Source organism: Panicum virgatum, chromosome 1N, assembly GCF_016808335.1.
Source record: "Panicum virgatum strain AP13 chromosome 1N, P.virgatum_v5, whole genome shotgun sequence".
Classification (NCBI taxonomy): domain Eukaryota; kingdom Viridiplantae; phylum Streptophyta; class Magnoliopsida; order Poales; family Poaceae; genus Panicum; species Panicum virgatum.
In genome coordinates this window covers 5,247,781-5,317,904 of record NC_053145.1, presented here as the reverse complement: position 1 = coordinate 5,317,904, position 70,124 = coordinate 5,247,781, and the positions used below count along the sequence as shown (strand labels likewise).

General features: G+C 47.5%; 5 protein-coding genes across 16 annotated transcripts; 4 read left to right on the top strand and 1 right to left on the bottom strand.

Annotated features, from left to right (window-relative positions):
* Positions 1 to 22,070: 22,070 nt before the first annotated feature.
* Positions 22,071 to 27,820, bottom strand: LOC120654778 (glyceraldehyde-3-phosphate dehydrogenase GAPCP1, chloroplastic-like). 2 transcript variants are annotated; one of them, XM_039932423.1, is made up of 14 exons: positions 27,662 to 27,820; positions 26,275 to 26,348; positions 26,123 to 26,181; positions 25,989 to 26,027; positions 25,527 to 25,627; positions 24,828 to 24,940; positions 24,163 to 24,262; positions 23,919 to 24,065; positions 23,730 to 23,790; positions 23,544 to 23,641; positions 23,320 to 23,462; positions 22,722 to 22,805; positions 22,546 to 22,635; positions 22,071 to 22,454 (listed from the first exon to the last, which is right to left on the bottom strand). In XM_039932423.1, the coding sequence occupies exons 1-14, from the start codon at positions 27,728 to 27,730 to the stop codon at positions 22,400 to 22,402; spliced, it is 1,233 nt and encodes a 410-aa protein (XP_039788357.1). In that variant the 5' UTR covers positions 27,731 to 27,820; the 3' UTR covers positions 22,071 to 22,399. The 2 variants fall into 2 exon arrangements, with proteins under 2 accessions (XP_039788357.1, XP_039788358.1); XM_039932424.1 differs by lacking the exon at positions 27,662 to 27,820 and adding an exon at positions 26,513 to 26,943.
* A 3,343-nt stretch (positions 27,821 to 31,163) lies between these two features.
* Positions 31,164 to 39,029, top strand: LOC120654773. Of its 5 annotated transcripts, none has more exons than XM_039932415.1 (14): positions 31,165 to 31,340; positions 32,724 to 32,933; positions 33,303 to 33,353; positions 33,577 to 33,707; positions 33,799 to 33,915; positions 34,010 to 34,132; positions 34,873 to 34,928; positions 35,070 to 35,248; positions 35,903 to 35,956; positions 36,706 to 36,815; positions 37,247 to 37,360; positions 37,450 to 37,575; positions 37,896 to 37,959; positions 38,622 to 39,029. In XM_039932415.1, the coding sequence occupies exons 2-13, from the start codon at positions 32,757 to 32,759 to the stop codon at positions 37,921 to 37,923; spliced, it is 1,266 nt and encodes a 421-aa protein (XP_039788349.1). In that variant the 5' UTR covers positions 31,165 to 31,340; positions 32,724 to 32,756; the 3' UTR covers positions 37,924 to 37,959; positions 38,622 to 39,029. The 5 variants fall into 5 exon arrangements, with proteins under 5 accessions (XP_039788351.1, XP_039788349.1, XP_039788350.1 ...); XM_039932416.1 differs by having other exon boundaries at positions 31,166 to 31,340; positions 35,070 to 35,239; positions 38,622 to 39,015; XM_039932417.1 differs by lacking the exon at positions 34,010 to 34,132 and having other exon boundaries at positions 31,164 to 31,340; positions 38,622 to 39,015.
* Positions 39,030 to 39,691: 662 nt separating this feature from the next.
* Positions 39,692 to 40,592, top strand: LOC120654777. Its single transcript, XM_039932422.1, has one exon. The coding sequence runs from the start codon at positions 40,068 to 40,070 to the stop codon at positions 40,461 to 40,463; it is 396 nt and encodes a 131-aa protein (XP_039788356.1). The 5' UTR covers positions 39,692 to 40,067; the 3' UTR covers positions 40,464 to 40,592.
* A 65-nt stretch (positions 40,593 to 40,657) lies between these two features.
* Positions 40,658 to 42,181, top strand: LOC120654775. The gene is made up of 2 exons (XM_039932420.1): positions 40,658 to 41,339; positions 41,872 to 42,181. Exons 1-2 carry the CDS (start codon positions 40,752 to 40,754, stop codon positions 41,983 to 41,985), a joined length of 702 nt encoding a protein of 233 aa, XP_039788354.1. The 5' UTR covers positions 40,658 to 40,751; the 3' UTR covers positions 41,986 to 42,181.
* A 2,132-nt stretch (positions 42,182 to 44,313) lies between these two features.
* LOC120654772 (nuclear transcription factor Y subunit C-4-like) lies at positions 44,314 to 47,953 on the top strand. 7 transcript variants are annotated; one of them, XM_039932413.1, is made up of 3 exons: positions 44,314 to 44,465; positions 46,253 to 46,310; positions 46,819 to 47,953. In XM_039932413.1, exon 3 carries the CDS (start codon positions 46,858 to 46,860, stop codon positions 47,638 to 47,640), a length of 783 nt encoding a protein of 260 aa, XP_039788347.1. In that variant the 5' UTR covers positions 44,314 to 44,465; positions 46,253 to 46,310; positions 46,819 to 46,857; the 3' UTR covers positions 47,641 to 47,953. The 7 variants fall into 7 exon arrangements, with proteins under 7 accessions (XP_039788347.1, XP_039788348.1, XP_039788346.1 ...); XM_039932410.1 differs by having other exon boundaries at positions 44,340 to 44,465; positions 46,824 to 47,953; XM_039932411.1 differs by lacking the exon at positions 44,314 to 44,465 and adding an exon at positions 44,488 to 45,013 and having other exon boundaries at positions 46,824 to 47,953.
* The last annotated feature ends 22,171 nt before the right edge of the window (positions 47,954 to 70,124 follow it).

The following is a 70,124-nucleotide window of genomic DNA, read 5'->3' as shown; positions in this document are numbered from 1 at the left end:
TCTCTAGGCCGGTCCTTTTGTTCGCCTTGCGAGGAACGAAGGTGCAGCAGCCGTTCTGAACCTCGCTAAGCTCGGCATCATCATCTACATATACCTTACGAGGCTGGCAGTGCAGCTGAAAAAGCCTACAAAAGGCATCCACGGACACTTCCCCTCCGAAGGTCCGCACCACCCACAGAAACTTGGCCAATGCAATAATCCCGTTTGGGGTAAAGTGGTGGAGCTTCACGTTAAATGGCTCCAAAAGCTTCGGCACAATTGGATCCATCGGAAGCCTAAGCCCCACTGTAAAAAATCCTTAAAGACCACAACCTCGCCGGTCTCCGGTACAGGAATCAATTCTGCCCCTGGAGGGCGACAAACCCCCTCGGCGAAATAGCCCTTCAAAACGTAGAAGTATATCATGCTCTGAGAAACGACAGATGTCACGAAAAGCAAAGTCTTACGTTTCTCCGGAGCCATTAGTTCCGACACGTCCGCGGACACCGCCGAAAGGCTCTCGCTGGACTGCTGCTGCTGAGAAGGCTGCGAACCACCCACCTCTCCTTCGGGAGCTGGACCAGAGTCTGCACAAAGAACCGCCCTCTTAATGAATGCCATATCTACACAAATACGAAGAAAGGCAAATTAGGAAAAAGGGTTCAAACGAACCTTCGATCAACCTCGCTGTTTGCTTAGTACGAGCCACGAACCACAAATCCACTTACACCGAGGAAAACGACCAGCTTGACCACGCACGAAAACGGAACCTTCGAAAGAAACACTTTATAGTGGAAAGCGCCGAAGGTAAGCAAAGCTCGAGAGGGTACAGAATTTACCCCCCCCCCCTCCGCTTATATAGGCGAGGGAAAGCAACAGTACCAACGGTAAAATCAAGGAGTCGGCCGCCCAAGCGGCGCAATAGGAGCCCGACACGTACACCACCAAAACTGACCGTTGCAGCCGGCGGTTCGGGAGACGTTTTTCCTCGGGAGCTTCCCGAAGGTTACTTGCAATCTTCTTCTTCAACGCGGGTTCGGACCGTCGGCTTCGGACCTCGCCCTCGAGGGGGTACTGTTGGGGATTGGACCTTTGGGTCAAACCCTCACCCTCGGAAATGCTCCCTAACTTGTTTGCAGGGCCCCAACGAGAGGAAGCCAAGCATACCCGAAGGTATCGGATGAACACTAAGAAGCGCAAGCATAAAGACCATGACCTTCGGGACGAAGGACATCACCTTCTGTAGGCCGAAGGTGACGGATGGCTGCCCAGAAGCGCAAGCGCAAAGACCAATACCTTCGGCGACGAAGGATATCACCTTCGTCCGGCCGAAGGTGACGAACGGTTGCTCAGAAGCACAAGTTCGAAGACCATGACCTTCGGGTAAAGGGGATCAACTTCGGGAACGAAAGTGACGGCTGTATGCTCGTTGATGGAACCATCATGGCTGTGACTCCCGGAGGTCCCCGAAGGAAGTGAAAACCTTCATCGGTTGTAGATATGTGTGTGAAACGTGAATATGTGAGAATGTCGGATTTGTACACCTCTCGAATATGTGAGAAGGTCGGATTTGTACACCTCTTACCTTATAATTTTACCCCGAAGCCGGCTAAAAGTGAGCTGTAACTGAGTTGGGAGGGGGCAATTTAGGAAAACCTGGCCGAGGGCTAGGGGTATAAATAGCCCCCTCTCTACACAGTGTAAAGGGTTGAATTTTCTGATTATTATTGGAGAATTCAGCACCTACTTTCATTGCCATCTTCATACTGTTCATGCTCCCTATCTGGGCGTCTAAGAAGCTAAGATCCCAACAAGCGCTCCTCCTTTTAAGTTCAAAACAAAGAGAAGAAAAATAAAAGATCAGATGCTACATGGCGGCTGGGAACAATACGTACGTCCACACTGAATCATCTTCATTTGTTTATCTTGTTTAAGACAGTACAAACTCTAAAACACGTAACCGATGCATGCATAATATCATCGCCATTGTTTCACCCCAAGATTGTATCAATATGGGATCATCGTCTTTCTCACCCCCCGCGATGTCGTCGCCGCCTCCGGCGGCGTGCATTGTCCGGTGCACAAGCAGACACGGTGATCCCCGTCGGCGACGTCGTCCAGGAAGCAGGAGCCGTCCGGGTACCCCTCGGCTCCGCAGGCGGCGACGCAGGGGGGCTTGCTCACGCAGACGCCCTTGAACGTCTTGCTGCGATCCACGAAGGAGCACACATCACCATTGTTGACGGCGCTTGCCTGCGGACCTGCGGCATGCATGCAGCTCAATGTTAAAGATGAATTGCTCCCAGCTTCTCAACTAATTAGCTAGTTCCAAGAAATAAAGCAATGGAAATGCAGTAGAGATTTGTTCTGAGCTCACGCGTACCGGTGGTCAGAAGTAGCATGAAGTCGATTAGGGCAGCTGCTGCTGCGACCTTGCAGGGATGCAACTCCATGGCTGCTAGATCGATTGAGCTCAGCTCAAAAGTTTAGTGGTGGGTGGGGATGGATCCAAGCAGGTGGTGGCTATTTGCACGGTTGAGGTTTTGGCGAGTTGTATGTGCATTATATAGAAGCTAGTGTGCTGCATGCATACTTGTGATATTCATGGAGTGTATTATTTGATTGGCAGACAAAATGGAAGGGCATATATCATGTTTTTGGATTGGCATCATCAGCAACAATTATATGCATGTAATCCGCATGGATATGTGCAATCAGAGAGAAACAATCAAACAGCTGTTCGGCTGCTGGTCGTTCCTGCAGCAGCCAGCAGTAGCTGCAGCTCAGCCATCGAAACAGCCGCCGATCGAACAGATTGGAGCACCGAATTCTCATGGAGTGAACAGGGAGATGAACAAATCGCGCTTGAAAATGGGATCTGTTGCCTGCTTCGGTGTGTCGACATGCATGCCAAGGAAAGATCGATACCTTTTTACTGCATGCGCATGGCCCAACAATTAACCGGAGAGATTTCAGCACGGGATCAATGGAGGGAGATAAGGATCATGCATGGTAATGCTGTTCCCCACTGCACGGCTGCTAGCCTGGGAGAAGAAGAGCTAAAAGTTTAAGCAACAGCGACCTTGCCGCCATGGCCGCCGCCCCGCCTCCTCGATCCTCGATCCGGTGGGGAGATCAGATGGAGGCGCCGCGCCGCGGGGAAGAGGAAGGGATCGAGGAACGGAGACCGCAGAGGGGTCTTTATGCAAGGAAAAATCGCTCAGCAGGGGGTTTTCTAAGAAATTTGTTTCCACTATGCATCTTCCTCCAACGAATCCGGACCGCCTAACCCCTATCGGACAATCAGAAATAAACCGACCCTGGACGGTATCTCAAATACCGTCCACCCCTGAACGGTATTTGGTTTGCCGTCCATCCCGTGTGGCCGCTCTTCACGTTCACGCCCGCGGCCGCGGCAGTCACCGTCGCCAGCGGCGGCCTCCGACTCCGAGGGCCGTTCACGGCGGCCTGCACCAAATATCTTACGCCAGAGACTGCGCCGCCGGTCCGCCGAACATGAGCTTTCGATGGACTGAAGCCGCGCGCGGGCGCCGTCCTTCTCATTGGCATGGAAAGTGCCGAACGCGCTCGACGCTCTGCGCGAGCTCCGGCCGGCGGCAATGTCGGTTCAGACAACGTGAGGGTTAGGTCAGGATGGCCGCAAACTCTCGTCTCCTCCGACCTGGACATGTCACAGGAGAGAAACGGCCTGATTATTATTCCTGATGCGGTGATGCCGGATGGAGAGGAACCATCCGGTTCTATCCTTCATCATCATCTTCCGTTCATCAGCTCGTGGTTCCAACGGAGGAAATTGCCAGTAAAAAAGTGACAAGTGTCTATCAGAAGTTCAGAAACCTTGCTTCTCTTGCACACCGGGAGATTCATGTCAACGCAGCGTAGTTTTGTTTCTCCAGCCCCACAGATGTTCCATCCATATACAGACATGCATAATTCGCTCGTGCGCAAGATCTTCAGAGCAATAGCATCTACCTGTGCACAAGATCTTCAGAGCAATAGCATCTAGTCGCTACAGGGTAGAAGATGAGATGAAAAAAAAAGAGTGTCTTCATGTGGCAGCGCATGCACCGTCGAGTCAACTCTGGACTCAACATTTTCAGCAGTGACCTTGAAGGGCCTGTTTCAGCTGGAGTTCAGTTCGATACATTTACAAGCTCAAGCTTCGTTGGGAACCAAAACTAAATTATGATTTGGGCATATGCATATTCATAGCTGTGGTTCAACGGAAGCATGCGCATTGAGTGTGTGTTCTTCGTAATAGGGAGTCCTCGACTGTTGAGACACAATCTATAGGAAGCTGATCTTTTTGTGTCAACAATGGTCGCAGTTGCTTCTTCTAGCACTCAATAGTTTCTAGGTGCTTGTTGCAATATGATGAAGAACCAAGATGCTGAATGAACAAGCGAGGTCGAGTGCAGGAAGAAAGCACGTAGGATAAGCAATACCGTCAGTTGGAACATGGAGGACTGGGGAGAGAACAGAGAAGGGTCATGGCGGTGCTCCGAACTTCTCGTTTGCTAGCCTGGGAGAAGCACCGGTAGTTTAATCAGCAGAGACCTCACCCATCGACCCTCCGTGACTCTCCGATGCCGCCATTGCCGCCGCCGCGCCTCCTCGATCTGCAGGGGAGACACTGGGGTCCCGCGGGGAAGAGGAGGGGTCAGGGAGAGGACAGGGTCTTCATGCAACGAAAAATAGCTCGGCAGGGGGTTTTCTGATAAATTCTTTCCCACTATACTTCTCCTCCAACGTATCTTGGCCGCCTAATCTCAATCGGACGGTCAGAAACCAACCCACCCTGGACGGTAATTCATTTACCGTCCCCCCTGGACGGCATTCGGGTTGCCGTCCACCCCGTGCGGCCGCGGCAGTCCACCGTCGCCGGCGCCGGCGGCCTCCGCGGGGCTGTACACGGCGGCCTGCATCCAGGATCTCGAGTTGAAAGCTCACGCGCGAGCCTCTCGATGCACTGAAGCCGCGCGCCAGTGCCACGCCTTTGCCTTGGCATGCATGGAACTCCGGCGAGCTCCAGCCGTCGCCGCCGCCGGCGTCAGCTCAGTCAAAATTAATCTTTAAGAAAAAAACGGAACGGCACAGAATACGGGCACTCTGGAATAGTTTTCACCACGATGCAATTCATCGATCCCCCTCTCCCATCCGTTGTGCAGACCAAGTTATCTGTTCCAATTGCATGGTACAGCTGGTACATGTAATGTAACTAGAACAGCAATGCTCCACTCTAGTACTGAACATTCGCCGCCGGCGGCTGTTCAGCGCACTTGAGACAGAGGCAGTCGCCGAAGCTGCCGTCGGGGTTCTTCAGGCACTCCCCGCCTCTGAAGCCATGGCCGACGGCCACGCACTCGTCGCGGCAGTAGTCGAGGCCGCGATGCCCGTGGCAGGCGTTGGGGTCCGGCGCCGGGTACTCGAGGCACCAAGCTTCCACACCAGCATCTGCTTGATCAAACATATTCTTCTTTAAAAAAACAAACAAACAAACAAAGAGGATTCCTATGAAACTGGAATAGCGCCAGTGTTCAGTATCGCGTGCTTACCGTAAGATACGAAGACTAGTGCCAGCAGCAAGACTCCTGCAACAAAGGCTGTGACCTTGGGAGCCATGGCTAAAGCTAGTTTGGATCTCGAGTGTGACTAGCAACCGAAGAGATGGTGTGGATGAGTGTGGACTTGGGGACTCTGGATAGGCAACAGCGGCTTATATGCAAATTGGTGGAAGCCTACCATTAAATAGATGCTGCAAAATTTGAACAGTATTGATTGAAATTAAAGTCTGCTTATTTTTTTAGTAACCAAATATTAGCATTACGAGTGCTATACGTTAAGGAATGACTAAATAAAATATTACTAATAGCCTGATTTACTTCCTTATTCTCAAAGCAAGTGAAATTCCGGCTCCTCACCTGGACAAGGTACTTAGACATGCACTTGTCCAGGTGCATAGCCAGAATTACGTTGTTTTGGGGTTGATCGAGATGGTAATTCTTGTTTTAAAACGTGTAACAAGGGAAGGTACATGCAAATTTTATTTTCATGCGAGCTACTCCAATTTCTAAATGAAGGTTTGACGGATCCAGGTGTGAGGAGCCTGGTGCACAGGCGCCAGGGTAAAGCCAACTTGTAAAATTGATTAAAATTTACCATATATGACAAGAAAAAAATATTTATTACTTGAGTGGTGCACCACCTTGATTTTCATGTTGGCTTCGCCACTGGACGAACCAGCTAGTTTTAAAGTGATCTTATTAGTTTCTTTCAAAAGAATCAAGCCTCCAGGTAGAGTATCAAACTTTTCATTTTTATTTAAAAGGATGAAATGTACAGATGCACTCGAGACTGCCAAAAAAAATTATTCAAAGTATTATTAGCACAGTAAGCAACAAACCAAATCAAAGGTTTTCATACAATAATTCGGGTGAAATCTATGCATCTAACTGAGATTTCTCCGGACTGAAGGAGACTTTGCTGACAGTTCCAACCGGTGAGAAAGAATGCAATTATACTTACAAATCTACAAGTCTGATTCTGACTCGATGTTCACAGCTTTGGTACCGAGTCTGCAAAACAGCCTGAACGGCTGAACCAACTGCTTAGGCACTAGTTTTTCTCCAAACTTTCTACAAAACCACCTTGGAACCATCCCAAGGTCCAAATTTGCTCGGTTTCGATAGTTGAATGGTCTATGTTATCTGGTTTTATAGTTGAAGGTTGAAACTCGAACTTCTGTGATAGTTCGAGGGTGTAATCAGACTTTTTCCTTTATTTTTCGTGTGAGCTAATTTCTAAATGAAGGTTTGACGGACTCAGGTGTGAGGCCATGTTAGCCTGGTGCACCAAGCTTAAAAGGTTGGTTCACCTTGTACCAAGCACAAAACAGCAACACCTTGTTTACTCTCTTTCTCTAGATCTTAACCTAGCACTGAACATTCTCTAAGCATGTGCTAATGTATTGGATATGATTACTTAGCATTATGTTAGCTTGGATGTCTTGTTCAATGTGTGTGTTTCCTCTAGACTCCAGCAACTCAAAATGGGCGATATAAGTAGCCTAACAGCTCAAAAGAGTTGTTCTCCAATGACTAGCAAAAGTGTAGTATTATCGGATGATCCGGTGCACCGTTAGGATAAGTATCGGATCATTGGTACCCCTTTCAGCCACGTAGCCATAGAAAGTATCAACTGCAACGCCAAACCTTTTGGATTGAGGGTCAGGAGAAAGCAAATCCCTCAAAGAGTTGAAGTTGACACCAAACCTTTTCGACAGGTTATGGATTTCTTTTTCTACAATAGAAACGGGTAATCGCTACTGTCGGGTACCATGATTAGGGGCACCCTAATTAGGGGACTAAAATCACTCTAAAAACGCAAACACATGCTGGGCAACCGGGCCCACGAAGCCCTACAGCTTCGTTCCAACCTGGAAGAAAGAAAAGGACTCAAAGAAGCCCAACACGCGGCCCACGTACGCAGTGCGGCCCGTCCGCACCCCCCTCGGACCCGTGGGGTGATCTCCGCCTCGCTCGAGGGCTCCCCGCCGAAGCCCTCGACCACGCCCCGCGCCTCTGCCTCTCTCGAGGGTAGCGAGCCTGCCCTTGAGAAAGCGGACCGTCTACGCCCTAAGGAGCTGAGCAGCCGGACCCCTAGGGCCCGACTCCATCTCACCGGACCAACGGTCCCGGACCCGCTTCCCGCTCGAGGACGGGTCCGGTGTCACCACGAGTCCCAGAGGTGGAAATACTCAGCACCTATGGCCACGGACCCGGACCCCCGTAGATGGGTCCGAGACCTCCACGTGCCCATTCGGACCCCCATGAGCTCTCGGCTAAGCTAGCTGCTCGGGAGGGGTCCGGAACCGCCACGTGTCGCGCGGACGCGGGCGCGGGCGCGGGCACAAGCCTTCCGCTGGAAGCTCCATCACCCACCCATATTAAGTGCGAGTGGTTGAGGCGTACTCTTCTGCTGGGCAAGGCCACCCCTCGGCAGAAAGGACAAACGGCCCTTCCGCTCACCCGCTTGCCATACGAAGGCATTAAATGCTAACCACTCCTCCGCAGCACTCGGGTCAGACGACGTCAGGCCGCCATTCCCCACAGTGGCTGTGACCGGAGTCCCATCCGCCAACTCCGGTCACTGCTCCCCGGCGCTGTGGCGGCACTGTGGGAACCTGCGACGCAGTGCAAGACGTGCTCGGCACTGCTCCAGCTACTATGCTGCCAACTCCCCGTGCCTCTTTCGTACTTTCCCTTCCGTGGAACCCCTGAACGGCATGGGCACGACTCTCGGAAGCAACTCCGGCCTTGACCAGGACAAGACTCTGGCCTACAGGACCCTCGGAACACCGCCACGCCGCCCGTTGGAGCTGCCAGGACGCCGGCATGATCTCTGCAAGACCAAGGACGATGCCCAGGATGATAGCCATGCCCGGCGCCATACCCCACAGTGTACTTCCCACAGTGCTCGATCACTGCACCCTCGCGATTCGGGGAAAAGACGACGACTTTCATGACCCCCTGTGCATGTACACCGTCCCTCCTTATGTCTATAAAAGGAGGAGGCGGGCGTTCCCTTAGGGGGGTCGGCCCATTCGGTAGGACACAACGCTTCGCACTACTAGCAGAGCACACACGCTCCTCTGAACCCCGATATTGGCACTCACCTCAGTCAACTCCTCCTCTAGCAGAGACTTGGGAGCTTCCCTCCCTCTCTCGCCTCGCCTGTACCCCCTACTACAGGCACCCCCGGTGCAAGATAGTACAGTTGAAAGTATCTAGGCCCCTAATTTGAGTTTTGGTAATTAATGACAATTGTTTGTGGATTAACGATTTTATTTGAGATAATAAGTATAGGTTGATCCACGGATGAAAGAGATTTGGTTGTGAACGTGAGGAGTTTTGGAGATGATGAGCAAAGCTCGGGCTCAAGACAAAGGTATAAAATAGGGGTTTTGTATTTTACCGGTCACAAGGTGTTTAGTGGATGAAAAGTGACCGGATTTGTTGGATAGATAGCCGTACTATCAATAGGGGTCGAGTACTCGTGCTTGACAGGTTGTTAGTGCCATTTTGCTCAAAATATCTAGGTGCATGCATGAGGGCTAACAACGTTTTGAAAAGATTTGAAAAAGAACAAGTTTGAGAGCTGACTGCACAAGCGCGGACAGTCCGCTCCCTGGAGCGCGGACGGTCCGCACACGTACCAGAGAGCATGATTGGCTCTGGTGGAAATTAGATGTGACTGGCGGACAGTCCGACCCAGGTGGGCGGACGGTCCGCAACTCTAACTCAATTTGTAGCAGAGAGGGTGTTTTCTCTGGTAGAGGTTATGATCTGTGCGGCGGACGGTCCGTCCCTGGGGCGCGGACGGTCCGCCGGCTATTTGACAATTTGTACCAGAGACATTGTTGTCTCTGGTGGATTTCAAGGATGAACGACGGACGGTCCGCCCCTAGGGAGCGGACGGTCCGCCGGCCTTTTTCAAAGTTGTACCAGAGACGATGTTCGTCTCTGGTGGTGTGGAACACTTAACTGCGGACAGTCCGCCCCTGGGGCGCGGACGGTCCGCCAGGGCTGTAACGGCTAGTTCTGACACGCATTAATTGCACTCTGACTCACTGGTTTATAACGGCGGATGGTCCGGTTTTTGAACCGCGGACGGTCCGCGACTTCGCAGAAAAGAGTGTAACGGCTAGTTTTCGAAGGGATGTCTATATATACCCAATGCCCGGCCATTGGGTCACTCTCTTGGCCATTTGGACTACATACTTGATACTATAGAGCTAAGGCATCCCTCTCTCTCACACACACTTGCTTAGACATTGCATTCTTGAGGGTGTGAGGGCTTCTTAGTGCATTGCATCAAGAGTTTGAGCTTTGTGGCACTAGGAAAACTTCAAGCAAGCGTCATCGACTTGTTATTCTTGGGAGTTGCCGCTCCCTAGATGGCTTGGAGAAGAGGATTTCGTGGAGCTCCTCCAAGGAGATTGTTGAGGAGCCCCGATTTCGGTTGTGAGAGGTCTTGTGCTCACCTCACCGGAGTGGTGAAGAGCAACTCTAGTGGAATCGAGATGTGGAGTGGTTCCTTGATTCAAGCCGGCTCAAGATCAAGAGGTTCTTGATAGAGGAGCGGTTGATTCTTGGAATCCACCTCAACGTGGATTAGGGGTGACCGGCAAGTCATCGACACCACGGGATAAATTCTTGTGTCAAGCTTGGTTACTTCTCTTGCTCACTTTAATTCTTATTTTTAATTTGAGCAATTTACTTTACTAGAGCTTGATTTGTATCTTGTCACCCTAGGTTGCAAACCCATCTAGAGATAGTAGTAGCATGACATAGGGCTTTCCTTTGTTACTAACTAAATTTCTCTAGTGTTGTTGGTTTTAGATTTTAAACCGCCTATTCACCCCCCCTCTAGTCGGTGTTCTTGATCCTACAACAGTGCCCTCGCACACCCCTTTGCTGGACGTATGGCCCCATGGCCGGAACTAGGATAAACTCGTGTGTTACTGTATTGCCTCTTGCAACAACATCTGGGATGAGGAACACGCAGCATCATCACTGGTTGGGTCTGGATAGCCGGGTCAGGGCACTGACAGTTAGCGCGCCAGGTAGGGGGCACGCTGCGTGACATTTTCTCTTTTGTTCCCATTGATCTCCAGGGATGGCGCGCAGATCCAACCTATTCCCCATGGGCGTCTCGGATCCGCTCCCAACAGGATACGTGATCTGGTTCGGGAGCCTTGAGTTCAGAGCAACCGGCAACTGTTACCTCATGGAGCTCCTCTCGCCCAGACGCAACCCTGACGCTCTGACTTCACCAGCCCGGCGCAACAAGCGCTCGGGCCAGCACTCGCGACAAGCGCGCGTGGAGCGGCGCCGGGTTGCACGCCTCAGCTCCCCCACGTGGGTTGAGGTTGCCAAGTCCCAGCTCAGCGTCGCGGCCGACGGGGCCACCGCTTCGTCATCACGTGCTTCGGCGTCAGCTACGCCGGCACCATCATCGACTGCTGCCCCAGTGACTCCCAGGGGGGCGCGACTGCACCGTCACCCTTCCCCTTCGGGATGCGCAACGCTGCCTCCTACGCCTCTTCGTCCAGCACCAACTTCGCCAAGTACGAGGATCTGCCGGGTCATCAACTCCTGTCGATCCGCAACCTCATCGCATCGTCTCCAAACGACTCCTACCCCGAGACGGCGAGCTCAATCGCTGATGACATCAGCTTCTTCATGGACAACTTCACGGCCGAGAAGGCTTAGGATTACTCCGGGGTCCGCGACCGCGACGCTTTCTGCTCGTTCCAGCTCGCGGCGGCTTACTGCCTCACCTGCTCTGAAGACTCCAGCGAGGGGGATTACGATCCCACCCGGGAGTGCTTCATGGTTCAGCTCGCGAACGGGCAGGAGGACAATGCTCCGGGCGATGACGGAAATGGCGGGGCAGACGCGCAGGCAAACCAACCGGTGGTGTCGGCTACGGCCCCTTCTTCTTCGTCAAGCTCGGCGGCACGGCAGGCACGAGCTTGCGCGAAGCCGTCCTGCCAACACCAACGAGTTGTTCGATGCTGCCACCAACTACGCCGCCGGCAAGGAGGCTGTTGGTGCCATTTTCGACGACAAACTGTACAAGCACAGTCCCTCGGGCGTCTTGCAGTGATGCATCCCCATCCCCGAGGGCAAGGAGCTGATCCGTGACATCCACGCTAGCAACTGCGGTCACCACGCCGCGCACCCTCATGGGTAACGCATTTCGACAAGGCTTTTACTAGCTCACCGTGGTCGCCGACGCCACCAACGTCGTGCAGACCTGCGAGGGTTGCCAGTTCTATGCTCGAAAGACGCACATCCCGGCCCACGCTCTGCAGACCATCCCCATCACGTGGCCGTTTGCCGTGTGGGGGCTGGACCTCGTCGGTCCGCTGCAGAAGGCGCCCGGGGGCTTCACCCACTTGTTGGTGGCAATCGACAAATTCTCCAAGTGGATCGAGGCTCGACCCATCGGCAAGATTAGATCCGAGCAAGCCGTTCTGTTCTTTACTGACATTGTCTTCAGGTTCGGGGTCCCGAACTCGAACATCACCGACAACGGCACCCAGTTCACAGGCAAGAATTTTTTGGCATTCTGCGACAGCTACCACATACGCGTGGACTGGTCTGCTGTGGCGCACCCACAGACGAACGGGCAAGTGGAGCGTGCCAATGGCATGATTCTCCAAGGACTGAAGCCAAGGATCTTCAACAAGCTGAACAAATTTGGCCGGAGGTGGCTCACAGAGCTACCCTCGGTTATTTGGAGCCTGAGGACGACCCCAAGCAGAGCCACGGGCTTTACCCCGTTCTTCCTCGTCTATGGCGCCGAGGCCATGCTCCCCACGGACCTGGAGTATGGGTCACCGAGGCTCAAGGCCTATCAAGAGCAGCAGAACCAGCAAGCCCGTGAGGACTCGCTGGATCAAGTGGACGAGCTCGAGACGTGGCGCTCCTACACTCTGCGCGCTATCAGCAGTCCCTGCGAAGATACCAAGCGTAGAGAGTTTGGCGCCGAGACCTCAACAAAGGGGACTTGGTGCTGAGGCTTCGACAGGACAACAGGGGCCGCCATAAGCTCTCACCACCGTGGGAAGGTGTTGACGCTCCTTAGAGCCCCAATTTACGTACCGCAAGCGCACGGATCGTGTAGCTTTTCCCTTAGAGTATTCCCCCAAGGTTTATCAATCCACGAAACTATATTATTATGCTTAACTAAGCACTAATGATGTTGGTAAAAGATCTATATTGAGTGTTTGAGTGTGAAATAGATCTAATCTAACCAATCAAATCTAATCTAGACTAGTGAGCAATGATAGGTGTGTGTACAAGATATGAAGAGCATTTGTCCATAGGGTCTAGGATCTCTAGAGATGTAATCGCCAAGCAATGAAGAACGGATCTAATCTACCAAAGGTGTGTTCCAAGATCAAAACCTTTCCCTCCCGCATACTGTCACTACACGAGGATAATCGGTAACGAATCAACAAGAACACGATAGTTGATGTAATCTAAGTAAACGAGGATAATCGGTAACGAATCAACAAGAACACGATAGTTGATGTAATCTAAGTAAACCATGCAAGAGCAAAGCAAACCCAAAGCCAAGTCGCGAACTATTAAGCATCAAAGCATCATCAACAAGAATCGTGATAGATCAATCTCATAAAGGATTCGGCAATTATAACTCAAGATCTCCTTACAACCCCATAAACAAATGAGGACTTTACCCCATGAAGCTAGGCGAAGCGTAGTCGATCATGGTGACGAAATCTCCGGCAAGGGATGGATCCCTTGCTGTCCTCCAACTTGCAGTGGCGCCGAGGGACGATGAGGCCTCCGATGTCGCCTTTCTCTTGTGTCTAACTTGAATGGATCTCTGGAAATCGTCTCTGGATGCTTCCTCTCTGATCCCCCTCTCTATTCTTCTCTTTGACGGTGGCTTCGGGGTATTTATAGGTGGATATGGTCGGTGGTTTTGGTAAAACACAGGCTAGGGTTGATGAATACTTCGCGCTGAAGAAAATTGAGGCCGATTGGGCCTCGGAATGGGCTAGGCCGGCCGGCCTAAAGGGCTCCAGGCCGGCCGGCCTGGGCTCTTTTTGGCCCCTCTCGGCTCCATCTTTCGCGTGCGGGTTCTTCTCCTTATTCCTCATCTTAGCCCAGTTGTGACCATGCATCGAAACATCTCCGAAAATGTCCAATTTCCTGCCAAAATACAACATGCTCCAAAATCCAGGACAAAATCGAAAACGGTCAAGTTCGGGTGCCAAGTGGCGGGTTAGTACATGAATCATCCCGAAGAATTTACCAAAAGCTCTCCTAATTGTATAACAAAATGAGTACTTAAGGAGCGCCAACATTCCCCCCATGCTTAGCTTTTGCTGTTCCTCGAGCAAATCAAATCATCAAGTCCTTCCATGGGTTGCTCGAGAGTTCTCAAACTACAAAATTTACTTATGCAAACAAGTCTAACAATATTTCTTCAAACAAAGGTCAGAGGAGCAGCGAGGATAATCATATCATGGGCGTTTAAAAACTCATCCAATATTACTCCACGACCCTTACCTTTAACTGGCAACTTGAATATCGACAACACATGCTTTTCTTGCCATCCTTGGAGGTTTTTTCTTTCTTCTTTTTTTTAGTTTTTAGAAGCAAAATACCCTGCAACAAAGGTTAGACCAAAAATTCTTGCACAAGTCCTTTCATGTCTCTCGATATAAGTGGCTATCCTATTATTATTTGCAAACTCTCATCTCCCAAAAGTCTCTCAAGTATAAAGTGGGGCTATAGGTGAGGCTAGCAAAGTATATACATATATTGTCAAGTTAAGAAAACCTTCTAATGATTGCTTACCTTCTGAGCCAATGATCATGAGAGTTTCTCCATAATGTAAGGGGTTCAAGGGTAAGAAGATTTAGAATGGTGGACATGTGCAAAGGCATACAAAAAGATTGACTTCAAGGCACAAGCGTCGTCCTCGTTGTCGGATGGCATATGGTTGGAATTGTGGATATTGTTCAAGCAACAAGGTGATATCTATTTGCACTTCTCTAACCATAGAATCCCTTCATTTATTCTTTTCTTTTCTTCTTATTTTTTTTCTTTTCTTTCTTTCTCCCGAATTTTCCTTCTCTTTTCCGAACCTTTCCATAGGACACTTTCTATAAAACATAGATACGCAAATCTCCAAAGTGGCTCCCTGAATTTGTGGAGCCCGAGCCGAGGCCAGAGGGGCCTAGGCCGGCCGGCCCAAGGGGTGTAGGCCGACCGACCTGGGGCTTTCCCAGGACGGCTTCGGTCCGTCTTTCCAGTACTCCTTCCTTTCTTCATCACAAAATTATGTTTTATACAACTCATGCGCAGGAACAGAACATATCCTCATAATTGGGTCATGGTCAAGTTAGAGGATAATAAACAAGATAATCTCAGGTTCGGGTTTTGGATTCCGGTAGATTTCATGAGTTGTTCCAATGAGGAATTCTCATTACCGAATATTGACGGGGCTAGCAATTCAGAGATGAAAAATACGGACATGATCATTGCTCGAAATTAAAACTCCCAAGAGAAAGAAATCCTAACTCAACTCAATGTACATCCAATACTTATGGTGGAATGAATATAGCTTGTGGATGATAAGATTTTTACTCTCAACTTGCCAAGAACTTGATCAACCTTATGTTTGTAGGGGTTTTATTATTTTTATCAAATTAAAGTCCTCCAAATCATGCCTTACTCGCAAGCCGTCATGAAGGCTTCCAGACACGATTTGAAACCAGGCCCACGCTTGCTGAAGGCAGGCTGATAGACGTGATCGAACATCTCAATGTCCGAAGCAAGCAGATACTTCTCCTCGATAGAACCTTCGGGATCAGGGAAGCCAATCTTGGCGTAAAACCAGTATCCCAAATAGTTCCCCTCCCACTTGTTCTTGTAAGCCGTCGAGAGCATAACCTTCTCTAGGCCGGTCCTTTTGTTCGCCTTGCGAGGAACGAAGGTGCAGCAGCCGTTCTGAACCTCGCTAAGCTCGGCATCATCATCTACATATACCTTACGAGGCTGGCAGTGCAGCTGAAAAAGCCTACAAAAGGCATCCACGGACACTTCCCCTCCGAAGGTCCGCACCACCCACAGAAACTTGGCCAATGCAATAATCCCGTTTGGGGTAAAGTGGTGGAGCTTCACGTTAAATGGCTCCAAAAGCTTCGGCACAATTGGATCCATCGGAAGCCTAAGCCCCACTGTAAAAAATCCTTAAAGACCACAACCTCGCCGGTCTCCGGTACAGGAATCAATTCTGCCCCTGGAGGGCGACAAACCCCCTCGGCGAAATAGCCCTTCAAAACGTAGAAGTATATCATGCTCTGAGAAACGACAGATGTCACGAAAAGCAAAGTCTTACGTTTCTCCGGAGCCATTAGTTCCGACACGTCCGCGGACACCGCCGAAAGGCTCTCGCTGGACTGCTGCTGCTGAGAAGGCTGCGAACCACCCACCTCTCCTTCGGGAGCTGGACCAGAGTCTGCACAAAGAACCGCCCTCTTAATGAATGCCATATCTACACAAATACGAAGAAAGGCAAATTAGGAAAAAGGGTTCAAACGAACCTTCGATCAACCTCGCTGTTTGCTTAGTACGAGCCACGAACCACAAATCCACTTACACCGAGGAAAACGACCAGCTTGACCACGCACGAAAACGGAACCTTCGAAAGAAACACTTTATAGTAGAAAGCGCCGAAGGTAAGCAAAGCTCGAGAGGGTACAGAATTTACCCCCCCCCCCCTCCGCTTATATAGGCGAGGGAAAGCAACAGTACCAACGGTAAAATCAAGGAGTCGGCCGCCCAAGCGGCGCAATAGGAGCCCGACACGTACACCACCAAAACTGACCGTTGCAGCCGGCGGTTCGGGAGACGTTTTTCCTCGGGAGCTTCCCGAAGGTTACTTGCAATCTTCTTCTTCAACGCGGGTTCGGACCGTCGGCTTCGGACCTCGCCCTCGAGGGGGTACTGTTGGGGATTGGACCTTTGGGTCAAACCCTCACCCTCGGAAATGCTCCCTAACTTGTTTGCAGGGCCCCAACGAGAGGAAGCCAAGCATACCCGAAGGTATCGGATGAACACTAAGAAGCGCAAGCATAAAGACCATGACCTTCGGGACGAAGGACATCACCTTCTGTAGGCCGAAGGTGACGGATGGCTGCCCAGAAGCGCAAGCGCAAAGACCAATACCTTCGGCGACGAAGGATATCACCTTCGTCCGGCCGAAGGTGACGAACGGTTGCTCAGAAGCACAAGTTCGAAGACCATGACCTTCGGGTAAAGGGGATCAACTTCGGGAACGAAAGTGACGGCTGTATGCTCGTTGATGGAACCATCATGGCTGTGACTCCCGGAGGTCCCCGAAGGAAGTGAAAACCTTCATCGGTTGTAGATATGTGTGTGAAACGTGAATATGTGAGAATGTCGGATTTGTACACCTCTCGAATATGTGAGAAGGTCGGATTTGTACACCTCTTACCTTATAATTTTACCCCGAAGCCGGCTAAAAGTGAGCTGTAACTGAGTTGGGAGGGGGCAATTTAGGAAAACCTGGCCGAGGGCTAGGGGTATAAATAGCCCCCTCTCTACACAGTGTAAAGGGTTGAATTTTCTGATTATTATTGGAGAATTCAGCACCTACTTTCATTGCCATCTTCATACTGTTCATGCTCCCTATCTGGGCGTCTAAGAAGCTAAGATCCCAACAAGCGCTCCTCCTTTTAAGTTCAAAACAAAGAGAAGAAAAATAAAAGATCAGATGCTACATGGCGGCTGGGAACAATACGTACGTCCACACTGAATCATCTTCATTTGTTTATCTTGTTTAAGACAGTACAAACTCTAAAACACGTAACCGATGCATGCATAATATCATCGCCATTGTTTCACCCCAAGATTGTATCAATATGGGATCATCGTCTTTCTCACCCCCCGCGATGTCGTCGCCGCCTCCGGCGGCGTGCATTGTCCGGTGCACAAGCAGACACGGTGATCCCCGTCGGCGACGTCGTCCAGGAAGCAGGAGCCGTCCGGGTACCCCTCGGCTCCGCAGGCGGCGACGCAGGGGGGCTTGCTCACGCAGACGCCCTTGAACGTCTTGCTGCGATCCACGAAGGAGCACACATCACCATTGTTGACGGCGCTTGCCTGCGGACCTGCGGCATGCATGCAGCTCAATGTTAAAGATGAATTGCTCCCAGCTTCTCAACTAATTAGCTAGTTCCAAGAAATAAAGCAATGGAAATGCAGTAGAGATTTGTTCTGAGCTCACGCGTACCGGTGGTCAGAAGTAGCATGAAGTCGATTAGGGCAGCTGCTGCTGCGACCTTGCAGGGATGCAACTCCATGGCTGCTAGATCGATTGAGCTCAGCTCAAAAGTTTAGTGGTGGGTGGGGATGGATCCAAGCAGGTGGTGGCTATTTGCACGGTTGAGGTTTTGGCGAGTTGTATGTGCATTATATAGAAGCTAGTGTGCTGCATGCATACTTGTGATATTCATGGAGTGTATTATTTGATTGGCAGACAAAATGGAAGGGCATATATCATGTTTTTGGATTGGCATCATCAGCAACAATTATATGCATGTAATCCGCATGGATATGTGCAATCAGAGAGAAACAATCAAACAGCTGTTCGGCTGCTGGTCGTTCCTGCAGCAGCCAGCAGTAGCTGCAGCTCAGCCATCGAAACAGCCGCCGATCGAACAGATTGGAGCACCGAATTCTCATGGAGTGAACAGGGAGATGAACAAATCGCGCTTGAAAATGGGATCTGTTGCCTGCTTCGGTGTGTCGACATGCATGCCAAGGAAAGATCGATACCTTTTTACTGCATGCGCATGGCCCAACAATTAACCGGAGAGATTTCAGCACGGGATCAATGGAGGGAGATAAGGATCATGCATGGTAATGCTGTTCCCCACTGCACGGCTGCTAGCCTGGGAGAAGAAGAGCTAAAAGTTTAAGCAACAGCGACCTTGCCGCCATGGCCGCCGCCCCGCCTCCTCGATCCTCGATCCGGTGGGGAGATCAGATGGAGGCGCCGCGCCGCGGGGAAGAGGAAGGGATCGAGGAACGGAGACCGCAGAGGGGTCTTTATGCAAGGAAAAATCGCTCAGCAGGGGGTTTTCTAAGAAATTTGTTTCCACTATGCATCTTCCTCCAACGAATCCGGACCGCCTAACCCCTATCGGACAATCAGAAATAAACCGACCCTGGACGGTATCTCAAATACCGTCCACCCCTGAACGGTATTTGGTTTGCCGTCCATCCCGTGTGGCCGCTCTTCACGTTCACGCCCGCGGCCGCGGCAGTCACCGTCGCCAGCGGCGGCCTCCGACTCCGAGGGCCGTTCACGGCGGCCTGCACCAAATATCTTACGCCAGAGACTGCGCCGCCGGTCCGCCGAACATGAGCTTTCGATGGACTGAAGCCGCGCGCGGGCGCCGTCCTTCTCATTGGCATGGAAAGTGCCGAACGCGCTCGACGCTCTGCGCGAGCTCCGGCCGGCGGCAATGTCGGTTCAGACAACGTGAGGGTTAGGTCAGGATGGCCGCAAACTCTCGTCTCCTCCGACCTGGACATGTCACAGGAGAGAAACGGCCTGATTATTATTCCTGATGCGGTGATGCCGGATGGAGAGGAACCATCCGGTTCTATCCTTCATCATCATCTTCCGTTCATCAGCTCGTGGTTCCAACGGAGGAAATTGCCAGTAAAAAAGTGACAAGTGTCTATCAGAAGTTCAGAAACCTTGCTTCTCTTGCACACCGGGAGATTCATGTCAACGCAGCGTAGTTTTGTTTCTCCAGCCCCACAGATGTTCCATCCATATACAGACATGCATAATTCGCTCGTGCGCAAGATCTTCAGAGCAATAGCATCTACCTGTGCACAAGATCTTCAGAGCAATAGCATCTAGTCGCTACAGGGTAGAAGATGAGATGAAAAAAAAAGAGTGTCTTCATGTGGCAGCGCATGCACCGTCGAGTCAACTCTGGACTCAACATTTTCAGCAGTGACCTTGAAGGGCCTGTTTCAGCTGGAGTTCAGTTCGATACATTTACAAGCTCAAGCTTCGTTGGGAACCAAAACTAAATTATGATTTGGGCATATGCATATTCATAGCTGTGGTTCAACGGAAGCATGCGCATTGAGTGTGTGTTCTTCGTAATAGGGAGTCCTCGACTGTTGAGACACAATCTATAGGAAGCTGATCTTTTTGTGTCAACAATGGTCGCAGTTGCTTCTTCTAGCACTCAATAGTTTCTAGGTGCTTGTTGCAATATGATGAAGAACCAAGATGCTGAATGAACAAGCGAGGTCGAGTGCAGGAAGAAAGCACGTAGGATAAGCAATACCGTCAGTTGGAACATGGAGGACTGGGGAGAGAACAGAGAAGGGTCATGGCGGTGCTCCGAACTTCTCGTTTGCTAGCCTGGGAGAAGCACCGGTAGTTTAATCAGCAGAGACCTCACCCATCGACCCTCCGTGACTCTCCGATGCCGCCATTGCCGCCGCCGCGCCTCCTCGATCTGCAGGGGAGACACTGGGGTCCCGCGGGGAAGAGGAGGGGTCAGGGAGAGGACAGGGTCTTCATGCAACGAAAAATAGCTCGGCAGGGGGTTTTCTGATAAATTCTTTCCCACTATACTTCTCCTCCAACGTATCTTGGCCGCCTAATCTCAATCGGACGGTCAGAAACCAACCCACCCTGGACGGTAATTCATTTACCGTCCCCCCTGGACGGCATTCGGGTTGCCGTCCACCCCGTGCGGCCGCGGCAGTCCACCGTCGCCGGCGCCGGCGGCCTCCGCGGGGCTGTACACGGCGGCCTGCATCCAGGATCTCGAGTTCAAAGCTCACGCGCGAGCCTCTCGATGCACTGAAGCCGCGCGCCAGTGCCACGCCTTTGCCTTGGCATGCATGGAACTCCGGCGAGCTCCAGCCGTCGCCGCCGCCGGTGTCAGCTCAGTCAAAATTAACCTTTAAGAAAAAAAACGGAACGGCACAGAATACGGGCACTCTGGAATAGTTTTCACCACGATGCAATTCATCGATCCCCCTCTCCCATCCGTTGTGCAGACCAAGTTATCTGTTCCAATTGCATGGTGCTCCTCTCTAGTACTGAACATTCGCCGCCGGCGGCTGTTCAGCGCACTTGAGACAGAGGCAGTCGCCGAAGCTGCCGTCGGGGTTCTTCAGGCACTCCCCGCCTCTGAAGCCATGGCCGACGGCCACGCACTCGTCGCGGCAGTAGTCGAGGCCGCGATGCCCGTGGCAGGCGTTGGGGTCCGGCGCCGGGTACTCGAGGCACCAAGCTTCCACACCAGCATCTGCTTGATCAAGCATATTCTTCTTTAAAAAAACAAACAAACAAAGAGGATTCCTATGAAACTGGAATAGCGCCAGTGTTCAGTATCGCGTGCTTACCGTAAGATACGAAGACTAGTGCCAGCAGCAAGACTCCTGCAACAAAGGCTGTGACCTTGGGAGCCATGGCTAAAGCTAGTTTGGATCTCGAGTGTGACTAGAAACCGAAGAGATGGTGTGGATGAGTGTGGACTTGGGGACTCTGGATAGGCAACAGCGGCTTATATGCAAATTGGTGGAAGCCTACCATTAAATAGATGCTGCAAAATTTGAACAGTATTGATTGAAATTAAAGTCTGCTTATTTTTTTAGTAACCAAATATTAGCATTATGAGTGCTATACGTTAAGGAATGACTAAATAAAATATTACTAATAGCCTGATTTACTTCCTTATTCTCAAAGCAAGTGAAATTCCGGCTCCTCACCTGGACAAGGTACTTAGACATGCCCTGCCAATGCATCTGCATCTGTGTTCCGGCCGGCAGCGGCTTGGAGCGCGAGGCACTGTCTTGTTCTGTTCAGACTTTATCTCGGAGGATCATACAAAGATTGTCACCTCTTGAATCACCAATCAGTCAAATTTACACCATCGATATCATGTACTGGCATCACAAAGAAACCAACCAAGTAACCAAAAGGCCTGATGGACTGCTATATGTTATTTACTATCCGATATATTTTTCAAATCTGCAAGGGGACGTAGCTCAGATGGTAGAGCGCTCGCTTAGCATGCGACGGGTACGGGGATCGATACCCCGCATCTCCATTTGCCTTTTATTTTACCTGTTTTTTTTTTCCTTTTTGCATGCGTTCTGGTTTTTATTATTTTTTTCCTTGTTGCATGCGTTCTGGTTTAAATCCCACAAATCTGCTATCAGCAGACAAGATGGTTCGGCTCATGCAATTCTGGTCATTGCCTGCGTGAGGATCTACTGGGCGGGGCCACATCAGCATGATGATCGGCGTATACGGCGAACCACCTCGCCGGCCTTCATTTCGCTACTGGCGACTATGTTGCTTGTAGGACGGCTACGCGTACGATGAAGTTGCATTTGTTCTGGATGATGACGACTTGGGCCACAGATGGTGCAAGCAAAACGAAAGAGATGCAATTGGTCAATGATGATTGCTCATTGCAATTTTGGCTCCATCCGAGGACTGCCAAATTATACCACCTTACACAGAGGGCACATATAAAAATTAATGAATCAAGTCGACAAACCATATAGTTCACTCAACAGTTCCGTAGAGAGATGCCTGGTCACTACGAGCAAATTTTACCCCTTCTACAACATACAAGCCATGGGTCTGAGTCCATTTCTGCTCAGTTCGAAGTGCTCCTCCACATCATCTTATTCGAAACAACAGCTAGAAAGAAAATGGCCGTCAAAATTGCAGCCTTTCCTAGGCTACTGGGGGGATGAGCAAGGATCCCAGCACATCAGTGCTTGGTGCTGACAAGAGCCATGTGGGTGATCAGGTCCAGAACCCGGTTGCTGAAACAAACCAAATGAAGCTAATGAATCCTTGGGCCAATTGAAGAATTAACCTAAAAAAAATGCAATGAAATAAGCAGCAAACTCTCACCTGTAGCCCCACTCGTTGTCGTACCAAGACACAAGCTTCATGAAAGATGAGCTCAGTCCAATACCAGCCTTGGCATCAAAGATGCTTGACCTGATATACAAAGACAGTGATATGATTTCAGCTACCTTTTCCCACACACAAGACCAATTTGGTTGAGACTAGATTCAAGTAATCACCTAGAATCACCAACAAAGTCATTGGAAACAACATCCTCGTCTGTGTAGCCTAGAATACCTTTGAGTGCACCCTCTGATGCCGCCCTGAAACAAAGAGACGACGTGTAAGTCTGTAAGATCCACTGTAGGTTGGCAGGATAAGATGTATGTTTGCTCCCCACACAAATCTTAGACAGTAGGAATGTTGCAGCAGAGCACACTTCAAATGAGGCCCACACGAAATTTCTAGTGCAACCTGAGTAACATGAGCAAACAATTGAGCTACATATTGTGCAACTATGCAGCCTACAGGCAATTGAGCTACATATTGTGCAACTGTCCAGCCTGCAGGGAGCAAGATGTTAAACTGATATTATTTTATCCTCTCAGCATCCAGCACATGCTACAACAAACTCCATTCAATGTGCATCAAGCACCCGGGAGTCTGAAATAGTTTGACCACTATGTGGATTCTCCAATTGCGACACAAGTACGACTCCTTTATCAATAAAGTTGTGTGAAAGCTTATGTGTAAGTCAACAGAATAACAAAGCAGAAACTGAAAGGTGTCCAAAAAAATGAACCACATGGAAGTAACAAATGAGATAGTCCCACGTACTTGATGGCTGCTTTCACATCGTCATAGGAAGCGTTTTTCTCAATCCGACATGTCAAATCCACCACAGAGACATTTGGTGTTGGAACTCGGAAGGCCATGCCAGTGAGCTTTCCGTTCAGCTCAGGTAAGACTTTTCCAACAGCCTAAAAGTAAAGCAACACAAAGACAGGTCAGCCAAAAAACACAAGTTTTAAAAGAAACAAGACGTTTTGACCTTGTGTTACCTTTGCTGCACCAGTGGAGCTAGGAATTATGTTTTGGCCAGCACCACGTCCTCCTCTCCAATCCTTCATCGAAGGACCGTCAACAGTCTTCTGGGTGGCTGAACATGATAAAGCAACATTTTCATGACAACTAAACTTCAACAAATGACTTTAACAGATAAAATACACTAAAGAACAACCACCAACCTGTTGTGGCATGAACAGTTGTCATGAGGCCCTCCACAATGCCAAATTCCTCATGGACAACCTGCATCGCATGATCAACAAATGAGTGTGTTTGGAAAGGAACCACAGGATCCATTTAATGTGATTGCCATGAAATGTTGCATGACAGAAACTGGTCACTTGTAAAAAGTAAGCAACAAGAAAAGTGACCTTGGCAAGTGGAGCAAGGCAGTTGGTAGTGCAACTTGCATTGGAAACAACATTCATCTTTGGGTCATAGCTGTTCTCATTAACTCCAACAACAAACATGGGAGCATCTGCTGATGGTGCAGATATCACCACTTTCATGGCACCACCCTATAAACAAAGCAGAAACCTCACCATTTTGATTGAAGTATGAAAAAGTATGCCACTTGCAAATTAGATGGTATTGTTGAAGAACCAGTATACAAACCTTCAAGTGTGCTGATGCTTTCTCAGTTGTCGTAAAAACACCAGAAGATTCAACAACATATTCTGCTCCATAGTTACCCCATGGAATCTCAGCAGGATCTCTGGAAATATTGAAGCGAACAGTTGCAAATTCTTAAAAACACATGTAATAGAACACATGAAACAAAAGCTCATATATGTAATAGAACATATGAAACAAAAACTAAGAACTATACTGCTAATTGTAAATGCTACAGAACAAAGAAGTGCAACAAATCATTATATGAGGATAAGAAATTCGAAAGATTGGAATAGTGTGTTACTCTAGTATACAACAGTGAGTGTTTCTGCTCTGGAAATTGCATAAATGCAATGTTGCGAAAATTATGCATTTACATGGTAACAGATCAAAGAAATTCGTGATACTGAATGACATGCTTGCTAGGATGTGTCTTGAAGCAAGCTGAAACAAACATTTCCCAAGTGATTGAAAAGTCATTCAAGTGCAAGCCATCTAATGTCACGGAAGCAGAGGTATATGTCCATAAGAACCCAAAAATCCAACCTTGTTAGCAAAATTGCAAGAGAGCGATGCCATGCACAATAAACAAATACAAGACTATGCTTAGCACAGTAACAATGATTCAAATCAGATAATCCTTGTGCAGTGAAAAATGCCAACATTACCTTTTGCTTGTAATTGTGATCTTCTTCCCATTGATCTCCAGGGTCGAATCATCCACAACATGAATAGAACCTTTAAATGGACCGTGAGTGGAGTCGTACTTGAACATATAGGCCTGCAGAAGGGTATAATTAAGGTGTTACACCTATAGTGAAACAAAAAATGTAATAGTAGAATAAAATCTGTAGATTCTAAAGCACTGCATCGTTCTGGTGGATAATTTGTTTTCACTGAACAGATATAATAGGGATGACAGTTGCAAAACAAAAAAAATAAAAAAGAAGAAAAAACATTTTTGCAAGAAAAATGGAACGATGCTTTTGTGTGATCATATACCAATTAACTTGTAAAGCCCATGATTGCATTTACCAATTAACTTGTAAAGCCCATGATTGCATTTACCAATTAACTTGTAAAGCCCATGATTGCATAAAGTATTTAAGCAACTATGTGAAAGCGCATAAAGCATAACATCCATGAACCAACAGAAATATAGTTAGCATTAGATTAAACAGTATTGTTTCGATTAATGTAGTAAAATCTTTAAGTAACTGTGCATCTCGGCTCAGGTGTAGCAGCTCCCAAAGGTTCAGAAGAAAAATGCATGCAAAACATTTAACCGGTGCGTAGCTGTCAAACGAAATGTCCAGACTCCGAAATCTGAAACGTTAAAATTAAATAATCTCATGTTGCTTCCTTACCATGTACTTAGCATCAATGAAAGGATCATTCACAGCAACAACTTCAATATCGTCTCTGCTGGTTGCAATTCGCAGGACCAACCTGCCAATCCGTCCAAACCCTTCAGTAAAAAGAAAAGGGGTAAGTATAACTTAGAACTATTCTCCTACCCTAAATACTTTTTGTAACACTGCAGATTGACTCAGAAAGACGAGAACAAATCGACTGCTCAATGTAGTTAGCTAGTTCAACAAAACAGTCAAATGAGAGCTAAAAATGTCCTTGTAAAACCTCACAACATGATATCTAAAGAAGTGCATTTCATCGCAGCATCCTAGATATTAACAAAACAAGGCAGGTCAGGAATTAAGACAGGATGCATTGACCAGCAAGGCCCAAGGAGGTCTATAGTTGATCTGTCTCATTCAGATTACAATAGTTTTTGCATCAACTTAATTCCTACAATGTCATTTAGAACTCACCGTTGATGCCAATCTTCGTCTTCTCCCCACTCGAATATTCTACAGAAAAGGAAAAGAGCAGCAAATTTATAAACCCACCACAGGCTGCACAATTCTCGTGAAATTTGTGGTTGGTGAACCCAACAGCTACTTACGTGGGACAGCAGGGGGTGACTCTGTAGCAATCGCCCTCAGCGGCCCGATGTTCCTAGCACTTGAGTTCACAAGAATTAGAGAGACTACATCAATATCTGAAATTACATTTACAAAGCTAACGAGAACTTTGGTATTAGGAGCAGGTGCTTACGATGACGAGGAGGCCTTGATGGAAGGGAAGCTGCAGCTGAAGTGTGCTGAGCCGGTGCTCCTCACGCGTGAGACCTGCAACACAGCAGCCAAATCGTATCAGTGGGGCACCTTAAGAGCATCTCCAACAATGCCCAATACAAGTGCCCAAAATTTCATTGTGGGAAGAAACGTGAAAATCCCAGCTCCAACAAGATGCCTATCCCAGCTCCCAATATTCCCGCACGCCGAAAACCTACTGCATCTGGAGCCATATTCCCACTGCTGCGATGAGCTCCCAATTCTTCCCTACGCTCTGCTGGTCCCACACCTTCATCCCTTTGTCTTGGCCGCGCCGCGCTTCTCTGTGCTCTGAAAATGGCAGCCGCACACCGCAGCGCACGCCGTCGACAACAAGCGCCCATTGCCAGCAGCGAGCCCTGCGCCTGCACGTGATGTCCTATGCCCGTGATAGCGCACGCTAGGCTGCGCTCGGGATGCCTCCAGGCTGCGCCTGCTAGCTAGCTTCCTCGAATGGAGAAAGAGCTTGCGTCGCATGGAGAGAGGGAGAGCAAGGTAAGCTCGTCTGAGAAGTAGCAGCAGGGATAAGAGCTCATGGAGACTAGAGAGGAAGGCACTACAAAGGGAGAGCAGCGAAGAAACAGAGCTCGTGGCCAGGAATGAATGGATAGGAACAAGAATTAGCATGACACATGACATGCGATGGATGGGTGCTATATTACCGTCGAGGATTATGGTTATCCACTGCTCACGGTGGCAATGGCAGCAGCCTGTACCTGGCGAATTCGAGTTTAGGATGACCCACCTGCGATGAGGTGGCATATTTCAAAATTTTGGAACCAAATATAGGGCTGCAGTTGGAGAAGGTGGTATTTTTTATGCCTAAAACTTCGTAGAAATGTCCCAATCCGGAATTATTGGGACTGAATATATTGGGTACTCCTGGAGATGCTCTAGTGTGCTAGGAATTACACATCAGCGGTGAGGACACTGGAACCAAACAGGAAATTGGTGTCCTCCCAAGTGGCCAGGGACAAATAGGAAACCGCTGGCGCGCCTGACAACAGAGCTTGGGACAAAATTCCAACCCCAGAAACAAGGACAAAAACTCTGTTCCCTGAGGATGAATGGTGCGATTTTACGCCCAAATAAACGGCCAAAACGCAGGGGGGGAACACTGTAGTTTTCGCCTTGCACGCGGTTGAGAGTCCCACCAAACCAGGATCTGAACCAAATCTACGCGCAGCAGTGAATCCGCGAAAGGAACCGGCAACCTACCCGCGCGAGCTCCAGCAAACCGCCAGTAGAATCACCGGAAACCCATGGCACGCTGGAGAGAGAGAGAGAGAGAGAGAGAGAGAGAGAGTACAGGCCTCGGGTGAGTATACCTTGATGGGGTCCACGGCGGCGCGGGATCCGGCGGCCGCGGCGCGGAGGGGCACGGAGAGCGCCGCCATAGCGAGATGGGGAATGGGTGCGGTGGGTGTCTGCGCGCACGTCTGCTAGGGTTTGACCGAGGCGGATGCGGGGGGGGGGGGGGGGTTTGCCTTTCGGGGGCGCGGAAGCGGTGGAGCGAGGCGTGCGGGGGAGGAGGAGGAGGGCGGAGGTGGCGGCGGGGCGTGAAGCGTTCACCCGTTCAGCGTGTTCGTTTTCTCGTATAAAAAAAAAAGTGGAGGCGGAGACAGAAACAAAAAAGGAGGTGGCCGCGCAGCGCAACGTGTGCGGCGTCCCGGCCCGCCGCCCGGGGGGGTAGGTGGTGGTGGCGCTTGTGCCCGTGCGATCGCCGCGGCGCGGGGCTCTGCACGTGCTCTCTCTTCTCTGCTGCGCGCTGCGCCTGTGTGTGTCGCCTACCCCCACCAAACCTCCCGGACTCTGGGCTCCTAATATACTCCTAACCACCCCGGTAAGGACAATCAAGGCCCCCATCAGGCTTTGATTATTGAGAAAGGAGATCAATTTCCATTCGTCTGTACGGCTCCCTTAGACCGCATCGACGCTTTCGACCGCCCAGATTGATTTTGATTTCGCCTTGTTCTCCCCTCTCACGCATGTCTGGTGATTACTTTTTTCTTAGTGACCATTTAGGGTTTGGGCTTTGCTCGCAAACACCGACATCTTTGGTCATTTTGGAGCACAAGAATTGTCATTACCCGGTAAACGCATTGGGAGCCTGAATCGGTGCTCCTAATGTTTATACCTTTAGTTCTATTATTAATATATATGCTTTTTTATATGCCAGACTTGAAAAAAACCGTTCCATCCATTCGAAATTATTGAACAGTTTAAATTTTCCCTAAATTATTTTTTAACGTTAACTAAGTTTATAGGAAAAAGGTATCAACATCTACATACATGAAATTACTTTTAAAAAATCACCATGAAATATACGCTGATAACATATTTATTTAGTATTAAGGTTCTTTTTTGTTTCGTAGTAGTAGAGAATTACTGAAACTAACTTGTTTTTCGATAAATTTGAGCAAAGTTAGAGAGCCTTGACTTAAAACAAAACTGGAGCGGTACATAATTTAGAACAAAGGTGGAGTATATATTAACTGAACAATGAAAGATCAATAATGACCTTTATTTTTTGACACTAAAACGGGTGGATGTGTGTTTTCTTATTTCAATTGGAAGATGCCTTTGGTTTAGGGATGCAAGCTTTGCCTACTTTGCTGTGTTATCATTGTGTGAACCTCGAATTCACCCAGCTAAACACATCACTACTACCTTTGTGATGTAGGGTGATCACTTTTTTTAGATAATGGAAAGAGTTCCGGCTTCGTCCCCTTGCCAAGAGGAAATCAGTTCAAACACTCTTATACGCAGTAGATCAACACTACTACTATTGAACCAGGTTCAAAAAAGTATCACAAGCCAATTGTAAACTAAACGGTTAACCATAGGAGGTAAAAAAAATGAAGAGCCGATATCTCCGGTGACTGACACGCTTGGATCATCATCTTCTTGCCTATTGGTTATTCGCCCTGGATTTTGCCTCTGGGACGCGCACCATCACGGCTAAGCTGGGGAACAAACGCAGAAGCACAGCGTGCAACCGAATGTCACCTTCAGCAAAAGCAGACAGGCAAATTCAGCGGAACAAATTCGTGCTTGGTTGCCCACGCATAGCATTCCCCTTTCCCCGCTAGAATCAAGACTTGTTAATGAAAAAGCATTAGCATTAGCACCGTTCAGCAGCCAGCTCCAGCCCAACAGTATTTTCCTCTCACACCACTCCAGCCACCAGCTCCAGCTCCAACCAGTTAATAGTATTTTTCTTTCACACCACTTCAGCCACCAGCTCCAGCTCCAGCTCCAGCCCAGCGAACGGAGTAAAAGATGGTAGGTTCGATTCCCACCCGATGGCTACGAGGAAAGTGCTCCACATATGCCGGACGGTCGATGGCGACGATGAGCCATCAGGACAAGGCCATTCGTTTTAATTAAGCTTAAAGTGTCCTCATCATCCCAGATGGCAGCAGGTTATTTTCTGTTTTTTTGGTAATCGAAGCCTAATCAGAGCAGTCGTTGTCGCGCAGCTTAGGAAATGAGCCGGAAAAGGCCTAGTGACCTCCGCCCCCTGCTGGGGTTCTGCAACGGGCTGCAGTGACGTCGAGCGTGGCTTTCGCCGCAGCCTGCCAATCAAAACGCAGCCCACCAGCCCGGAATAAGGATTCCAACCTCATGGGAGCAAAAAGCAGCAAGCGGCTGAGCTGAGGGCATCCAGGCTCTCCAGCTAACCGTATGGTGGCCTCGACCACTCTCAAGCCGTTGAGGCGCGGGTGCACACGAGGAGGACATGATTTCCGCGGTGCGGTGCGGGCGCCGTGCAAGCCTGGTGCACCGACGTGCCATGCCTTTTCTGATGTCTCAGCCGTGTGGTGTGGTGCGGGGGATGCAACATCACTCGGACCGTCGGTCTTGACAGCTGGTCCTGCCCTGCCCACGAGATCATCACAGGTAGGTAGTTGGAGAGATCAGAATCAGATGAGACGACCCAGCAACGCCTTCGCTTCCACCCGACGCGAAGCGGTTTGATCTCCCCCGATCCGAAAGGCACGGACCGACCCACATTCCCTGTTTGTTTTACTTGTGCTAAAAATAAATCTTGCATGCATACAATGCTAAACAAAATTTATTTGTAAAATCTTTTCGCATATGAGTGCAACTTTACGCGATGAATCTAAGGGCGTTAATTAATTCATGATTGGCTACAGTAATGCTACAGTAATTATTCTCTAATCGTGCGGTCAAATGTCTCATTAGATTCGTCTCGCGAAGTAGCACGGGAGTTTAGAAGTTAGTTTTGCACACTGACCTTACCTAATTAATGGTTAAAATTTGCTACAGTGCTACTTAAACCAAACTGAACCCGACGCGATGCAGTTGATCTCCCTCGACCCGAAAGGCACAGACCGACCCACTAGCCGGGTAGCCGGGGGCCTCTATTCATCGCTTTGTGCGATTTGCGGTAGATACATCGCAGACACCACGCCCCCGCCTTCCCCGGCTCCGCCGCCGCCGTCGGCGCCTCCACCGCCGCCGCCGCTAATCAACTCGGATCCACGCTCCCCGCCCGGTGCCTGGCCCGCTGCACGTCTCCCCGCCGCCCGCCTTCGCCGCCGGGCTTCCCTGCCCCCCTCCGCTCCTCTCCTCTTCTAAGGCCGCCGGAGGCACAGGACCGGCAACCCGAACCCCGAAGAGCCCTAACCCGGCCGGAGCTCGCCGAGAAAGATGAACAGGGTACTCGCGGCGCTTCTGCGCGACGGTTTAACTGCCACTGGCGCGCGATGGATAGCTTCCACCGGGCAGCTAAGGCCGGGCCAGTGGGTCGCTGCCCGCCACGTGTCCCCGCGCCGCGCCCCCACATTTAAACGTCCCGCTCGCCACCCATCCCCCCTGCCCCTCCCGAGTCCCAATTCACGCGCTCCCCTTTCTCCCTCCACGGCCGATTCGGCGATTCCCCATTCCGCCAAGCCAATCCCCCGTCGAATCCGAGCTTCGGGAGGCGCCCGTGGCTGGGATCTCCCCAACCGCCTCGCAACCCCGCGCGCCGCCGCACCGGTGAGCTCGATTCGCGGCACCGCCTCGGTTGTTCCCGATCGATCCCCGGTCTCCTCGTCGATTTATTTTTTTCCCGATTAGATTGCGAAGCGCGCTACTGCCGGGGATGCTTTGCTGCCTGCGCGTTCCCTCTGTTTGGTGGGAGCGCTGGTGAAGCCAATGCCGGCCGGGCATGCCGTCGTTGCTGCTCGGGTGGTCTCGCTGCGCGGCGTGTGCGTGACTACGTACGGCGCAGCATGTACGGCGGCGGCGTGCGGATGTCGCTGGGTGGCCGCTCTGTTCGCATTGCGTGTGGTTCTCATAGTTTGAGCTCCCCCACGTCGTTGCAGATTCGGGTCCGCGCCTCTGTCTCCAAGTTTGATACTTAATGTTATGTTGCGGCGGGAGAGCTTGCGGTGATGTGTGCCTGTCGAGTCCTTTTCGGCCGATTGGATCATCATTTCAAACTTTGTGTGGCTCTCTCACAGATTTTAGGGGCCTGGCCCGTTTACCGTACCAGGGAGACATATCTGGTGCAATCACGGAACTGGTGAAATCACCGTGCAATCCGACTAAAAAGGTCTTCAAAAAATTCTGAAAAAAATCATGAATGTACATCTCGGTCTACCCCATCTACATATAAAATTTCATGGTCAAATTCATCTTACTCTAGCAGTTACAAAAAAGACAAATTTGGGCTGCATTTGAACGTTACTGATTGTCAGAAAATTTGTCTTTTTTGTAACTGCAAGTGTAAGATGAATTTGATCGTGGAAATTTATATGTAGATGGGGTAGACCGAGATGTACATTCATGATTTTTTTTAGAATTTTTTGAAGACCTTTTTAGTCGGATTGCACGGTGATTTCACCAGTTCCGTGATTGCACCAGATATGTCTCCACGTACCAGATTATAGCGTGTACCTCCATCCAAGTGTTCAGGTTTCGGTCTGGTATGCTAAATTCTGCATGTTTCATTCCATATCGGTGAGTCGAAGTCTGGGCGCTCATCTGGTATGCATGTTTGTTTTTCGTGTCTTTGTTTTCTGTTAATTGTTTGGTTTCATGTTTTATGTTTATGTGTTTTTCTCAGACGATGGCAGTTGCCAGATATCTGAAAACTAGAAGTAGTTTCATGTGAATGCATAGTTTGGTTTGCAGAAATATAATTCCTCCTGATGCCTATTAGGATGCAATGATCACGTATTCTTTTATGGTTATCCGGTCATTAGCTTTATGCAAAATATCCATCATAGTTTCCTGCTCAACATCTAAAACCTTCTTTTTACCATCTACGCTAGTCCAGAACTCAATGCAGATTGGGGTATTGGGTTACATTTTACTTAAACAAAAATAAGATACCGTATGCCAACATTAACCCCATTTTTCTTTCTTATCCAACAGAAATCAACATAAACAACTACTGATCGGTGCAAAATGGCAATAAGCTTCAAATATTGGGATGACTGCTTGGATCCAGAGGATATGAGATTAATGTGGCAAGATCCTGTTGTAAGTAAAGAGTGGACCGATGCAGGGGAAGAGCAGGGACAGAAAGTTCATCTCTCACGGGACCCTGATGGTGAGGCATATCTCACACAAACTGAAATGATGGTGAGTGGTCAGTTGAGTTCCGTAATCTTGGTAGTGGTAACTCCAGAATAATGGAGATCATACTGGAACCTACTAAATAAATGATCACATACCAGTAGTGGCTACCAAATTTTCACTCAATTTGCTGAAGACAGAAACTATCAACAGTGTGAATTTTGTTGCAGGCTGATTGTTTTCTTTTGCTATATTTAACAAAGTGTTTACTGAGTGTTATTGGTCAGGAGTTTTTACTGCAAAGCTGTTTGAAATAAGTTTGCTAAGCTGTGGAAAAATAGATGACAAGGGGTATTTGTTATTCAAATTCCATTTTTTTCTTTATGCAACTGTGGCTTTATACTTATTGTTGTGTACATCCATTGATTCTTTCAGGCAGTGGCTGCAATCACCATCCATAGACATTTCAAATCACAACTGGACCCGGTATTGTTTCAATTTCATTATGTTCAACCAGTATTTGCACTTCCTTTAATTTTCTTAGTCATCATGCCCAACAGTGAGTACAAGTGCATGCTACCTTATTGTCAGAAAGCATTGGCTGTTATGGTTCTCTTGAGTCAGAAGATAATAGTAAACAAATCCTGTGAGACAAAGTAGAGATAATATCCAACTACCTTGTTACTGAGCATATTTTCTTCTCGTGCAGTATATGATAGGCGCACTTGCGGAAATTGCAAGTGGAAGGAAACTCTTTATAGATACCTACGACCGCAAGACAAAAGAGACCAAGGTTGGGATAATGCAGGTGGCACCTGAAGTTGCTCAATGGCTTGGAAAGTAATCATCAAAAACTTGGTTAATACAATTTAATTACTATCTTTTCCTTCTTTGTTCTTAAACTAAATCTATTATCTTTGTTGTTTTCAAGGGAACTGGGTTACAAGAGATATGACATTGAAGATAATACCAATTTGCTCTACTGGCCTCTTGTAAATGTCTACTTTGGTGCTGCTTATGCAAAATGGCTCTTCTCTTGTGATGATAAGTATGCATTTCACTTGGTACAATATGTTTTGCTGATATTGTCATCTCCAATCAGTTAACAGTTAAGATACAACTATATCTTACAAATGCTGCAGACAAAGAACAGAAGAATTTGTTGTTAGAGCATATAAGGGCGGGAAAAAAAAGGCTTCTCACAAATCAACTTCTCCCATTTTCCAGCATTATCTTTATGTGAAAGAGAACTTGTTATCTATAAGGTGTTTTCCTTAATAGCCTACTTCCACATCATGCATAACTGAATTTATTTATCTTAGCACTTGTGGCGCATGAAGGACCAGTTTTACAGAGCTCGACTTTTGTGCAAAACTAGTTGACCCAAGTTAGGAGAAGATTGGTGTGATCATCCAAAGAAGGGCCCCATGCCCAACTTGACTTATCTGACAGTATTTAGCCTGCATTAGGATTCATGTCAAGTTGAAACCCCTAAAATATTTTAGTTCAGAAGTCCACAAAAAATATTTTAGTTTACAAAAATGTTATTGAAGAGTTAAATGCCGCTATACATCCTTGTTATCACAAAAAGGAGAATGCTGCTATATATAATTCTACTATTATAATGGAATATAGTAACCTACACAGGACATCCAGATCATTTCTGTTCATCTGACATGAGTTAAGCCAATGAGCTAATCAGTTTTTAAGAAGTTGACTGCATCATGAAATAGACCTAACTGATATATTCGGAATTTCAGGCTACATGGATTGTATCTCATCTAAAATTGTATTTTCATGGCTTTAAAACTCCCTACATCCCATTACATACCAATTTATCTTAGTGCAATAGAACCACACGACAAATTAAAGTCCAGATGTGATTCTTTTGCAGATAAAGCTATGGCTTTGTTTGAATCTTGAACTTATATCCAGCTTCATCTGTGCACTTCAATAAATTTCCTCTGACCCTGTTGACAGACTGTTTCTCACTATCTTTTGGCAGACAACCAGAAATTTGCAATGAGCTCACTTCTGGCCCGGAAAGTTTATCAAGCACAGGTTACATTTTACTTTGTTGTTTTCTCTTAATTTTATTGCTTGAGATACATGTAGTATTTAGTTATGTGCAAAAATAATTACATATGGTCCTCTTCCAACATAAAAAAACGAACTGATATCTAGTCATCATTTTTGATTCAGAAGCGCAGTTGATATATTGGGATTCCAAGGTATCAGAGGCTGATATGGAAGCAATGTGGAAGCATCCTGATGTGTATAAGGAGTGGACAAAATCCGGTGAGCGACGTGGAAATGTACGATTTTCCCATGATGCAAAGAAGAGGCCTTACCTTTCTCGCGTGGAGGTGAAGGTAAATCTGGTTATAAACATTTGCAATAACTTCTGCATCTCTGTTCTAAAATCTTCAATAACATGTGTTTTTGTACAAGGTATCATTAAGAAGCTCACGAGTACAGCAACTTTTGCTTACACTGCTAACAGTGAAGCTTTAAGGTTTATAAAGTACAGATAGTTGGGAGATCACAGAAACGGCACTTGACTACTTGAAACTCTTGACCTTGTAAATTATGACTTTGATGCCACCTTTCACGTGGATGGCATGTAACAGAATATTGTATTATTTTGTCTAGCCAGTGTTGCAGCATAGGCATAGTTGTTTGCTGCTTAACCATGAACTTCAGATGTTTCGTTATGGCCAAGTCTCTAATTATGCAGCTGGTTTTCAGCTGTTCCCTCGTTATATCTTTAGTGCATCCTGAAAGTAGTTTGTTAAAATTTTGGTATTTACAAGTCTGAAAAATTTGAAAACTTAAAAGTCCATTGCTTGCTATACACTTATCTATCATGTGATTCCAAGTGCCAATCAAAGGATCATTTCTAATGTTCATTTAAGTACCATCATCTCATTTCTTATGTGACAGTAATGCTATTTATTATCACACTGTGAATTTGCTACCGATACGTAAAATTTCCCTTTATCGCAGACTTGTCCAATTCTGAATTATGATTTCAGGCTGTTGCTGAAATAATCATATCACGCCATCTGGGCACAAGAGGATCAAAACCAGTAAGTTTCGGATACATAAGCCATCGCATGTTATTCTAGCAGTTAATGTATGCCATGTATCAAATTTGATAAAAGATACCACCTCTTGAATAGCATAATTTCTTCAAAAGGGCGGTAAGAGCATTGCAGCATAACTTATTAGAAGAAAAGGAATTGGCCCGGTTTTTAGGAAAAACCGGGTCCCAAAAACCAAACAACTGTTCATGAATTCTAGCGGTTAATGTAGCATGATTTCTTTATATAGCAGAACCGGAAAATGCCTTTGCAACCAAAACATCTGTCATGCAGCGTACTTTAGCTCTGAGAGATTTTTTAATTATATTAAATTAAGGGCCTAGACTTATTATTCAAGCATGAGTATCGTCACAAATTCACAATACATGCTATGCTCACTGTATTTTTGGTCTTCAGCCATGCAAAATTATTGGATACTGATGCATGTGCTAGTTATTTACCAGAATACTTGCTTTACCTTACTTTTGCTATTAATATTTGAATATTATGTAAATGTGCTTGAAGGCACATCCCAATCACCTTGGTATGTCTCCCTATAAAACTAATGAATATAATAATTATTTTGAGTTGAAAAGGCCAGTTGAGTTGGAGTTACTAGGTGGGGTGACCAGTTCAGTTGGAGTTACTGATTTTCTAAACAGTGTCCCACTAACAGTAATACATTATTAGAATTTCAGTTTTATGGACTCCTGCATTATGAACTAATACTGATTGGATTATTGGGATCTGCACAGGAAGCTCTTGCAGCACTTGCAGAGGTCTGCAGTATGCGCTTTGTTCATGGAGTAAGTACCCGGACTGGATTGATGGGAATAGACTACCCTACTGCTGAATGGCTTTCCAGGCAAGTTTATTATTGTGTCTAACATATACTTTCACTAGCCATGAAACTCAAACTGTCTTTAAAAAATTGCACTGTTCATCCCAACAAACTGGAAAATCCTTTTTGTTTTACCAGTCCATGTTACTTTTGCCATGTATGCATCTTCAGTGTTCTTCACAGCAATGCAATGTTATTGGTAGTTGGACTTCAGTATTGCCCTATACAATTCCATAAGTACGTATGCAGTGATCAGTATAATATTGAATACAAGAATTATGTTCAAAAGTTCAGAAGTCAGATAATAGTATGCATTATCAGCGCATTAACTGAAACAATAACTAAGTACTAGGATACCTGGTTGCTTTACGGTATTAGAAGCAAAATTTTCACTGCTCTGGGTATTATATAAATTTGAATACAAATTTACTTGTAACTTCCCTTTAAATGTGCAGAGATTGTGGCTATAGGGCGTATACAGTGATCTCTGTGGATGATCTCTACAATCCTTTTGTATCAATGTACTTTGGTGCATCTTACTTGGCATGGTTGTCACGCTATGAAGGAAGGTTAGTCGAATCTCATGGAAAGCTATATTCATCTTAGAGGATCTATGAACGATTACTTTACTATAAGAGCTGGTGCATTCTTTGTTCAGGGAACAAAGCTATGAATTCATTGTCCAAGCTTACCTCGGGGGGCCGGAGAATGTTAACCTTCAGGAGACTGGTCCGTTATGGAACCAATTCTTGGAGGCATTAGCACTGTGTCAAGACCCAAAGAAGTATGCTTGTGCTTTTTGCTTGACACTTTGCTTGGCACTTTCCCCAATAAATCTTTTAGCCCAAAATGATATTTGGGCTCCATCAAAACTTGTGTAACTGAGTAGTCAGCCAAGAGTGTGCGAAGGAGTAATATTGGCATACAATTTTTGTAACGTGCCATTGCCTCATTAACCTCAATATTGATTCTAACATGTTTATAAATACAAGCAATTTTAGACCTCGGACTATCATTTCATGACCATATTAGCACTTAGCAATTGTATCAATGTTCTTGGTCTGCACATTTCTAATCATACCGGTAAACTGTAAACATTTTCAGGGAGAATAGTAGCTGCTGTATTTTGTGAGGTTGTCTGATATGCCTCCATCTTTTGTTACTGAAGGTATTGACTTCATTCCAAGCCCATTTTCCCAATTACATTTTTCTATTTACGGATTACTTTTGAGCAAATTCTGCAATTATTTTGCTAGATCTTATAAAAAAATACGTCTGATATGCCTCCATAGCACAACTGTCACTTATCAATTTATGCTGAGATTTCTGTATTATAAATTTATATTATTGCTCTGCATAAGAATTTGCCTCCTTGTTGGGTGGTTGCAGAACAAGCAGACATTTTGAAATGATAGATTGTCCTACTCCATTTCCTTGAATGCCGTATGGCTTGATTAGCTTTCATTTATGTCAAACCATCTACTGTGCTCCATAGTAAAGTTGTGCACCGAACTGTTTGCTATGTGCCGCCTACATCAGCTGCTAGGAAATTGGATGGTGACTTGGGTAATAAGCTTGAAACAAGGGCAGTTAACTTTCTTTCTTTAGATACCAGAGTGAGCACAAGTTGGAGTGCATTATTGCAAGAATGCCTTTTATAAGCCCTGATTATGTACCCAGTCAAATCAATGAATGCGATGGCAATTGTGAAATGAGATAATCTGGACCCCAGTCTGTCCATCTATACCAGCTGCTTATCGTTTTCACCAAATTGCAGTTTCTTCTGAGGATCATTTATGGATGCTCATCGTTGTTATTGCCAAATTTCAGATCCCCTCCCAAGGGTTCAGCATCGACAAGCAACGTGCTTTGCATGAACTACATGAGGTACACAGGGCAACAGGGGCTTGTCAATCCATACATATTTTGGCCTACCGCCCCCCTGCTCATGGAATGCACCAACGTGGCTGAACCCGTCGCGGTTTACAGAACCGTTCCATGCTTCTGTTCCATCTGTTTCCTTTTCCTTTTACCGTCGGTATATGCCAACGGTTGTAATCCTGTTCTTTCCACCTTTTTGGTGTGCTGTAAACTGCAAAGAAAATGTTGTATAGGAGCTCATTAGAAGGCAAATCCTTTTGTAAAAAATGTAAAATCATCCACGCTCCATAGAATATGTGCTAGCCTGTTACACAGACGGCAAAGGATGCCAGTAGCTGCAAAACAAATGTATCATCAGGACTGTGGCTCTCTTAACTGTGACGACGATTGATACAGGGGGTTGAGCCCGAGTGGCTCCTAGAACTCCCTCCCACGCCGGCAGCCAGGGTTCGATCCCCGGGGCTGGCACCGAGGAGCACCTCTGCAGCCCTCCTACTGAAAAAAAAAATTGTTACCACTGGTCCTGAATCCTAGTAAAGCCAAGGAATACCATACCACCAACTGTATTCACAGCTGACAGATCTGCTGGCCGTGGGCCAAATTGCGATGCCTGACCACATCTGATTGTTCGAGGTGCGTGTCATTGTAATGTAGCTGAAGTCATGAGATTCCTGTACAACAGGGGTAGATGGACGGTTGCTCCAATTCGGCGTCACTCGAGTGCTGTTATCTTTTTACTACCACTACTGCTACCTGTTACGCTGAACAACAATTTGTGGCTGCACGCAAACTACGCAAGCAATGAGAGCCGATAGGCGCCAAATCAAACCGTGCGGGGCACGTGAGCAACCGATGGATCTCACTTCTCAGCCGCCAGTTCACCACGCGAACACAGTCACCCAGGCGAGCATCCAAAGCAAAAGCAGGTCCCGATCATTAGCTCGTACTAGGTAGGAGCATCACGCACCACGGGCACGTTGATGGCACGCTCGCGATAACGTGAGCGTGACTCGTCAGCACGCACGGCGCGCGGCGCCGAGGGACTTGGCTAGATCGCCACGGGATCCTGTCGCTGGCTGGATCACCACGCGCGTGATCCGGTTCATGGCCGCGCCGCTAGTGCCGCAGCCGGCGACGCGCGCGCATCCCCTAATCAGAGAGAGCGATTAGGTGGGCGCCCGATAAATCGCAGACACGGCCACGCGGGGACGGGACGGGACACCCTACCCACCTCTCCAACCAAGAACACCCCGCACTCCCCACTCCCGCTGGTCTCCGCGTCCGCGTGCGCCCGGCGCCGGCAGGCAAGGCGACGCAAGGTCGCAAGCTACGCCACGAGCGCGCGCGCACCACGCTGACGCACCCACCGCACCAAGAAGAACTGGGGGCGCGGCGATGGCGGAAGGCAGCCGTGCGGCGGTTGCGCCGGCGCCGGCGCCGGCGCCTTGCCGGCTCGGCGGCGCGGGGGCCGCGCCGGCGCCCGGCCGGCGGTGCTGCGGCATCGGCGGGGGCTGCGGGCTCGGGCTCGCGCGCCTGGTGCGGCGCCTGCGGCGGCGGGGCAGGCGGGCGCTGCGCGCCGCCTCGTCCTCGGCGCAGCCGCGCCGGCGCGCGTGCCAGTACGACCCGCTCAGCTACGCGCGCAACTTCGACCTCGGCGGCTTCGACGGCGACGGCGACGCCGACGCCGCTCGCGTCTACTACAGCTGCTCCTTCTCCTCCCGCTTCGTGCTCGTGCCCGCGTCGTCGTCGTCCGCCGGCGCTGCCGCTCCAGCAGCAGTCGTGTCAAGCTAGTACCAAATGGATGTTAGCGTGGGCAGGTTGATTGCGGCATCGTCCTGTCGTCCCTGTAAATACACACACTATGCAGCCGAGCGGTTCTTGCTTTCGCGTCACACTAACAAAGTAATCTTGCTCCAGCTACTCGCTACTGTCTGAAGTGAGAAATGCCACTCATCTGCTCATGTCTGCAAAGATTTCCGCACTCTGAACTGCTGCCTTGATGACCGCAGCTCTGGCTGCCGTCTGTCTGTGCGTCCATCGCGCTGCAGCAGAGCCGGCCGGAGGTCCTTGGCGCCCGTGATGCCGTTCCCACTGGTGGCGAACCAGCCACACCGGCCGTCGGCCTCCATTCTCCGGTGCTGCGGTGGAGAACCAGATGATGGCATCGAGAGAAGGGGGAGGAACAAAGGTCGGCTCGCCGCGTCGTCGCCTTCCTCACCTAATCGGGTGGCAGCGGATCAGGGCCGGGAGTACTGCGGCGGACGCGGCACAGGGACGCCAGCCGGTGGCGAGATTTGGGCGTCCCTTCCGCCGAGTACGCAGAGCATCTCCTCTCGCCGCTGCCAGACCGCTGTCCCTGTCCTCCGCCGAAGCCGGTGGATTTCTGAGACACCTTCACATCGAACGTGCTCTCAATCTGGAACTGGGGCGCAACGGAGGCCTCCGAGGCTCCCGCCTTCGACGGTCGACGCCGGGAGTCGGCCGCCGGCGACCGGAGAGGCCAGCGGCCACCGTAGCCTCCGAACCGTGGTTTCACCGCGCCGTATCTCAATCCAGACCGCAGATATAAGATCCAACGGTCGAGGTTGCCTACAGACCGCGGTCAACAAAATTTTCATACTACACTCTCATCTGGATCTGGATGCAGCTCCTGCGTCAGGGCCGGAGGTAAAGGAAGCACATTTTGCATTCACCTTGGTCCAGTTGCATTATGTGCAGCAGGAGAAATCGCTTGGGTTTGGATGTGGCCTACACCTTTCAATATTCTGCTTGCTTCTTTTTCATGGAATTATTCTGATGATGTCATGATGATAGTTGCTCGAAAGATTGTGTAACTAGAGCCCCAAATGATGTTTCTTTTGCAACGCGGACAGAAAAAATGTAGACGGCAGTAGCACGTCTTAAGATTGCAAACCACAGTACATGTGCACAGTTTTGCTTAACTGATGAGAAAATAGCAAAACTCCAAACTTCTTTCGAAGAGGAATAGGTGAAAGATAGCTATTGTAGTTGCTACACTCCTAGGCCAAGCTAGAATGCCCACTTTGATTGCCAACGTTGTAGCAGGTAATTTTCTGTCTTCGTTCTCTAGAAAGTTTTTTTTTCCCCACAAGGGTGCATGATAGGTTGGAACGTCGACAAAAGTAAACATGAGAAATCAAAAGATGAAATGCTAATGCTCGAGCATTTGTTGTTATAGCTTTCAGATTCGGGCTCCAGAGCTGATCACTTCAGGGTGTTTGTCTGTCCTCGTCCGCGGGCACCGACGCCGTGGTATCTGCCGGTGCTGCTCCAGCAGCAGAGTCGCGACTAGCTAGAAGCAATGGATGTTAAGAGTAGTGCTGCATCAATGCATCATAGTCTCTTTGTCCTATAAACCAAGAATCTATGTAGTTTATGTATTATTTTTTCTTGTGTTGATTTCATTTGAAAAGTTTTGGTGTGATTTCCTGCATTTCATCCTTCTTTAGACAATAACTTTTAAGATTAGATAATAACAATTTCACATATCTTGTGTATTATCGTTTAGTATTTTATTTATAATTTATGTTAGTTGTTATATAGTTAGTACATTAAATATCTATCAATATGATGTTTTCTCCACTATATGATTTGAAATATTGTAGGGCATATTTTCTATTATTGAGGCAGAATAAAACTTTTTATCTGGAACAATTTATTATAATACTAGCAAATATATCCGTGCGTTACTACGAGTGGTATTGTGATGTACTCCCTCCATCCATCTATCCAAGACCCATTAGGAAATCTGAGAAATGCAGATATGCAAGGCCTATTTTGGTTTTTCCTCAGGAGTGACGCTTCGGGAATCAGTGCGGCAGTAATTCATGGCATGCATGCCTCGGGAGTGAAAGCACATACAGAGAGTAATCAAATTTGCAATAAATGCTGATTATTTTTTTCCAAAGAAAAACTAATGACGGGAGTGCTTCCCTTGGTCTTTGAGCCAAGCAAAAAAATAGGCCTTGCATGGTTGGATGGAGGGAGTATTTTAGTAACCTTATCCACTTAAATGTCATGACATAATTAAATTGTACGTTTAAAATTCTTGCAAACAATGTTTTGACTTCTTGCACTTCTTAACACTTCAATAAATATCAGCCGTCCTTCTTGCTCAAAAAATATCCCGGCCATCCTTCACAGTGCTGGCTGTTGCGGCCTTGACCTTATGGCGAGGGTGCCCACCACATTAGTATGCATGCTTATCCTGAAACTGTGGTATGATGAGTAACTCTTATTTTGCTCACTAAAATGTTTTCTTGCCGATGTTGTCATCGACTTCTTGCGTGGTTACCTTGCGGAGGTCGCCTCTATATTGGTGGCGCGCTCTACTTCATCTATCCTGTTCACACTCCATTCCTTCCCCTCTTACTAATCATCTATCTACAAAGAAGATGAGTCGACCTCGATTCCAAGTTGCGGTAACAAGTTTAATGATAAAATCAAAATAGGTAGAGAAATTATTTGAAATATTAGGAGTTGCAATACTTATTAATAAAATTGTACGATAAAAATTTATATAATACAACCTTTTATACTCCATTTTAAGAACACATTCAGTTTATACAAAGCACTGTGCTACCGTTTTCGATACTATCAGTCAAAACATGATCTATTATAAGCACTAAATCAGACGGTTGCTATGAATGCTGTATCATTATTTTTGTTAGTCGTATTTCTGAAGCCGCTGTCTAAAGTTGAGTTAGAGAAGATAGATGCTTTACTAACTTGTTCGTTAGATATATATTTTGTAGATATATGACATTTTGCTCGTAAGAATGTTGCTGGTTAGTATTTGTGTGGAATATTGCTCACCTTATTCGCTAAAGTTTTATGTTTGTGTGTACCTGTATGGGATTTGAATCAATAACCAATATCAAAAAGATTGACCCAGTTCGATAATGATTAGAGGAGAACCCAATTTAATTGGTATACATGTTTTATGCAGCTAAATTGAGCACTATTAAAACATGATCAACTAATTTTATTTATCTATTATTTTAAAAAGAAAAGATAAGAGTATAAAAAGAGAAAGGGGCGTAAAGAAATAAAACACATCATGACTAGATCATTTATACTTGTTAACCTGCTGGGCATTCACGGTTTACGCCTATTCTTCACTAGGGTTACCGGAAAAGCTCGGGACTCGCGAGCTATTTAAATTTGATTTGCTGAAAACTTAATTCGAACTGGACTATACTAGGAATCAAGCCGAGTTTAGACCTAACCTGGAGCTCACAAGCTTCAACTGTTTGAGATCAAGCTATTCGATGAAGCTTACCTCTATTAAATTTCCAACCGACCATATTTAAAATAATATGGGGACTAGAACATTCCGTCAGCTAGCGAGATGCTGTGTCATATTACAAGCTAAAATAAGTTAAAGTTCAGATATACATAGTTTCTATTTCCATTTATTCATTATTAAATTAAATCCATTTTTATAGGCGTGTCTTCTCATTTGTCATCAATATACTGGCTGCTGCTATGGAGTTACTGTGTTGTGGTCTAAAAAAAATATCTTAGGCTCAGATCCACCTCGGCTTGAGGTGGCACCGTGGCAAGCTCGCTCGAGCTCGGCTCAGGGCTCATGGCTCACGGCTCACGGCTCAGGACCTTCAGGCTTCAGTTCAGGTTCATCTCTTAAACCTTTCCCTTCTCTCGGACTCCCTCTCCGCTGCCCTTCCTTCCCTGGCGGCGACGACTGGGCGAGCGGCGGCGCCATTTGTCACTTCTTCGTCCAGCCCTTTGCCGGCGACGAGCATCCATCAGGTATGCCCGCCCCTTCTCTTTCCTTCTGCTGTGCGAGACGGAGCACCCCAAACCCTAACAAAGCTATTTGTATTCGGATCTGAATCCAGTTACAATATATTACCTACTACCACTAACTTCGATTTCGTTTGCAAACATTATCGGGTGTACATGTGTACACCCATGCCCTATGCTGGGTCCGCCCCTCCTTCGCTTGGTTTTGACATGGGTTGACTTCTAAAAATAGAGTACTGATGCTCTGAAAATTGCGCGCGTGTTCTTGGAAGAAGAGGGTTGACTCGTCTGCAGCCTTCAGAGCATCTGAGCTGAGCTTTGGTCCTGTCTCCTGTGCATGTGCTTTAGTGATGTGTACAAGAACTTATGTTAGCGTATTGGTGTTGGTGTTGAGGCACCTTATGTGACGACGTGTGCATGTTGTGCTTTGCCAGTTTCAGATTTATCCTGCTGAGTAGTGCGTACGCCTGATACTATGATGCTCTCGTCATTTGTTTGCTCATGAACCGGCAGGAGTAGGGAGTTTTCCTTTCAGCTGTCGAATCATGTTTGTGGTGAGAGATATGGTGATATTCTGTTGGAGCTATAATTCTTTTAACGACAGCATTTTGTACCTGTTCTGCGTGTCAGGATGACTTACTAATTTTCTTAAAATAAATAATTGAATGAAAATGGCATTGGTGCACTATCTGCTGGTTTCCTTATCTGTTAGGCATGCAATGCATAGCAAGCTGCCTTTCTCCCCTTTGGCCATGGGATAGAGTCATCAGTGGTTGCAGCAGCAGTGATGGTGTTACTGGTCATCCTGCTAGGCAAATTGTTTCTATGAAGTGCTAATCCAGATTGCAGTGGATTACATTTCTGCAACGTGATTAGATGGGGTAATTTATTTGGTTCTAGAGTTGTTGTTCGATCTTCGACATGGTAGTAGCTTTAGGATGTGCTCCTTCCCATGTGCAATTTAGAACTCTTAATTTATAGGTAAACTTTTGTTTCCATGCACATATTGAATCTGTTTTCTTTTTGTGAAGACGTCGATTTATTCTCAGTGCCATTTCCATGTCATGATGACAACACTCATGTCAACTTTACTCCACTCAAGCCAATACCTGGTCACCACATTATCGAAAAAGTACTATTTAGGCAGTTGCTGTCCACTTTATGCTTGTAGAACATACTAAATTTGATTTTTGGAAATTGCTAGTGAAGAGAGATTATTGTGAAAACTTTATATATGTATTTGCTTTCTGTAAACAGACTTAATGATAAAGGGGCCCATCTAACTAAATTGTCTTTCCATAATCAAAGTTCATATATGTAAGCTATGTTGTTTTGTTGTAGGCCTGCTGTTTTCCCTGCATTGGCTTAATTAGTGTGGTAGTCTTTAGCACACACTTCAGCTTGACATCATTTTAACTTTACAAGTCTGGCATATGGGTGTGTCATAACTTTATTTTGCACTCCCTTTTGGTTATCATAAATATTAAATCCACTACTTTACTAATTTAGATGGAATTAAATAGTCACCAATACCATGTGTGGGGGGTCCTAACTGAAAGTGTAAGGCTATGTGCTTTTCTTTTTGATCTATGACTATGAGATGAGATCTGCTTGGACTTGCATACCTTGATTATTGTTGTAGTCTGTACTTCTGTACAATGTACCTGTACTGTATGTTACTCTGAACTTCTGCATTATTCATGCTGTCGATCCTTGCAACTTGGCTTGTTGTAACAGTCTGGAAGTTAGATACTTTTGTATTTGTCCATAACCTATTTGACCAATACTGGCAGGGGCTCGCTGGTTGTGCAAATACCAACTTTTAGATTATTGAAAATGGGAACATGAAAGGTAATTTTGCCTTCCTGTCATGCATTATAGGGAGTTAACAACAAGTTAATAGGGGTTCTGATTTTTATTGATTCTTGTCTGCTTTACTGTGTATTGTTTTCTTTGTATTTTATGATGATAAGTCCCTTGTGATTTCACTTGTTCTGAGTATTCATGTATTTATGTTCGTTCGGTTTCTTTGTGTTTGCGATATTTGATATCAACCATCAGGATGAAATGTTATCTTCATGAGCTAGAACCAATGCAGTTGATAAGATGAATTTGTCCTTAAGATGACATTTTGCAAGCAAGCATCTTTTTGTTCTTCAGTCGGATTATTTGCTGCATTCAAGTGGAGTAAAAGGCATCCCAGTTCATCTATGTTGATTTGAGAATTTCAATAGTTTTATAACCTGCAATATGGCTTTTATCTTTTACAATTGTTATTATAACCTGTAATTTTGTAATCTTTCTGGTTGATCTGGATGAAAAAATATTAACTGATCAAATTTGTAATTGTTTTCCAAAGGTCAGGACGATTATTTATTTTGGACAAACAAGATCTTCCATGGAACCATCCTCACAGCCACAGCCTGTGATGGGTGTTGCTACTGCTGGATCACAAGCTTATCCTGCTGCCGCTGCCTATGCGCCTCCAGCGATGGTACCTGGAGCTCCTGCTGTTGTTCCTCCTGGCTCACAGCCAGCAGCACCATTCCCCAATCCAGCTCAACTCAGCGCTCAGCACCAGATGGTTTACCAACAAGCTCAGCAATTTCATCAACAACTGCAGCAACAGCAACAGCAGCAGCTCAGAGAGTTCTGGACTACCCAGATGGATGAGATCGAGCAGACAACTGACTTCAAGAACCACACCTTGCCACTTGCAAGGATAAAGAAGATAATGAAGGCTGATGAGGATGTGCGGATGATCTCTGCAGAAGCTCCTGTTGTGTTTGCGAAGGCATGTGAGGTATTCATATTGGAGCTGACATTGAGATCATGGATGCACACAGAAGAGAACAAGCGCCGGACCTTACAGAAGAATGACATTGCAGCTGCCATCACTAGGACTGACATATATGACTTCCTGGTGGACATAATTCCTAGGGATGAAATGAAAGAAGAGGGACTTGGGCTTCAAAGGGTTGGCTTGCCGCCTGCTGTGGGGGCGCCGACTGATAGCTATCCACCATATTACTATATGACAGCACAACAGATGCCACCAGGAGGTGGAATGATATATGGTGACCAGCAGGGTCATCCGGTTACGTATATGTGGCAGCAGCCTCAGGGGCAAGACGAAGAGCCTCCTGAAGAGCAGCGGCAACAACGATCCACCTTAAAGTAGCTAAAAGATGATACAGCTAAGGCATAGCATGATGATCCTGAACATAGGCCTATAAACAAATCATTTGGTTATATGTTATTGTGCCTATGATTGCTGGCTGATCCAGTTATTTGTCGTTAATTAGGTCTGAGTTTCCTAATGGTAGTTTCGACTCCCGACGCTGCCATGGCAGCATTAGAAAAAGATTGTGATTTGGTAGGCGATTGCAGCTAATGTACTAAAGGTTACCATTTTCTGTCTGATTGAATATTCGAACTCCTGGGCCTATGGAGGCCCTTTTATGTGTTTGCCTCAGTGCCTCTTTTGTTGGCCATGGACCATTGTGCTCTTGCAATAATCTGGAAGTTGCCTTCCTGATCTGGCACTCACAAAAATATGAGATGCTGGAAACTGTCAGAAACTAACTGTGTTTCTGAAGAGTGTTTTGTACAAAAGTAAGAAAGTGACCACAATGCGCCGTGCGATCTGCGGTGCGCCCGCCGGCCGCCGCCCTGGTGCGCACGCGCACGGCGCCTCCTCCCGCTCTGCGCGACTGCGCTCAGGGTCTGATTGGTTGTGTAGAACCTGGCTCGCACCTGAGAGCCAGACCGGCTAGGGCCAGCTTCTGGGCATGCAAGAGGGTCATGCTGATTGGTTCCCTTCCCAGCTCACCCAAGTTCTCGGAAGATGGTGTTTGGTTGCATGTCACCATTGAGTATCCAATTGTATTTACAGGCAATGAGATGCATCTGAGCGGGCGCCGTCGCACCTTCAGAACCTGGTTTCGAGGAAATGATGATTTCGAGCGTATCTGAGCAGCCTGACTCGGGGTGCTTTTTTGCATCCCGCGATGCAGGCCAGCTATCTAGGCCAGGTAACCGGAGCCTTGCACCCCGGGAGCCTGGTTAGCTCATACGCGGCCAACGTACGGGGCGACGAAGGACTGGAGCGGAGGCGGAGGACCGTTAATAACTGGACTCGGCCCATTAAGGCATTAACAAACAAAACAGGGCTCACAGACGCGGGCAGCCCAAATAACTGTTCGGCCCTCCTTTTCCTCTGTGTGAGTGTGTCTCATCTTGAGGCTAGAGCTTTGACAAAATCATGGTCGTTCTACTGCAATGTAACTACAATTTTAAAAGAAAAAAAATACTGCAACACATCTAATCAAAAGAAAATTCGAGTAGCGGTAGAAATTTAAATATAATAAAGTACATTAGTTATGGTGAAAATCTACTACTAGCTGAGTGAGATATTGAATTTACAAGAAAGGAGAATATGCCAAAAAAAATCAATTGTTGATGTAAATTGGTGAGTCTTCCTTTCCTCAGTGTTGCGTGCAACCACATGCCTTGCTGCAATTGTCAGGCTGATAGCTATCCGCCGGTCCTGCACACCAGTCTAAAATCATCATTGCCTTTTTATCTTTTACTTTTTTTTTGACATGATCATTATTGCCTTTTTCTCGATCAAACAAAACAAACGCTTTATTTTGGAACATCACCTTGAGCCAAAGGAGCGAAAACAGCCATTGTTACGTGTCTTAATCTTCTCCATCCTAAAACAAAACTGACTTTTTATCATGGTGGTGGAGATAGTCTGTAGGGGTTGTCGGATGATGTTATGGATATAGTTGGCCAAAAGGCCTGAAGCCCATGGGGCACGAGGCCCGACCCTATTTGGCCCAACCCAAGCACAGCCTAGGCACGAGGATTTTTGGGCCTCGGACGGCATGTGCCCAATAGTTGGGCCGTGCTTGGGCTTATATGTCCACCCTCTGGACATGTTCAAGCACGATCCGAAATAGAAGGCCCGATCGGCCCGATGAGCGGCACGGAAGGTCGGCACAGTCCAAGCCTACTATATTCTCCTCAACACTAGTTTTCCAATCTCTCTCACCAACTCTAGTTTTCCAATCCATCCCAGGCCCAGCCGCCCAGGCCACCTGCGGGCCTCATCTCCCGTTCTTCTCTCTCCCCACACATTGCCGCCTTGCCGCCGCCGTCCTTCCCTCGCGTCGATTCCGCGGCCGCCCACGTGGCCTCCCTGTGCCGCAGCCGCCGCATCGCCCTCTCCTTCCCTCGCTTCGGGTGCTGCCATCGGCCTCCCCTTCGTCGGTGCAGTGACCGCCGCCAGCCTCCCGCGCGGCCTCCCAACGCCATGGCCGCCGTGCCGCCACCGGCCTCCCCTTTGTCGATGCAGTGACTGCCACCAGCCTGCCACGTGGCCTCCCAGCGCCATGGCCGCCGTGCCGCCACCGGCCTCCACTCGTGTCAACGCCACAACCGCCGCCAGACTCTCGCGTGGCCTCCCAGTGCCATGGCCGCTGCGCTGCCACCTGCTTCCCCACGCCGCTCCGCCACCGGCCTCCCTTGCATGGGACGCCGCCAACCTCGGGCCGGCACGGCACGACACGATTGGCTAGCCATGCCTAACCGAGCCGTGCCTGGGCCGTGTCGTGCCGGGCCACCCATCTGACCATATATAGTTCTGGAGGCACATTTGGACTCCATTTTCTATAACTACATCAATCTTGTCATGTTTTGTCTAATTTATCATAATGCGAATCCAACTTCAACAGATACTAGAGTTGACCATATATTTGGAGATTACTTCGTCTATTTTTAAATATACGAATGAATTAGTTTGTCCCAAACATCATGTATTAAAGAATGAAGGGAGTACTTCGCAGCTAATTAATAAGTACATGTATGTCATATGCTTTGTTACGTCTTGTACTCCTCACCCAGTCAGCGTACCTTTCTATTTGTGCCCCAATTTCAATTTGCGCTGCAATGCATGTTCGCCTAACCACAACAGAAAGCTCATCAGTTGGTTAATCTTACTGTCTTCAGGTGTTCATGATCATGAGTTCTAAAATCCTGCGTCATTCTCGTACCACCTATCCTGGGTTATATATCTGTTTTTTTGTTGTTGTGAAGCAACTCGCGTCATTGCACATGTTCAATCTATAATACTACTGGATGAAAAAAACAACAACCATCTAGATCAACTAGCACGGAAGAAAAATATAAGCGGATTTTCTCCGTTAATTGATTTTAACTTTCAATGAGTGCTTTTATTTATTTGGATTAACTTTAACACTTTTTTACTCTCTAAATTTGTACAATAAGTAGCTACTAGCTAGATAGGAGAAAGAATCTTGACGTACTTGTCATGACCAACTGAAGAAAACCGAGTTGAACACTTCAACTCTATGGGCTGTTCTACCATTTTCATGCGTCAGTTATAAAAGGATGGCGGTTTCTTTTTACTATCAGCACTGCACAAATGGAAGCCACGTCCTCTTTGGCCGTTTCTATATATATGCACAACACGCAAACAGTCATGAGTATACAGATAAATTTTTGTTTGGGTGTGAAATGAGCAGGTGGACAATCATATGCGGGTAAGAACTCACATTGGTACTAGTACAATTAACTTTTGGTTACTGCAAAGTTTTTCTAAAAATCAACTAGCATGTTTACACAGTTCTGATGAACTCAAGTTTTTGTGCTTGCTCGTATGCTTGCTCTGTGTGTTCATATATATATGCACTGGCGGAGCCTCGTGGAGGCGAAGCTGGGCTCCGGGCCCCCTTGGTCCGAAAGGATTTCTGAAGCTAAGGTAGTATACTTTGCTACATATCACCTAAACCTTCCGCTGAGAAGCAAAGAGGACCATGCACGCACCATCCCATCGCCCGGTTCCTTTTCTTGCTCGCAGCTTGCATCACACAACTGCTTGCTGGCTTCGTGCATCGCGTTGCTCTCTTCTCGCTGTGTTCGCTAGCTGCTGGCCCGCTGCTATCTCGCCGGCTGCGGCACTCGTTAGGGGCACCATCACGCATCACCTAGACTCTCGGAGCCCAGGAGAACAGCACAAGCTTGCTAGGGGGTGACCTGCAGCTAGTATATTTGTCGATTCTTCTCTGACCTGACCGAGATGCATGTAGATGAAGATGCTTCACACCATCATACATTGTTCGGTATTTTAATTTTTTCTAACCAGACTAAGTAATTTTATTGATGCCTCAAGCATGCATGACTTCTTTGGTTAGTTTCTGTGCTTGCCACCGATGCATAGCATGTCATCGTAAGTTAGCTCCTTAATTAAGCTCGAGCAATTGGGATTTGGCCCCCCTTGACTTTACCTCACGCTCCGCCACTGTATATATGTGCTCACAAATGGTACTGCTAACACTTCAAACATGAAACCAATAGCCAGTTATGAAAGTGCATTAATGTTCTTCCAAAAATTTACTTTGGCATTGCTAATTGGGACATGGTATCCGTCCGACAATGGTAATGGCAGGATAATTATAGCTGCCAATTTATTTTTCTTCAATAGGACTAAAAAAAGATATCAAAAAATAATTCCTGCCGAATTAATCAGGAAAATTCCTCCTTTCCAAAACTGGACTAGTACAGGCCAACACCACCACCACTAGTCCAGCCCATCTGAACAAGCAGGTGGCATCATGCCGTCCCCATCAAGCCAAGCAAGCAAGCAACCACCACTGCGATTCAATGTGCTAGCAGCAGCTAGGGTTTCCCGGGTCGTCGCCTGCCATAAGCGGGAGGCGTCCTCGCCGCTGGCTCCTCTCGTGGCCCACCGCGGGAAGCCGCCCAGATCGGCAAGCCGGAGGGGACCGGGCTGTCAGAGGGCGGTTACACTGAGACTGAGCTAGCTAGACGTTGCTTTCCATGGCGCCTTGTGCGGCCATGCAGATCGATGCTTGCCGCGAGCTCATCTGCAGCTCACACGCCTCCTCGCACAGGCCCTCGATCATCACTTGCCTTGAACATCCATGAGCAGCAGGTAGACGACCTCTGATCTGAAGAATAAGCCTGCTGCTTTGGGTGTTGTGCGTTTCTGAAGATCGGGTGTGCGTCACAGGCTCGCAGGGCTCGTGCATCCGTGCAGGAAATGCATGATTGCGTCGAGATGATGTATACGCAGAGATGTGAGAGGAGGATATTGTGACGGAACCGCCAAATTAAAATTCTAAATTAAGTATAATGGCCGTCATTTTAACACATCGGGCGCATTAGCTTACTGTTTTAATTTGACGGTCCTTTCTCAATCTACGTCCGGATCGAAACAATACCAGAAGTCCCACGCAAAGGCGGACGCAGATGGTACAAGCACGACAAAATACTTGAAAATAAACAAGAGTGACATACGATATTAACAAAGAGTTTTCCAAACCGAGTTCAAATACACTAATAGTTTACATAATCTGCATAAACTAAATAGTTTACAAACTATACAATAGGGTAGCCAAGTTCAAATAGAAAAGAACCTACAACTACGCTAGTGTTCTGCCTCTTCTCAACCGGTCAGACCGGTTCAACCAACCGGTCAGACCGGTCTGCATGGGAACTCTACGTAGACATCGGTCAGACCGGTCCCACCAACCGGTCAGACCGGTCTGAACAGACAGAGAAGCTGCACACATCGCCCACACGCGTGCAACTCGCCAAATCCCTAATCTAGGGGTCTCGCTTCACCACTTCCCACCCCTCTGCATCGCGGCGGATAAATTTGACACAGCAGGGACAGAAGTCAATGTCCGAGTGCCCTGAAACAAAAATATGTGGCAACAAACCCTAAGAAACTAATAATCAGCAAGACTTAACCAACCAGTGGGTATAACTTAGCTCACATATCTAGAAATGCAAGGCATTTTGGCTGGTGGTTGATTTTGCAAAAAAAAGCACTAGAGGTGAGTCCTTATTTTCCAAGTTTTAGCCTCCATTTATATTAATAGACTTACTAACCACCTAGGATTTGCAAAACTACAACAATCAAGGTGAGCACACCATTAATTAAATAATATCAGCACTCATTGCATCTCATCTCATTCTTATTCCATTTCCTTTCTACGATGTGACCAAGAGATCAAGGCTCTCATAACCGCGAGACACGGCGAATCGATCCGATTTAACCTTGCAAGGTGGACCCAACCAACACGGCACGCAAAAGCCCCGTCAGACCCCACGCACCGACCTTTCCCCTCCCCGACTCGAACTACAGGAACCAGCCCAACGACATATGGTCAGCCGAGCTCAACATGAGACCACAAAAAGTAAACATATGCATCCCCATTTCTCCGAGACTACTCGACTACCCCAGGAGTTGGGTGCGGGTTCCTGTACTTTCGAAGCAAAGCAGTACTCGGCTTACCGGTTTCGACTACCTCCTACTCCCGGCATGCGGTTAGTACAATTCAATCCCCGATCAGCATAGCCGACAACGGAACGGTCCTTAATCAACACAGATGGGGCTACACCTTCCCCTATCCGGTCTCCCATCCCATACCTTCCATCTTGAATATTATAATTCATATACTGTAATATAAAGACATCCTATATCTTGCGAGTGACAGAATTATCACTCGACTTCTATCGAGCCCTATTAAGCATAGCAGTGCTAACGACCTATTCATACTAGTATAAGGCTCAGGAAAACCTAGGGATCATGCAACTAAGGTTTCAAACAATTTCCAAACCTAATGCACAATTATTAGAGACATATATAGGTGTCATAATTTGAAATAGTAGGATGTGCACCGGGGCTTGCCTTGAGTCTGCTGCTCAAAACTGGGGTGACTGGGCCTTGGGCCAACTCCCCATGATCCTCCTACTGCGGGGTTTGCCCCTGCGGCTCCTGTGGCTCCGCAACCATCTTGTATATCACCTCCTCCGCGGCGGCTGCTACACGTATGCATATGCGTATGACATGAGAAAGGCATGCATGATTTATAAAAATTATAAGTAACCATTAGCCACATTAATTTCTAACCATTTGCACCAACTAACCCCAATTCAACCCTCTCAGCTCTGCTAGCACTGGTCAGACCGGTATACCAAATCGGTCAGACCGGTCTGGCCTGTGCGCGCCTCGATACCAAAAATTCGTAGTATCCGGACGTATTCTCGGAGTATCCAGACTCCCAAGTCCGGAGAATCCGTACCTAGCTCTGGAATGTATAGATCACCACAAACCCGGAGTATCCGATCCAATGGCCGGACTGTCCGGGCCCCTACCGGTCAGACCGGTCCCTCCGACCGGTCCTACTCAGACCAAAAACCTAGGATTCCTTGACGCGGTGAAAATCACCCACAAATTCTTAAACCCTTATAGGCACTAGTCCAGGGATACATTTGGATGTTTTTGACCAGAGGGAACCACCTAAAACTATCTAGAAAAGGAGATCGGCCAACACAAGCGTTTATACTTTGAGTGAGCTCCTTTGTGCACAAGAACTTGAATCCCAGGCACCCCAGTGAGGGAATCGTGGAGAAGAAGCTCCCCCACTCCGGTTTGATGCTTCCTTGGCCTTGGAATCAAGTGGAAAGGGAGGATTTGGGACTTAGGCACCCCAGTGAGGGAATCGCGGAGAAGAAGCTCACATTTGTCATCCCAATTAAATCTCACCCCTTTCTTGAGTAACTCAGTCATGGGTCTAGAAATTTTTGAAAAGTCCAGTGCAAATCGGCGATAATAACCTGCTAGCCCAAGGAAACTCCGGATCATTTAGTCCGAACAAATTCCTCCGTCTCCCAAGTAGCTTCCCGCTCGGAGTGATTACTCCATTGCACCTTATAGAAGTTGCTAGTATGATTTCGAGTGACTCGAGTCTTATAATCAACAATTTTCACCGGGTGCTCGGGATAGACGAGATCCAGCTCCAACTGTAACTTCTACATCTCAACAACATCAGTTGGAACTCGAAGACATTTTCTGAGCTGGGACACATGAAAGATATTGTGGACCGCCGACAAATGCGGGGGAAGTTCCACACGATATGTGAAGCGCCCCGACCCGAAGATCAAGGCTAAACCATGTATTAATCACCGAATAAAGTCTCCGGCATAATACATGTTACATCAAGTGGAGTCCAGAGTCATACAGAGCTTTATTTAACACGTACATGAGGAGTAAAGTGACAACACAAAGCTACACAGAACAACCATAGGATAACAACTAGCATAGCGACATGCAGGACTAGCTCTTCATCCATCACGGCTCCACTCGATCAGCTTGGGTGCGGACACGATCTACTCATAGTCTTCTGGCACAAAGTCAGGATCCTCTGGAGAAAAATCAACAGGGGTGAGTACAAAAGTACTCAGCAAGCTCCACCTCACCCTACGGGAGGGGAAATTACATGCACGACGCACATTGAGCACAATGCATTAGCAATGCAACTAATGGTATGCAACCCCTTCCCAACACAACCCACAATAGGTAGCTCACTAGTTGTCAGGACCACACCGTAGCCTGTCCATACCGTGGACACGGACCATTCGAATGGATTATACACTCTGCAGTGGTCGTACACTGTACCCACACGCTCGGCTGCCCGAACGGACAACCGACATAGCCGACACCCAGCCGTGGCTCAACCCCGACTAGTCACCCCCAAACCCTCGGGTCTAGACCAATCCAGGTCTCACCCCAAAACATATCCACCTCGGACGACTACCAGGTTAGCCAGTGGGATTAGGCTAAGGTTTGCCCATACAAACTCATGTGGTCGTACTGAAAGTAAGCTAGGTGAGATGTCAAAACAACTCGGTCCTTATGGTTCACCAGGGCAGCAACCATCCCTCAACATGTCAACTCGAGCCTACCACCACGGTAGCACTCACCTGCCAGTCTACCACCATGGTAGCGCCGGCTCCAGCATACCCAGCTGCCCTGGTCTCAGCCAGATCCCTTCGTATCCTATTCTCAGCTCTGAATATGCATGACTACTCAGATGCATTCATGAGCACACTCAATCACTCAAGTACTGGTATATGTAATCGATCCTAGACACAGGCTACAGCTAAACGTCCTCACATGGATGCAACCGCTCACGTAGGGGTCGATGAAACTTGCCTTCGCTTGCGTACGCGTCATCGGCGGTGGCTTCCTGTTCGTGGTACGGGTCTTCTGGCTCCTTAGCAGGCTCCTCCTCGGTCACTCCGTGATCTACGGGCGAGAACGGCACAACCAGCAAACAAACACAAGCAAGCAATAAAATAAGCTCAAATGGAGATGAAAGTAGGAGGAATAGATAGTATATGATTTGAGGAGAGTTTAGGAAAAAGAGTTACCTGAAAAGGAGTTGATATAAAGGAGATATTGAGTTTACAATATTGATTGGTAGAATGATTTGGATTAAGTGCTCACGACCTGGGGGTGTTTTGGGCCTTTATTAGTGGAGTTAATGGTCGGGGGAGCTGCCTGCCATCTCACCTTGGCGCGGAACAGCTCGAGGAAGAGGATCAATTGTTGGAGCTTCGTTTGTGAGTGAGCTGGGCTCGGGAGGAGTGGTTCAACTGACAGAGCGAAGTGGCTTGGTGTGCTTGGCTGGTGACGGGGCACGTCACGGCCTCGCTCCTTTTATAGGCGAGGAGAGAAGTAGTGGTGTTGCGCAAGGACGGGCGACGGCGTGGGCTGCGTTAGCTCGCCGTCAACGCGAATAGTGGCAGTGCTGAAGGCGCGAGCGTCGAGGCGGCAAAGACGGCGAGGACGCTGCAGCGGCGTGGGCGAGGTGGGGACACGGGAGTGGGCGGCACGGTGTGGTGCCGGTGGCAGTGCGCGGTCCCGTCGTGGGGCCGGCGTGTCGCGCGTGCGCGAGCGAGAGCGAGCGGGTGAGGCGGTTCGGCGGAAAAAATCTGGGCCGGCACTGTGCGTGGTGACCCCGATTTTTAGCGAGGTGGGTGCTGCCATGACGGGTCTTTTCAAGGTCAATGGTGTGGGTATTCTGTGGCTTCCAGGGAATAATGAAGTTATGATAAAGGAGGTAGGCGCTGTCATGATTGTCTGGGAATTATGGCATGGTACGGTGACTTGAGAGGCTTTTATGGAAAGAGACGAGATGATTTTTATCGTAGGTGCAAGCATGCGTATGCTGGTTACTGGAGGGAACGAATGTACTAACGCAATGCAAGAGTAAAAATAGTTTACCTAGTAGTTATGTAATACCTCGTATAACGTTAGTATTATTTTACGTTACTAGTTTAATTGAAACATAAGTTTTATTTTAGTAATTATTGGAAATTGAGGCAGCCCTACTATGTTGAGGATCTACACCAACTCACTTCAGAGTCGGTCAGCTTCTAGTTACTTAGTGTACCGGGTCCTTTTGACGGCAGAGCCGCCTTTTGCTTCCGGGAGGCAGAGCCTACCAACAGATGAAGGTAGCTTTCGGGTGGCAGAGCCAACCTTCGATGAAGCCCAGACCCTTTTGTGATCCCGGGTGGCAGAGCCAACCTTCGATGGATCACAACTTATACACTAAGTACTTAAATTTAACCGGGAGACTAACACTTATAAAGACACTTACCTTATTGAAGCAACAAAGGAACACACACCTAGCACACTCTACCTATGCTCACTTCTACCATACCCTTGGATGTGTGTGGGATGGAGTGGAGTAGTATGGCATGGCAAGGGGTGGCACCCTCCTTATATAGGCACCCATACCCTCTTGGATGAGTGACACTTGTCACACTCTAGGAAGTTCCCTACAAATATCTAAGTTCCTTATAAATATCTAATTCTAGGAAATTCTAAATTTTACCATGACAAGAAAATATCCAAGCTTCTTGTCTTCTTATGATTCTTGTGGAACATTCTAGAACCTTGTCATGGTGAACAAAATTATGCCATGGTTTATCCTTATTTTTATAGAACCTTCTAGAAGTTTGCATTATAAATTTCAACACTCCCCCTTAATCGTGATGAAAACTGGGATGTTACAAACCTACCCCACTTAGGTTGAATCTCGTCCCCGAGATTCAGTTTCACCACTAAAGAGACTGGGAAACTCGGCTCAGAGCACGTCTTCTCTCTCCCAAGTTGCTTCTGCTTCCGAATGCCTGCACCACTGAACTCGGGAAATCCTGACTTCTGAGTTGCGGGTTCTTCGCGTCACAGTGTCCAGAATTTTTACTGGTACCTCTTGATATCTGAGATCATCCTGCAGGTCGATTGTCTCTGGGGCCACTTGTTCTTCTGGTACTCGCAGGCACTTTCTAAGTTGGGACACATGAAATACATCGTGTACATCTGACATCTCTGCTGGCAACTGAAGTTTATAGGCTACCGCTCCCACTTTCTTGATAATTGGGAAAGGTCCAATGTAACGTGGAGCCAACTTTCCTCGTACCTGGAATCTGCGTGTGCCGCGAATTGGGGAAACTTTAAGGTACACATAGTCTCCAACTTCGAAGCTGAGAGTACGTCTTCTTTTATCGGCGTAGCTTTTCTGGCGGGATTGAGCTGCCTTTAGATTCTCTCTGATTTCTGCTATCTTGTCTTCTGCTTCTTTAATAAAATCTGGGCCCTCAATAATGCGGTCACCAACTTCGGTCCACATGAGAGGTGTGCGACACTTCCTCCCGTAGAGGGCTTCAAACAGCGACATCTTTAAGCTTGACTGGAAGCTGTTGTTGTAAGAGAACTCTGCATATAGCAAACTGTCTTCCCAATTTTTGCCATAAGTAAGAACACATGCTCTTAGCGTGTCTTCAAGGATCTGATTGACTCTTTCGGTCTGGCCATCAGTCTGAGGATGATAGGCTGAACTGAAGTCCAACTTTGTACCAAGTGCTTCATGTAACCTGCTCCAGAATCTCGAAGTGAACTGGGTGCCTCTATCTGACACAATCCTCTTAGGTACTCCATGCAACTTCACAATACGCTCAATATATAATTTGGCTAATTTATCACCCCCATAAGTGGTACGCACTGGGATGAAGTGTGCCACTTTAGTGAGTCGGTCAACAATCACCCAAACTGAGTCATGACCGCTCTGGGTTCTTGGTAGACCGGTGATAAAATCCATACTAACTTCATCCCACTTCCATACTGGGATCGACAATGGCTGGAGTAATCCACTGGGCTTCTGATGCTCTGCCTTGACTCTTTTGCACACATCACAATGAGCGACGAATCGAGCGATATCCCCCTTCATACCATTCCACCAATACTTCTCCTTAAGGTCCAGGTACATTTTCGTAGTGCCAGGGTGAATGGAATAGACTGAGTTATGGGCTTCATCCAAGATGGTCCTGCGGAAATGACCTTGCTTAGGCACACATAATCTCTTCTTGAACCACAAGACTCCATCTTTATCTACTCTGAAATCTGGGGCTTTGCCTCCACTGTTGCGACCTTTAATCCATACCAATCTTTTATCTTCCATCTGAGCTTCCTTTATCTGGTCATCCAGGACGGGATGGACACTAAGGTTATAGTTGCAAGAGCGGCGTACAACCCTTAGGTTCAACTTCCTCATTTCTTCACTCAGCTCTGGGGCTTGTGTGACTAAGTGATGGCAATATGCTTTACGACTGAGCGCATCAGCCACCACATTAGCCTTTCCAGGGTGGTAATGAATTTCCAAATCATAGTCTTTGATCAACTCCAACCATCTTCTCTGTCTAAGGTTGAGGTCTGACTGGGTGAAAATGTACTTCAAGCTCTTGTGATCCGTGTAGATTTCACACTTGTTCCCGATCAGCTAATGTCTCCAAATCTTGAGGGCATGCACCACTGCAGCTAACTCCAAGTCATGGGTGGGGTAGTTCTGCTCATGTGCTCTCAATTGTCTTGAGGCATAAGCTACAACTCTTCCTTCTTGCATATGCACACAACCCAATCCTTGTCGGGATGCGTCGCAATAAACGACAAAGCTCTTCTGATTATCTGGCAAGACTAGCACTGGGGCAGAAGTTAGTCGCCTCTTCAACTCTTGTAAGCTTCTCTCGCAAGCTTCAGACCAAACAAACTTCGTGTCCTTCTAGAGTAACTCAGTCATAGGCCGGGCTATCTTAGAGAAACCTTCGATGAATCTCCGGTAATAGCCGGCTAATCCCAAGAAACTCCTGATCTCCGAGGCTGAGGTTGGTTGCTTCCATTCTGATACTGCCTTGACCTTTTCTGGGTCCACTTCAACACCTTCAGCTGTTAAGACATGACCCAGAAAACTGACTCTCTGCAGCCAGAATTCACACTTGCTAAACTTGGCATACAACTGGTGTTTTCTGAGCTTTCCCAGTACAATTCTAAGATGTTGTCCATGCTCCTCAGCACTCTTAGAGTAGACCAGTATGTCATCTATGAATACCACGACAAACCGATCTAACTCTTCCATAAACACCTTATTCATGAGGGTCATGAAAAAGGCAGGGGCATTAGTCAGACTAAAAGGCATCACTGTGAACTCATACTGGCCATAACGGGTCCTGAAGGATGTCTTGGAGATGTCCTCTTGTCGCACTCTGAGCTGATGATAACCTGACCTTAGATCTATCTTGGAGAAGAACTTAGCTCCCTTCAGCTGATCAAACAGGTCATCAATCCGAGGCAGAGGATACTTGTTCTTGATGGTGACTGCATTCAGATCACGGTAGTCCACACAAAGTCTCATGCTTCCATCTTTCTTCTTCACAAAGAGCACTGGGGCTCCCCAAGGAGAAGCAGTGGGTCTAATAAATCCCTTTTGTTGAAGCTCTTCAAGCTGCTTCTTCAACTCGGCAAGCTCTGGGGCTGCTAACCGATAGGCATTCTTTGCTATAGGCTTGGTTCCAGGGACTAAGTCAATAGTGAACTCTACATCTCTTTCTGGAGGCATACCGGGTAATTCATCTGGGAACACATCTATGAACTCCTGAACTACTGGCACCTCTTCTGGGGATTCTGCTTGGATGTGGTTCACCATGGAGTCTGACAGGCTAGGCTGGATTTGGCATGTGACTGTTAACCCTTGGCGGTTGGTGATTGTCACTGCTCTCTCAGCACAGGCTATGTTTCCACGGTGCTTGGTGAGCCAGTCCATACTGAGTATGACATCTATCCCTTTGGAAGTAAGGACTACTAGGTCCGCAAAGAATACTACCCCACTTAGGTTTATAGGGATATCTAAGACACCTAAGTGGCAAGGTATATGACCTCTAGGGGAACGGGTTATTAGTGGCCTCTTAAGGGCTATAGTAGGTATGTCATGCTTTTCCACAAAGTGGGAGGATATAAAGGAATGCGATGCTCCAGAATCAAAAAGCACTGAGGCTAGAGCTGATTGGACCAGAAACTCACAGAGAATCACTCCTGGTGCATCCTCTGCTTCTTCAGCATTCACATGATTCACTTTTGCCTTGCCGAAGGACTATTGCTGGCTCTTAGCTGGTGTTGCATGGTTGGCTCCAGTCGGCTGCTTTGGTCCTTGAATAGAGTTGGAGAAAATAGAAGGGGCGGGCTGATTGAGATACGAACAGTTGGCCTTGTAGTGTCCGGCTTCGCGGCAGTGGAAACACGTCTTCACATTGGTCACTTGACTTCCACCCGACGGTTGGGTGCGTAAGGTGTTCTGGGTCTTCATAACAGGAGCTGATTGGGCTAGCTTCTAGAAAGAACCGGGGTGCGCTTTGAATGAAAAGGCACTCTGGCTCCTCGGGCCTGAATGAGCTGGATACTGAGTCCTCTGAAACTTCTCCAACTGCTGGGGTTTCTTGCTTTCAAACCGATGTTTGCGCTCACTGAGTTCTGCCTTCCTATTTCTCTCAGTGGTGATAGCCCTGTTGACCATAGCATTAAAATCACTGTGGGTGGTGACTTCAACCAAGGTCCTGATTTCAGGGTTAAGCCCACCAAGAAAATCTTCTTGCTTCTTCTCGTCATCATTGATATCTTCTGGTGCATAACGAGATAGCTCTGTGAACTTATGAAGATACTCTGTCACAGTCATACCACCTTGACGAAGCTTTCTGAACTCATCCCTCTTGAGCTTCATAACACTGCTAGGAATGTGATGTTCTCTGAAGATCTTGACAAAGTCAGCCCAAACCATCTCATTAGTGTTTTCATTTATTTCCCGGTAACTCTGCCACCAAGCAAGGGCTGGTCCCTTTAACTGCTGTACTGCGAGCAAAATCTTGTCTCTATCATCTGCATGGACCACTTCAAGCTTCATTTCAATTTCTCGCAGCCAATCATCTGCCTCAATTGGGTTATCAGATCCTCCAAACTTAGGTGGCTGCAGGCGGTTGAAATCTGCAATTCTACTGCCATTGCCATTATGATGCATTGCAGGTCTATTGTTGCCAGGATTGCCTTGAGCTTGTGCTGTGAGAGTGGTCACAAGAACTTGGCGGAGTTGATTCTGCTGCTGCAGTATGGCTGTCAGATCAATGGGTGCTGGGGCACGCGGAGGTGGCGGTGGTAGGTGTCCATTTTCTGGTGCTTCTGGGGCTACATTCAGAGGGGCTTGGTTTCTCGGGTTGACCTCGTCACCGTCTTCTTGAGCATGGAGTCCCTGGACTCGGCTCGAGCGACGAGACATCTACGATCAAGGAGGGCAAGATTAGGTGACTCCCCTAATATAATGCTGGGGTATATTTGTATATATAAAATATTTTGTACCGCACAATGCACACAAACAAATCATTCAAGCACCAAACAAGTATTCATTCAAACAAGTAGGGATACATGACACGACGGATTACAATAATGCGGCTCGACTTTTAAGGGTCGGCCGGGACGACTCGACTATTGAACCCTACAACACGGTCTTCGGGGTCACTATTTCTGGGATCTTGGGGAGATGCGGGAGGCGTGGGCGGCACTGATTCACAAATCCTCCTGCGTGGTTGGGACGAGGAACATAGCGGAATTCCCTCTAGGATTGGCAGCTCCGCGGCAGTCCTAGGATGGCGTTCCTTGCGCTTGGCACGGTCCACTAGGTAGACACCCCTAAGGAGCTGACTGTGGCGATCTGCCTGCTCCCTAAGGTTCTCTTCGGCCATGGCAAGGCGGCTTTCAGCTTCGGCTGCTCGGGCTTCTGCCTGGGCTACGGCCAGTTTAGCCCTACGCCAACGGGCCTCCGCTTCCTCAGCAAGCTGGATTAAATCTCTCACACGCTGATGCAGTTGGTCGCACAAATCATCTAGGCTAAGCAAATAGCCAGACATAGCGACAACTGTGGGGTTCTTCTCTGTCCCTGCGGGGCTCTCCAGGTTGCGGATCCTCGCCGCCCAAGCAGGACGGCTACGGTCCAGCGGTGGAAAGTACTTCATGGGAGTGGAACCCAAGTGCCATTCAAACATCTGGCACAGGTACCGCAGCGCCTTGCGAGCTGCAAGTTGAATGGTGTCAGGCATACGGGCTCCAGTGGCGGTGACGCTCCAGGGTTGCATCTCCAAGTACTTATCACTGGCACCAATATGGATAGTGACCTCACAACTTTCGGTGCCATGCTCCACGAACTCGCTACCCACGTACTCCGGTCGTTCCAGAATACCAAGTCGCACCGTGGCAGCATAAAGCACCCTGGGGAATCCGTCTTCGTTGATGCCGTAGGTGGTGGTCCAGTCATCCGCCATCTGATTTTCAAGGGTAGGGTTAGCATAACAAGGATAAAGTTTAAGGAATAATATATTTTCAAGGATTGACCATCCTAGGGCTCCTACGGTCATCGTTTACTACCGGTTCGCGTCCTACAGCCAAGCATGGCTCTGATACCACCTAAAGCGCCCCGACCCGAAGATCAAGGCTAAACCATATATTAATTACCGAATAAGGTCTCCGGCATAATACATGTTACATCAAGTGGAGTCCAGAGTCATACAGAGCTTTATTTAACACGTACATGAGGAGTAAAGTGACAACACAAAGCTACACAGAACAACCATAGGATAACAACTAGCATAGCGACATGCAGGACTAGCTCTTCATCCATCACGGCTCCACTCGATCAGCTTGGGTGCGGACACGATCTACTCGTAGTCTTCTGGCACAAAGTCAGGATCCTCTGGAGAAAAATCAACAGGGGTGAGTACAAAAGTACTCAGCAAGCTCCACCTCACCCTACGGGAGGGGAAATGACATGCACGACGCACATTGAGCACAATGCATTAGCAATGCAACTAATGATATGCAACCCTTTCCCAACACAATCCACAATAGGCAGCTCACTAGTTGTCAAGACCACACCGTAGCCTGTCCATACCGTGGACACGGACCATTCGAATGGATTATACACTCTGCAGAGGTCGTACACTGTACCCACACGCTCGGCTGCCCGAACGGACAACCGACATAGCCGACAACCAGCCGTGGCTCAACCCCGACTAGTCGCCCCCAAACCCTCGGGTCTAGACCAATCCAGGTCTCACCCCAAAACATATCCACCTCGGACGACTACCAGGTTAGCCAACGGGATTAGGCTAAGGTTTGCCCATACAAACTCATGTGGTCGTACTGAAAGTAAGCTAGGTGAGATGTCAAAACAACTCGGTCCTTATGGTTCACCAGGGCAGCAACCATCCCTCAACATGTCAACTCGAGCCTACCACCACGGTAGCACTCACCTGCCAGTCTACCACCACGGTAGCATCGGCTCTAGCATACCCAGCTGCCCTGGTCTCAGCCAGATCCCTTTGTATCCTATTCTCAGCTCTGAATATGCATGACTACTCAGATGCATTCTTGAGCACACTCAATCACTCAAGTACTGGTATATGTAATCGATCCTAGACACAGGCTACAGCTAAACGTCCTCACATGGATGCAACCACTCACGTAGGGGTCGATGAAACTTGCCTTCGCTTGCGTACGCGGTGGCGGCGGCGGCTTCCTGTTCGTGGTACGGGTCTTCTGGCTCCTTGGCAGGCTCCTCCTCGGTCACTCCGTGATCTACGGGCGAGAACGGCACAACCGGCAAACAAACACAAGCAAGCAATAAAATAAGCTCAAATGGAGATGAAAGTAGGAGGAATAGATAGTATATGATTTGAGGAGAGTTTAGGAAAAAGAGTTACCTGAAAAGGAGTTGATATGAAGGAGATATTGAGTTTACAGTATTGATTGGTAGAATGATTTGGATTAAATTCTCACGGCCTGGGGGTGTTTTGGGCCTTTATTAGTGGAGTTAATGGTCGGGGGAGCTGCCTGCCATCTCACCTTGGCGCGGAACAGCTCAAGGAAGAGGATCAATTGTTGGAGCTTCGTTTCGTGAGTGAGCTGGGCTCGGGAGGAGTGGTTCAGCTGACGGAGCGAAGCGGCTTGGTGTGCTTGGCTGGTGACGGGGCTCGTCACGGCCTCGCTCCTTTTATAGGCGAGGAGAGAAGCAGTGGTGTTGCGCAAGGACGGGCAACGGCGTGGGCTGCGGTAGCTCGCCGTCAACGCGAATAGTGGCAGTGCTGAAGGCGCGAGCGTCGAGGCGGCAAAGCCGGCGAGGACGCTACAGCGGTGTGGGCGAGGTGGAGACGCGGGAGTGGGTGGCACGGCGTGGTGCCGGCGGCAGTGTGCGGTCCCGTTGTGGGGCCAGCGTGTCGCGCGTGCGCAAGCGAGAGCGAGCGGGTGAGGCGGTTCGGCGGAAAAAAATCTCGGCCGGCACTGTGCGTGGCGACCCCGGCTTGGTACGGTGACTTGAGAAGCTTTTATGGAAAGAGACGAGATGATTTTTGTCGTAGGTGCAAGCATGCGTATGCTGGTTACTGGAGGGAACGAATGTACTAACGCAAGGCAAGAGTAAAAATAGTTTACCTAGTAGTTATGTAATACCTCGTATAACGTTAGTATTATTTTACGTTACTAGTTTAATTGCAATATAAGTTTATTTTAGTGATTGTTGGAAATTGAGGCAGCCCTACTAAGTTGAGGATCTACACCAACTCACTTAAGAGTCGGTCAGCTTCTAGTTACTTAGTGTACCGGGTCCTTTTGACGGTAGAGCCGCCTTTTGCTTCCGGGAGGCAGAGCCTACCAACAGATGAAGCTGGCTTCTGGGTGGCAGAGCCAACCTTCGATGAAGCCCAGACCCTTTTGTGATCCCGGGTGGCAGAGCCAACCTTCGATGGATCACAACTTATACACTAAGTACTTAAATTTAATCGGGAGACTAACACTTATAAAGACGCTTACCTTATTGAAGCAACAAAGGAACACACACCTAGCACACTCTACCTATGCTCACTTCTACCATGCCCTTGGATGTGTGTGGGATGGAGTGGAGTAGTATGGCATGGCAAGGGGTGGCACCCTCCTTATATAGGCACCCATGCCCTCTTGGATGAGTGACACTTGTCACACTCTAGGAAGTTCCCTACAAATATCTAAGTTCCTTTTAAATATCTAATTCTAGAAAATTCTAAATTTTACCATGACAAGAAAATATCCAAGTTTCTTGTCTTCTTATGATTCTTGTGGAACATTCTAGAACCTTGTCATGGTGAACAAAATTATGCCATGGTTTATCCTTATTTTTATAGAACCTTCTAGAAGTTTGCATTATAAATTTCAACACTCCCCATGATCCTCCTACTGCGGGGCTTGCCCCTGCAGCTCCTGTGGTTCCACAACCATCTCGTATATCACCTCCTCCGCGGCGGCTGCTACACGTATGCATATGCGTATGACATGAGTGTGACACCTCAGGTGTCAGTACCTTTAAATCCAATCAATGTACCTTAGTTAAAGTTAAAAGAAAAATTTGAGAAATTAATTGAAAGAGAAAGGATCAAATAAAAGACAAATCATACAAAAGAAATTAAAGGAAAAAGAAAAAGGAGTGAAAAGCTACTCAAAATTTAATTCAAAAATGTGCACAAAATTTTTGTTGGCTCATGAGAGGTGTTTCAATTGACATGTGCTCAATTGAACTTCAGCCAAATTCAAGTCAAAAACTGAATAAAACTCAAGCCCTTTTGTGTAAATATGTAAATGTACCAATAGTTCAAAATGTGAGTTTCAAACGAAAATTTGCATAACACAAAAGTTGTAGATCTTGAAAAGTTATGCAAAAATGGTATTCAACACTTTTCCATTTGAGCCCTCTAATTAGGAGAAAATTTTAGTTTACCGAGAGGTCCCTGGAAATTTCAGAAATCACAAAAGAGCCCCCATCTCCATCTCTCTCTCTCCCGGTGCTCTGTTTTCCCGCCGCCCGCCGTACGCCGCCGGTGGACTTCGTCCACCGCGCGCCCACGGCCAAATGGACCCGGGGAAACCGTTTAACGCCACCTGGCCCGCCCCTTGGCACCTCCTCGCGCGCACACGCGTCTCAGACCCCTTCCCGAGCCGCCACGATACCCCCGGCCGGCGCAGCGCCGCTGCAGCTCCGCCCGCTCGCCGTCGACTCGCCCAGGCCGAATCGACCGCCCCCAGTCACTCCTTTCCCCACCCAGGAGCTCTGTGGCCTATAAAGACCCCCAGAACCCCCGCAGTCGCGCCCCTTCTCCCCTTCTTCCTCCTCCCGCCGCTCCGCCATGGCCGCCGAGATCCAGCTCGCGCGGACCGGCTAGCCCAGCCCCACATTGCCCCCTCCGACCACCGCAATAGCTTCACCACCTCCCAGTTACGCTCCACACGCGCGGAATCGAGCCCAAACCCCCTTCCGACGCCGTTCCCCTTTTGCGCCGCCGCCGGCGAGCTCGGGCTCACCGCGGACCGGCCAGCTCCGGGGAAGACCGAGCCCGATAGCTACCCCAGAAGCATCCACGAGCTCACGCGGTGCTCGTGCGCGCCTTGTTCCCCTACCCCGAGCCCTCCTTCGCCTCCAGCGCCGGCGAACCGAACAACCGACCCGCCATCAACGCCGACGAGCTTGAACCTGTGCTCCAATCGCTCGAACGTCGACCAGGGTAGGTGTTCCTCGATCCTTTCTCCCCCACGCGCCTCCCCGTGGCAGCCCCGGTAAGCCCTGCACCGCAGAACACCACCGGCAAGATGCCACGGCGGAGAAGGCCGGCGAAGGACCCGGTTGTAATTTCTTTTTTTCGTTCAAGGGTGTCTCTGCAAGTTTTACAGTGTATACCAGTGAACTTCTAAAATGCGAAACAAATCACAGAAAAATCGGAAAAATGCAAACTCAACTGATCTGGAATCCTTGTAACAAAATCTACAAATTTTGTAACATTCACATTTGCAGAAACTCAACCGAATTTAATCTATGGAAAAGATTGAGAAAATCACCTTATGCATGTTCATGAAGTTCTGCTCATCAGATGACCTTGATTTTTGGATATGTTATAACTAATGGGATGCCAAGATCACAGTAAAAAGATGACACCAAACCAAAACAGTTATCAGGTTAGAACAATCAAGATTCTCTAATCTGTTGTTAGCAATCTCGATTTAATTCTGGAAAATATGTGCATGAAATTGCTCTGAAAATTTTACTACAGCCTTGTGCCACTGAATTCCTGCAAATCTCTAAATTTCAAATTTATTAGAGTTCATTTGCTGTATACCATGATTTATGCTTGTTTAATCAACTTAATTCCTCATATATAGTTCTTATGCTTAGAAAAATCCATGTTTATTTCTGGAGTCTCTTTTTAGCTCTTTGTTCCTGTCTAAAAATTTTGAGCTGCAGTTACAGAGTTTTGCCTTGGTGAATAATCATGCTTAACATCTTAGGGCTAGATTTACTATTTTTGTTCTGAGTAATCTGCAATGTTTCTGGTCATTATTTTTGGGCATGATCTTGTTTGGAGTATGTTCTACCTGTGATAAAAAGTTCAGATGCAATACTGGTCAGATGCATCTTGAGAAATTCATGCAAACTCATGTTAAATTAACTGAATAACTAATTTATCATAGTGAGTTAAATCTTGAAAAATTTTCTGGAGTATGTTTAACTCAGGACTAGTCTCTGGTAAAAATTTGAGAAGCAAATCTTTAGTAAAACTTTCTGTAGATTTAATCTTTGTTAATGGCTTGCCGTTTTTAATCTTTTTATCACCTCTGCTATATAAGTGTATAAAATCTGGAAAAATTTCAGTACTGAGTTTATGCTTTGAAGTTGCTTGCATAAAATTTGTAGCATCAGAATCCATGTGGAACATTCTGTACAAAAATATGAAGTAACTAGAGTAATCCATTTGCATGATTAGTTATAGTTTTTGCTTTATGGTTAAATGTTGAAATCTATACCATAATTACTTATTTTGAATCTGAGTTACTTTAGTGTTCATCACTAGCTCTTTAGTAGTTGTGATGTTAAGAAATAATGAAAGCATGTTATGTGTTGAAATTAAAAATGAAAACCCAAAACCCCACTCATTCATGAAAAACTATAGTTATGCTTACTACTCTATAAACGATTGCCCATGCAATGAAATGTGAAATCGGCACTAAAATAACTTACGTGGACTACAACTTTATCGTGAAAGAAAGAAATTGTTATCCATGAATAACTCATAATCTTGCATTGCATATAGAAACGGTTAATCTCGCGGACGGAGACTACGAACTGGTGCCCGCGGACTCTCGTGCGGAGCAGGAGATTAATCTGAACTGTACTAACTTGTCTCAAGACCTGGGCCAAGCCCCCGAAGTTTTTCTGCCTGACAGTGCCCAAGAAGGCAAGCCCCGAAGCATAATCCCACTATTTTCCGAATTATCATTCAGCTATCTATTTATTAATGTACTGTAATATTTTGTTTTTCTGCATTTAAGTTTTCTAGGCGTTGATCGAAAACCATAGATGCATGATCCCTAGG

Coding starts and splice junctions, on each gene's coding strand:
- LOC120654778 (XM_039932424.1), bottom strand. CDS start 26,677: ATGGGCGCTTGTTGTCGACGGCGTGCGCTGCGGTGTGCGGCTGCCATT. Junction 24,066..24,162: donor AAGCATCAGCACACTTGAAG/GTTTGTATACTG, acceptor CTTTGTTTATAG/GGTGGTGCCATGAAAGTGGT. Junction 22,455..22,545: donor GACAACGAGTGGGGCTACAG/GTGAGAGTTTGC, acceptor GGTTTGTTTCAG/CAACCGGGTTCTGGACCTGA.
- LOC120654773 (XM_039932415.1), top strand. CDS start 32,757: ATGGCAATAAGCTTCAAATATTGGGATGACTGCTTGGATCCAGAGGAT. Junction 34,929..35,069: donor GGAAAGTTTATCAAGCACAG/GTTACATTTTAC, acceptor TTTTTGATTCAG/AAGCGCAGTTGATATATTGG. Junction 35,249..35,902: donor TGGAGGTGAAGGTAAATCTG/GTTATAAACATT, acceptor TTATGATTTCAG/GCTGTTGCTGAAATAATCAT.
- LOC120654777 (XM_039932422.1), top strand. CDS start 40,068: ATGGCGGAAGGCAGCCGTGCGGCGGTTGCGCCGGCGCCGGCGCCGGCG.
- LOC120654775 (XM_039932420.1), top strand. CDS start 40,752: ATGCCGTTCCCACTGGTGGCGAACCAGCCACACCGGCCGTCGGCCTCC. Junction 41,340..41,871: donor CTCCTGCGTCAGGGCCGGAG/GTAAAGGAAGCA, acceptor TTGTTGTTATAG/CTTTCAGATTCGGGCTCCAG.
- LOC120654772 (XM_039932413.1), top strand. CDS start 46,858: ATGGAACCATCCTCACAGCCACAGCCTGTGATGGGTGTTGCTACTGCT.